The sequence below is a fragment of the Melospiza georgiana genome, chromosome 31, assembly GCF_028018845.1.
Source record: "Melospiza georgiana isolate bMelGeo1 chromosome 31, bMelGeo1.pri, whole genome shotgun sequence".
Classification (NCBI taxonomy): Eukaryota; Metazoa; Chordata; class Aves; order Passeriformes; family Passerellidae; genus Melospiza; species Melospiza georgiana.
In genome coordinates, this window is record NC_080460.1 from 1 (window position 1) to 72,089 (window position 72,089).

Genomic DNA, 72,089 nt, shown 5'->3' on the forward strand with positions numbered 1-72,089 from the left:
CTTAGCCCCCACTCAAGGCTGTACCTGCTCTGCATCATGTTCATGACCATCCAGTCAGCTGCATACACGTTCTTCCCAATCAGGTCCTTGAACATGATGAACGTTTCCATCAGGAAATCCTGTGGGAGAAATAAAACCCATCAGGCTGCACGTGGTGGGGTTGTGCCCATGGGATCACAGGGAGATGCTGCTGTGGCCTCATGAAATGCAAATGTTTGGGAGTGCACTGATTAATGCTCATGCTAATTGGCAATCAGGGCCCTGCCTAACAGGGGGCTCTCATCCTGTGGGTATGGCCCAATAATGAAATTATTGCTGACATTTCATCCATCCAGTGGCACAAGGAGAAACAACTGCACACAATGTTGGTCTGTTTAATGAGATCTGTCTTTGCTGTTTTGCATTAAGCTGTGCTGGAGCTGTGCACAAGCTGGATTAGAGAGCAAAACCAATATTGCAGGGCTTGTTCCCAAATCATGCAACAGAATGGTCTAGAAAGCCTGAAATTACAATGTATTTTCACTCACTAATTAGAGTTAAACCTTTCCTGGTCCTGTTTAAGAACAGTTAAGGAGAAGCAGCAAATATAACACCAGAGATGTGATTTAGAATTATCCTACATTATTGTAGAAAAGACACTTTTGCACAAGCACCCTCCCAACAAGACTTCAAACTTGGAATAAAACAAGGTTGAATTGCAGAATGAGAGAGAAAAAAAAAAAGGAAAATGAGCAGAGATGAGCAAAAGAAGGGAGTATCAGGAATATTGATCTCCTCCTTGTGGTCTCTGCAGGTCCAAAAGCCACTCTGAGCTCTTAAATCAATTCTATTCTCTGCAGCAGCACATTAATATTCAAATGTGAGAGGGACACAAAAGAAGGTCACAGGAGGAGCCATCCCCTTGAAATGATCACCAGCAAAAAATCTGTTGAGCTGAACAGTTTGGGCTGAAGAATTGGCAAGATATTGATGGAGAAATGGAGCACTTGGTGCTGCCTCAGTAAAAATCCTTTTGGCTTTATTAAATAAGAGCCTGATGAGAGGGTTGGCCTTGACATGGGCACCTTGAAGACATGAATTAACTCCTAAAAGTGCCAGACTAACAGGGAATGATTGCCAAGGCAGGGCTGGAAGTACCAGCACAAACAAACCCGATAAAGAACAGGAAAAATAAAAGCAGCTATTGCAGTAAAACAGAATTTCTGTTGGTATTAACAACTGCCACACCACTACAAAGGCAGGTTAGCTCCTGTAGATTTAAAGGTGTAGAAAAATCAGATTAGAAATAATTATTTCCCATGATCATCCTGAAAATCTCCTCACTGGATGAACACTTCCAGAATTCCTGAATCTGCCTGATTTGGGCTCCCTTTCCCTTTCCTTTCCTTTTTCCTTTCCTTTCCTTTTTCATTTCCCTTTCCCTTTCCTTTCCCCTTTCCTTTCCCCTTTCCTTTCCCCTTTCCTTTCCCTTTCCTTCTTCCTTTCCTTTCCTTCCTTTCCTTTCCTTTCCTTTCCTTTCCTTTCCTTTCCTTTCCTTTTCCTTTCCTTTCCTTTCCTTTCTCCTTTCCCTTCCTTTCCTTTCCTTTCCTTTCCTTTCCTTTCCTTTCCTTTCCTTTCCTTTCTCACTTGGGTAAGATAAAACCAGTCCCAAACCCACATGAAGTGGGAGTGACCTGTAGATGGCTGTGTTGCTCCACGCTGCCCCAAGAGCTGATTGTGCAAGTGATTTTCTGTGAAATTCTCTAATTCCAACTGCACAGGGAAAAAAAGGGGATCACCTTGGCTCCCCAAAATGAATTCCAAACCTTCTGGTGGGTTTTGGTCCAGGAAGAACACAACTCCAGGCCCTTCCCCAGCTGGTGTTTCAATAAACTGCCACTTCCAATTGCAAAATAAGGAATAAAGGGACAAAAAAGCTCCAACAGTTCTTGTGTTGTGCACCAGTCCTGCTAAATATTCTAGTTTGGGTCATTTTAGGGAGTTTGGGGGAAAATCTGCTGGTTTTAAGAAGAAAAACCCCCTCAGAAATGTTAATATTTCACCTTGTTCCACACTCAAAGTTTTTGAGGATGTGAATTTTTAACATTCTGAGAACTTTCTGCATTGCTGCCACTAAAGCAAGATTGAAGCATTTAATTAAACTTCAGAGGAGGAGAAAGAATTAGATATAGAGAACAGGGGCACAAAGTGAGAGCCAGAGGCCAGACCATGAAATGCTTTACTTTTCCATCTTCATTCCCTCTTCTGGTTCCTGCCTCAAATCAAACATTTTTTACCCATGAAAGATGTTTTTCTTCAATGCCACAAACGCTGCTCTTGGGCTCTGCTGAGTCAGCAACCCCCCCAGTGCCCAGCAAGGGTGACAGGAATGAATTCCCAGAAATTGTGGCACCAGGAGCCACTGCTGAGGTTTGCTCCCCCCAAAGTGAGCAGAGAAATGACCCTGCAGAGCAGAGTGCTGCTGCTGGGTGGGCTGAGCTCATTGCCCAGCCAGGCTGACTTACAATGATGTCCTGCCTGGTTTTGAAAGTGTTGATGTAATGGCTGTAATGGAAAATCATCCATCTGCCTCAGGATGGCTGTCATGCAGGCCACGAAAATACCCTGCAAAGGGAAAGCCACAAATCCCTGGTTATTCTCCTGGGTTAAGCATTGTAACTTCTAAATGTGACCTATCAAATATCACTGATCAGAATCCTCCTATCTGTGTCCTGCCATCAACCTGAGACTGCTCCTCCAAACCAGTCAAGAATTCCTAAAATTCAAGTTTGAAATCTGGGTATTGCTTTCTTTCTCCCCATGGGTCACAAGAGAAACACATCCTCCCCACACAGAATTTTTATTTTATATATATATATTGATCCACTCCATCAGATCTTACAGGTCTTTTCCAAGCTGACTCTGATTTTCAGGTTTAGCAGGGCCAGCTGCAATTCTCGTGGGTGGCACATCGAAAATCAGGTAAATCCCCAGCTCCTGGCTTTCCCATCCTTCTGTACATGAACTCCAGGGTGAGTTAAAGCACCCCAGAGCTGCCTGCAGCCCTCAGTCCAGAAATGCCCCTGAAGGGTCTCATCCCCCAGCATTTCATCCTGCTGAGCCCAGGTGACAAAATGCAGCACAGATCCCTGTGTCAGGCACTGCACTGACACAAAATTCTGTGCACAGGAGCCAAAAGAAAATGAAATCACCCCCCAGTGACTCAGCTCCAAGTGGAGTGGGATAACCTGAATCCTAATCCTCAGAAAAACACCAGGAGCCACGGCTGGGTGGCACAGAAGCCCTGCAGGGCAGGGAGAGATGAGTTCATCAGAATGAACTGCTGGCAAGTGAGAGCTCCCAGGGCATGAACCCACTGCAGGGAGTGCTGGGGAAGGAGGGGAGGGCTCCCAGATGATGGAACCCCTCAGTCAGAGCTCCTGAGGGGACAGAGAAGGTGGGGAAGGGCTGTCAGGGGATGGAACCCCTCAGACAAGGCAGGGAAGGGCTCTCAGGGACTGAACCCCCTCAGACAAGGCAGGAAGGGCTCGCAGGGGGTAGAACCCCTCAGACAAGGCAGGGAAGGGGGAAAGGGCTCTCAGGGACTGAACGCCTCAGACAGATTCAGGGAAAGTGGGGAAGGACTCTCAGGGGATGGAACCCCTCAGTCAGAGGCAGGGAAGGGCTCTCAGGGACTGAACCCCTCAGACAAGGCAGGGAAGGGGGAAGGGCTCTCAGGGACTGAACCCCTCTGTCAGAGGCAGGGAAGGGGGAAGGGCTCTCAGGGGATGGAACCCCTCAGACAAGGCAGGGAAGGGCTCTCAGGGACTGAACCCCTCAGACAAGGCAGGGAAGGGCTCTCAGGGACTGAAGCCCTCAGACAAGGCAGGGAAAGGGCTCTCAGGGACTGAACCCCACAGACAAGGCAAGGAAGGGCTCTCAGGGACAACCCCTCAGACAAGGCAGGGAAGGTGGGGAAGGGCTCTCAGGGGGTAGAACCCCTCTGTCAGAGGCAGGGAAGGTGGGAAGGGCTCTCAGGGACTGAAGCCCTCAGACAAGGCAGGGAAGGTGGGGAAGGGCTCTCAGGGACTGAAGCCCTCAGACAAGGCAGGGAAGGGCTCTCAGGGACTGAAGCCCTCTGTCAGAGGCAGGGAAAGGGGAAGGGCTCTCAGGGACTGAACCCCTCAGACAAGGCAGGGAAAGGGGAAGGGCTCTCAGGGACTGAACCCCTCAGACAAGGCAGGGAAGGTGGGGAAGGGAAGGGCTCTCACGATGTGCGGGCTCTGGCGGCTCATCCCGATCACCGTGCGGTTGATCCGGCGCAGCAGCCGCTCCATCATCTGCTGGATGTGCAGAGCAGTGGCACCCTGGGGACAGCCAGCAAGGGACACTGGGGACCATTCCTCAGGCACAGCCTGCCAGCGGCAGCTCCCTGTGTGGGAGGACTGCCCTGGCAGGGCTGAATTTCATTAGGGGAAGCAAAAAAAGGAGATTTAAGTGCACGAGCGATCGATTCAAACACTCTGGGATTCACTGGGTGGAGAATTCCCTTAATGGATCTGCCCCAGCTTCAGCAGCTCGTGCTGGGGCTTTGACAGCTCTTCTCTGAACAGCTCGAACCACTCTGCTCACAAGCACTCAGAACAATTCCCATGAACAGAGTGGGAAGTACATTTTTCTGGCTGAACAGTGATTGTTGTCCCTATTCCATAACTCCTCATTTTTGTACCATGTAATACTTCTTTGACTTGCTCCAAATTACTGAACAAGCCACCAAAGCAGCTGAGATGACATTTTGGTCCCTAGAAAGGGAAGTAAATGCTTCTAGTAGTGATAACAACTAATTCAACCTTTCCTGGCTCGTCTTCAGACAGAGCCCTTACAAAGAACTGCACAGCAAGACATCCCAGTTTCTATAAATATCACAATTCTGACTCACTAAAGCACAAGCAGAGGATGTTTCTTTACTGTGACTCCTCAAAAGAAGAACTGAGCTGAACTGGCAGCCCTGAGAGCTCGTGCTCACCACATCTTTGCGGTCCAGGACCTCCAGGACACTGCTCAGGAGCTGGGAGCTGGCCTCGTGGTCGGGCTTGCTGGAGTTGTCATCCAGCTGCCCACTCAGCTGATCGATGAGCAGGGGCAGGAGGGCATCTCTGCACTCTGCAAAGGGACACAGGGACAGAGCAGAGCCTCAGCATGCCCTGGGGATGGGCACCTCACAGGAGAGTCCTGCTCCTGATTCCATCTGGGACACCAGAACCTGCTTAAAGCCTCTGGAGCTATGACAAATGGACTGGAGAGTCATAAATGATCTGGAATATGAATAATGGAATCCCAGAATGGGTTGGGTTGAAGGGACCAAAAAGATCATCTCATCCCACCCCTGCCATGGCAGGAACAACTCCCACTGTCCCAGGGTGCTCCAGCCTGGCCTTGGGCACTTCAGGGATCCAGGGGCAGCCACAGCTCCCTGGGAATTCCATCCCAGCCCCTCCCCACCCTCACAGGAAGGAATTCCTTCCCACTATCCCATCTAACCCCACCCTTTCATTTATAAATTCTGTATATTCCATCAAACAGCACCCACAGCTTCTCCCTCCTGAATCCCCACCCTGGATCAGGATCCCACACACTGGGCATTGTATAAAGACTGGATGGCAAAAACCTCAGTTTCCATGGCAAGGAATGTTTCTAGAGCTTGATTTAATGATGGATGGCCCCTGATGACTGTCAGGGAACTCCTTTTGAGGCCCAGAGCCTCCCCAGTGCCACTCACCAGCCTGCTTGAACAGGTCACTCTCCACGATCTTGGTCAGGCAGTTCAGCTTCTGCCGGACCAGCTGGTTGTCAGGGATGCTCTGGATGAACTTGCTGAAGAGGACACTGTGGGCAAGGCAGAGGGAGCAGAGGGTCAGCACTGCCACCCAGCATCAGCACCAGCATGAGCACCAGCCCATCCATCCCTCACAGACACTGCCCTGCACCTGGGCCACACATGGAACCACAGCACCCCACAATGGGATGGGTTGAAAGGGACTGAAAGCTCCCCAAGTGCAGCCCCTGCCATGGCAGGGACACCTCCCACTGCCCCAGGATGCTCCAGCCTGGGAGGGATGGGACAGCCACAGCTCCTCTGGGAATTCCATCCAACAGGCACATTGCCACAGAGCCCTGAGTGATTTTCAAGGGACTCAGTACAGGACTTAAAGCCCTGTTGAGGTGTTAGGGTGTGGGTTGAACTCAATGATCTTTAAGGTCTCTTCCAACCTAGTAACAGAATTCTGTGAATTCTGTGAAAGTAAAACTGAGCAGTGTTCAGAAACTGCAGGCTTGAACCTCTTTAAATGAAACTTTTATTCCAGCACACACCAGGTGCATCCCAAACCCTCTAAACAGGCAGTGCTCTGTGCCCTCACAGGTTAATCCCACTGCCCTGTGCCCTCACTGGTTAATCCCACTGCTCTGTGCCCTCACTGGTTAATCCCACTGCTCTGTGCCCTCACAGGTTAATCCCACTGCTCTGTGCCCTCACAGGTTAATCCCACTGCTCTGTGCCCTCACAGGTTAATCCCACAGGCTCTCACACCCAGGGGCAGTTTGAAAGCCTCATTTGAACAGACTCAGCAGCCTGAAGGAAGCTGGCACATGCCCAGCACAAAGGCACAGCCTCCTCCCAGATGCCCCTTCCATCAGCAGCAGTGACTCACTCCAGCCCCAGATTCCCTTTAATGAAATTCCACGGCCATTTGCTGCCTGTCTGCTGCTTCCCAGCAAATCACTTGTGGCAGGACAGGGAGACAGGGCTGGGCAGCTCTGGGCAAAGCTCTGAGCACCACAACCAGGAACCCACAGGGCTGACAATTTCCTGGATAAACACAACTTTTGGGTTCCCAGCCAAGGCTCAGCCTTTGCCACACTTTTCAGGAGCATTCACAAAGAACTGGCTGGTGGAAACTTGCATGAGATTTCAACACCTCACTGCCCTCAGATTTTGTTTTTCAGTAAAATCTCAAGGTGCCTGTAAGGATCCCAGAATCCTGCAAGGATTTGAGTAGTAAGGGACCCTAAAATCACCCAGCTCCACCCCTGCCATGGGCAGGGACACTTCCCATTATCCCATGTTGCTCCAAGCCCATCCAACCTGGGCTTGGACATTCTCAGAATGAAAAACTGGGATGCAGAGAATCCTTTGAACTCCACTGACTTCCTCTAAAGCTCAGCAAGCACTTCCTTGAGTCCATGCACAGGATCTGCACCATCAGATCATAACCAGAGGGGCTGTTTTTAATGAAGTTTCCAAAATTCTTCCTCCCAGATAAACTGGGTTTAGAGGACAAACAAACTTCACACAGTTACCTGAGCTCAACGGGGTCAAATACCAGTTTGACATCATTTATGATGCTTGGCAAATATTTTAAAGCTGCCCCCTGAAAGAAGAAAGAAACCAAGGATATGAAATACACATAGGAAATCCAGCGAGGACAACTGCAGAGAACTGGTTTAAAAGAAAAAAAATCAAATTTATGCTTGGCAATATTTTAAAGCTGCCCCCTGAAAGAAGAAAGAAACCAAGGATATGAAATACACATAGGAAATCCAGCGAGGACAACTGCAGAGAACTGGTTTAAAACAAAAAAAATCAAATTTATGCATCCAAAGAGCCTCCAGCCACCCAAGATCTGCAGTGCAGAGTGGGAAAGATGGAAGAGAAGGGATTCATGGATAATTCTCTCCTTCCTTTTTCTGGCCCAGCCCCTTCCCAACTGCACCAGTTGATCTAATTGAAGTTTTTTCACTTTTCCCTGGAAATTCTGCTCACCTTGATCTTGACAGCCTCCTCCAGGGGCCGGTCCATGAGGATGTTGAAGGAGAGGAAGAGCTGGCGAATTGCATCGTTGAATTCATTCCCATCCTCACTCTTTCCATACACACTGCAAACAACAGGGCCAAGTTACACACACAAATCCAGCAGCTGAGTCAGGATTTCATCCTGTGCAACAACATCATCTTCATGCCATCTCCTTTGGCAAAGCCATGGGGGTAAAAATGGAATTGGAGATTTTGCAGCCATTTCCTGCTGTGATCTGTCAGAGGGGAAAACCTGCACTTTTCAGGCTGCCACTGCAGTAAATTCTGCTTGGGTTCCAAGTATTGAACAGGAAAAAAAATCCAGAATGGACATGAATAAAGGGTTTCAAACCCTCACTGTGAATCTCTGGAAAGATGTTTTTGAATCTGCAGTTAAACCACTCTGATTTTACCCCAACTGGAGAATGTGTCATCTCCCACCTCACTTAATGACTGATGTATCTGTGTATTGTTTTTTTAAAGTTTCCAAAAATGAGGAGGAAATTCCATGTTTTATTTTATAAAAATAACTACTGTGTTCCTTTTCAGCTCTACCATGTGCTGCTTATTGCATGTTAGGGGGGACAAAAAGGTTTTTTTAATCAGGTATTTCAATTTTTGTTCAACTCATTTGTTCCAGCCACAGACAAAGGGCAGAAAGATCCTGTTAGTGAGTCAGTGATAGAGGATTTGGTGAAGAATATCTGCCTTAGTGATATTTACTGGAAGGAACTCCAGTGGGTTTCCCAGAGGAGGCCCAGGGAGGGAAGGCTGGACCCACCTCAGGTACAGCACCCGGGACTGCACGATGAACCTGAACAGGTATTTCAGGGCTTTCAGGGCTGCAAAGAGCAGCTCTGTCTTGCTGGAATCCTCAGCATTCCCCACGTAGCAGTTCAGCACTTTGGTGAGTTTCCTTTGGAAATAGAACAAAAAGGGGAACTGTCGGTTTCTCGGCTGTTTGGGTGACCTGGAAAGGCCCGGGGTGGCCTTGGGCAGCCCGCGCTCCAAAGGACAAGAAGAGGCTTCAGATCTTGTCTCGGTCTCGGTGTTTATTAATTGTTTATCTAAAAGATTTTCTCTCGGCCCGACAGAGTCTGCACAGCAGCCAGCCATGAGCACACTGAGAGCCCCCGGGGCGGTCACTTATCTTTATACTCAAAACTACGTATAAGGTATTTACCTATTTTCCCCAATACCTTTCACCCTTATTGACCAGTGCACTTTTAGTAATAACCAATCCCAAAGTGCCACCATCACCACAGAAGATGGAGGCCAAGAAGAAGAAGAAGAAGAACAGGACACTCCCCAATTCCTCCATCTTACTTCTTTAGACCCCCCTGTACAGAAATCCTAAACCCTGTGTTTCACACTCTAATTAACCCATCCCTTCACCATTTATCCCAGTGAGATCCTCCCATCCTCATACAGGTGTTGTCTCCCGTGCAGGATCAAAGTCCAGCCACCAGACACTTCTGGCAACATCCCAGGACCTCCGAGCCCCCCAAGGGTGGTCTCGGTCACTCTGCACCTCAGTCCTGAGGTGTTGAGATCCCACAGGGAACCAATGCAGGCACGGCTCAGTTCCTGTGCAGGCCCAGCTTCCTCACCCCAGAGAGGAACTGCAGGCACAGGAACAGCCCAGGGCTCCTGCTCACAGCCCATCTCCTCCTCAAACCTTGGGCTGAAACTCTACAGATTGCACCCTCTGGCTCTGCTTTTCCTCTGCCCTAAAAGGAGCTGCCCAGGAAGATGCAAACCCCACTCCCAGGGGAAGGGACTGAGGCTCTGTCCCTGAGTGAGAACTCCCAGAGTGGGGCAGGAGGAGAAAAGGAAAGCACATGGAAGCAGTGGTTGTGTGGCAGGGCAGGGAAGGAGGCACTCCAGGAGAGGGGGATTCAAGTTGTGTTTATTTTAGGGTGACAGCCAGTTCATGTGGATCAGTAAAAATTAAAAGGAGATTTTCAGAGAGGAAAAGCAGTTTGGTTTCTGGTTTTGCCCTCCCTATTGGCCTCAGTTTGAACTTTTCACTTCTGTTACCACAAGGGTGGTGACCTTTGGCTGAGGGATGCTTGATCAAGGAAAGCCAAGATCCATGACAGAAGACTCTTTTCTGTCTGATTTCACAGAAAAAAAATCTCACAATTAAATTTTTAGAGGGCAAAAGGAGCAATAAGAAGGATTCTTTCTCTCCTGAGTACAGAGAAGGGATGGAACTCTGCTCTCTGCTGCTTTTATCCCACTAACATCATCAAAAATGACCTAATGAAATCCATCACCAAGAGCTGATGTCACCCCCAAAGCCCTCAGGGCCACTGCTGGGTGACACCCGAGGCCTGGGCCAATACTCACACATAGGCGAGGGTGGCACTGAAGTGTTTGTAGATGTAAGTCTCGAGCACAGCGTTGAAATGCTGGAACTTGATGTCTCCAATCAAAGAAATAATAAATACCTGCCAAAAGTCCAGAAGGAAACAGATGCACAGAGCTGCACACTAACTCCAACAGAACAGTCTCTAATTTATTTTGCTGGGTTATAATTTTGTTTTATCAACAGCATTAATGCTACAGAGAGTGTTATTCATGTTGTAACAGTCACAGTGTGTGTGGAATTTATTACTCTTTTCACTGTGGCTACTAAAAACCTGATGTGTATTTCAGTCCTGGCTCCTAAAAAAGCCTTAAGAAGTGTTTAAATATCATTTATCTCTAAAGCAAAATACCAATTGCTCATTGGAATCACCAGGAACAGACTGGAAATGTGGCTGAAAACAAACTCTGCAGCCATAGAAGATTCACTCACCAGGGCATCAAACACCAGGAAATCATAGGTTTCATTTTCTGACATTTCCATCATGATGTTGAAAAGTGCATCGAGGGTGTCTGGCAAAAACTAGAGGGGGAAAGGAACAGTAAAAGGTGGGAAAAGGCAACTGCTTGTGGCATCCTGCACAGGAGCATGAGCTGGATCATTCCTCCCCTTCCAGCCTGGCTGAACTGCAAATCCTGTCCCTGAGAAAACATTTCAGAAGGGATCCCAGCCCTGTGCCCATGAGAAAATATCTTGAAAGAATCCCAGCCCTGTGTCCATAACAAAACCTCTCAAAACGGATCCCAGCCCTGTGCTCATGAGAAAACATCTCAGAAGGGATCCCAGCCCTGTGCCCATAAGAAAACACCTCAAAAGGGATCCCAGCCCTGTGTTCATGACAAAACCTCTCAGAAGGGATCCCAGCCCTGTGTCCATGAGAAAACATCTTGAAAGGGATCCCAGCCCTGTGTCCATAACAAAACACCTCAAAAGGGATCCCAGCCCTGTGCTCATGAGAAAACCTCTCAGAAGGGATCCCAGCCCTGTGCCCATAAGAAAACACCTCAAAAGGGATCCCAGCCCTGTGTTCGTGACAAAACCTCTCAGAAGGGATCCCAGCCCTGTGTTCATGCACATGATTGTCATGATCATCTTTACAGTAAGGAAGATCTTTCTTCTCAGCCCTAAATGGCCCCACTTTGCTGTTCTAGTTTCATCCCACAGGATGAAAATCCCGAGCTCTCCAAAGCAGCCTGGCCCTGTCCCAGGCAGGACACTGCACTCAGCCTGTCTGCAGTGACAGTGACACATTCATGTCATGGTCAGCTCCTCCATAAAACCATCACCTTGCAAAATCCCAGCACATCCACTCTTGGGACCCCTCTCTGCAGGTAAGGCTTCCTCCTAAATCCTTCAGGTTTTCTGTGGGAATTCCCCCATTTCAGGTCCACTCCCCACAGTATTCTGTGAGATCTCTGGGCTGTCTCTGCTCTCAGATTCACAGCAAGCCTCTCCTCATTCTCAAAGGAGTTGAAAATGAAAAGTTAGGCTTTGGATGTATCTCTTATTTCGTAAGGATAAAGGGGAAAATAAAGTCACTGTTCTCTCCCTGATCCCTGTAATGTTCAACTTTTGTAATTGTGGTGAATTCCACTAATGAGAGGTGGAGCACAGGCTCCCAGAGAAGCTGTGGCTACCCCATCCCTGGTGTCCAAGTGTCCAAGGCTAGGTTGGAGCAAGCTGGGACAGTGGAAGGTGCCCCTGTCCATGGCAGGGGGTGGAAAAAGCTGATTTTAAGGTCCCTTCCAAGCCAAACCATCCCATGACTTGATGATTCTCCCATTCCTCAGCACTCACACCTGCCCTCCCAGCCTAGCCAGACACCTTTTGGGTTCAACACCAGGCTGACACACGAGAGTGTGAGCACCAAGGAGGCTCAGATCCCTGGGAATACCTTCACAATTTCTCCTCCTTCCACCTCCATGAGCTTCCTGAGGTTGTGGGCGATGTTGTGGGCGTTGGAGCGCCAGTTCAGCAAACCCAGCAGGTCAACTGCAAGGACACCAAGAGCAATCAGCAACTGCAGCTGCCTGAAGGGCTGCACAGAGCCCACAGCAAGGCTGGGGGCTATTTTTAGTCAGTGCACAAAGAACAATCACCCTGAGGTACAGAATGTTACCTTGAGGTGCTGCTTTTGTCTTGGCAAAACAGCAAAGCTCTGCTATAAATGGGTAAATATAACCTGGCTATGGATATAAATAACCTGGCTGCCATCTGATGACATGTTTGGAGACCATTTTGCAGGTTTTTTTAAGAGCAGGTATCTCAAGCCAGGAATTTTATTGAAGGGCAGCACTCAGCACAGGCCCTTCCAGAGCTGCTGGAAGTCTCCCATCACTGAGCAGCCCAGGCTGGCTCAGGCACACACTGCTCTTCATTCTGACCCCTTTGGCAGCAGGGCAGAGCTAATGCACATCATCACCCTGGAGAGCTCAGCCCCAACTGCTGCTCTCTGAACAGGCAGAGGAAAGAAGGCAATTAACCCCAAACCCTTCAAATTCTGATAGAACAGACACTGTCACTGACAGGTGACATTTCCACATGTGCCAACAGCCTTGTTGGGTTGAGCACTGGCAGTCTGGATTGAGTATTTGTGTGAAAGGGTTTCTGGGGGCTGCACACACATTCTGGGAGCTTGATGGGACGGGGCTGCCACTGACACATGAGCAGCAAAGTGAAAGCTGAAGCTCTCTGGCCACACACAAAAAGCTGCCTGGAGAAAGTGCCCTCTGCAATTCAGAGCCCCAGCACAAGCCCTACCATTCTGGGTGAGTTTGGTGGAGCAGATGACAGTGGCAATCTGGAAGCTGTCCTTTGTGCTGTCCTTTGTGGGGGTGAAGTTGGCCAGAGAGTGCAGGTTTTTCCCTGAGGGAGCCTCCTTCTCCTCCATCTCTGTTTTGGTGCAAGGAAGAGTCAAATAACTCTTGGCATCTTCCATTTTCTTGTTGTCACCCTGTTGGTTGGACACAGCAGGGAGAAGGGTCATGGCCCACAGTGACAGCCAGAATGGGTTTGAAACATTTTTTCATTTCTATCATTGTTTGAGTTCCTAATTTCAGGGATAAATTGCCCATACTGCAATGAACTGAGCTATTTCCAAAGCCACAGAGTTTAGGAGGATTTCCCCCCCCCCACAAACACATTTTGTAGCTTTCTACTGCTTGGAAAATCAGCCAGGAGAGAATTTTGATGAGTCAAACACGAGACAAGGCTGGAAATGCCCAGGTTACCTTGTAAATAATCAAATTGTGTTTGCCATCCTGCAGTGTTGTTCCATCTGCATTCATCAGCTTCACAAAGGCCATGCCAAAAGCCCTCTCAGATCTATCCCTGGCTGCAAAACAGGAGAATCTTCATTAGCCATTGTCTTATTCATGTCCACACAACCCAAAATGCAGCCCTGTAACCTCAGCAGCAGCTTAATTTAATAGGTAACTGCAGCTACACAAACACATCCTCCTGGAGCATCTCCCACACACAATTTTAGTGGTTTGTCTGGACAGATTAATGGTTGGACTCCTTGATCTTCCAGGTCTTTTCTAACCTTAACAATTCAATGATCCTCTGATATAGAATTCTACAGATACTTTTGGTTGGGATTTTGGTTTGTGAGCTGTGGATATGGAAGGATGTCACTGCCCTCAGAACCAGGTGCCTTTGAGAGCCTTTAATGGCTGAGCCTCCCATTATTGATCTCATTTCAGGGGTCTGAAGTGATCTGATGGAACTTCTGGCTCTAATGCTCTCATTAGCCTTTCATTAGCCTAATTAGAAATCCTCCTATCATTAGAAGACCATTAGAAGCCCACCAGACTTTGGAGTGAATTTTGGGAAATAAATGAAAAGCAACAACCTACACTGAGAAGCCAAAGCAATAACAAACATTGACAATTATCTTTCAGGGGGATAAACTGCTGCTCCTTACAAAATTTCAGTTTCAGCACAAAATTCTGAGTGCAAAAAATTTGAATTATTTTTGGTTTGTTGCTTGCCACAAACTGGGAATAAGTAAACTGAGCAAGAATAATGTCTGTAACACTGAATAAGCAGAAATCAAAGTGGGAGTGGGAGGAGCAGAGCAGTCCTGCAGGGCTCCCTTGCTGGCACTCACACTCCTGGGACGAGCGGTGACGGAACGTGAACCTCAGGTGGCAGCGACTGACTTCTTCTATGGCAATGGCCACCTGCATGGAGAACAGCACAAACCAGCATTGTCCCTGGCCCCAGCCCCTCTGCAGCACATCCCAGGGCTGATGCAGCTGCTGCTCCACATCAGCCCTGGTGTGCACACAGAGCAGAACACAGTGTTGATGTTTCTGGAAAAGGGCTTGTTGAAGTGAGGGGAGAACGACCAATCCTGTGATGCATCGAACTCGATTTATTGATCGATCAGTCAGCTTAAATAACAGTGTTAACGAACTTCATGCATATTCCAAAATCCAGGTTTATGATAGGCTAACAGAGAAAACTCTAACCACACCTTTTGTTTTACTACACCGTTGATTGTTTACACAAAACAAAACCAGTGTTCCCATTGTGATATGAACGGTTCCCAAAACTTCCACATCTGTTCTCAGGGTGCCATCTTTTCCCAGAGAGGGTGTTACACTTGTTATGGGAAGACTGCCTGAGAACTTTATTGTTTATACAATGATGCCTGAGAGAGTCTAATTGTTTATAGAAGTCAGGCTGGGAACTGCTTCACAGCTACCTGTTACTTTTCTCTCCTCAATTGCATGGCTTCATGGCCTTTTTCTTCAAGCCATGCTTGGACTAAACTCCCAACAAGGGCTGTGACAGGTTAGACTGCCTGAGCCTTGAGCAGACTAATGAGGTGTGCCACTGCCTTGCAATTAGCAAGGGCTTTTTATAAGGAAAACATACACAGCAAGGCTTGATTGGAAAGAATTTGATGGTTTATGTTGGAAATCTCTCTGATTCTAAATCAGCATCTGATTGAGGTTCTGATTAACAACTGGCAAATTGCTGAAGAGACTCTTGAGCTGTGTCTGTTCTCCTTCCTGCAAGGGGCCCTGCAGGGGATTACAGACCCTGCCTCCTCCTCTCAGCAAAAAGGGGGACCTGTGGATACAACAGTTTAGTCAGAGAAACAGATCACTTTCCCAGGAATTGTTCTGGGAAAAGCTGTGAGAAGCTGAGAGAAAGAATTAAACCAATCTTGCAGCTGGTGTTTTGAGCAGTTGTTTTCTCATGTTTACGTAAGGGTGTTTCCATAATTAACCAATGGTGTTGGGGTGTTGATTAAATGACCAATCAGGTTATATCAGAAGGGTGTATAAAGGAATGGGTTTCTAATAAACTCAGATGAACCAGCTGGAGAGAGCCTGTGTGTGCCTCACTGCTGTTCCTGACTCAGGTGACACACAGTGATGACAGAGCCATACCTTGACAGTCTCGTACCAGCAGGGCTGCTTGACCTGGTAATAAACCACAGACTTGTACTCTGACACTCCCTCGTAGCCAGCCCCAGGGTGGATGGCTTTCTTTGGACAAAACACAGAGAAGGGGGAAAAAGGTAAATATGGAGGATTTTGGGTGTAAATCTTCAGGGGGTGTCAGAGGCTGTCCTACCTCCTGCAGGTTCCCATCCTCATCATGCACAGACATGGTGACCTCGACGTTCTTGGGGGTTTTCTTCTTGCCTTTGTCAAACTCCCCCTGGATCAGGGTGACGTAGATGTCATTCCTGACATCACCTGCAATTCCCAGATTTAATGAGCTGAATTCTCATTCCCACTGGGACAGCTTAAAATTTAACACCTTTGGGTACCATTTTATCCTAACTTCCTCTTAGCCTTTAATTAACAACACCTCCCATCACACCATTTTCATCTCTGTCTCAAATTACACAAAATCTTCTAAAATGAACTTTCTACAAACCTCTGTACTTTTGTTTTGCTTTTTAATTTAATGAGCTCTCTAGGGTGAAACCCAATCTGAATGGGTGGGTCAAAGCCATATGCAACCAAAATTATTTTGACTAAAGAGACATTTTCTTCCAAAAGCTCCATAAATCACCATTTTGCCATAAGAAAGGCAACTCGTGTTTTCAACTTCTTGTGACAAAAAATAAGAAAATAACCAGGAAATTTGAAGAAAAATATAAAGTTTTCAGATAATTTTTTTAAAAAATCAATCTTCTTGTGACAGAAATTCTAGAATTTCAGGTTCTTTCACTCCATGGAACGTAGAAGCACACAGGACCTACCAGGAAGGATGATCTCAGGGAACCCCATTTTTCGAGCCACTGCAGTGGATCTGTCTACAAGGTGGGAAAAATCCTTCTGAACCTGAGCCAGATCCCCAGGGAGCAACTTCAGGGAGACCCAGAGACCTAAGAAAGGGAGATGACACTTGTTTACTGAAAATAAACAGGTACAAACCTGTGAAATTTAAGCCTGTGCTTCCAAAAAAATCTGTGATTTCATGACAATTCCATGTCCCCATCTGGTTCTCTCTTGCCCAGTCCTTCCTGTCCCTGAATCTAAGTAAGATTTTTCTGGGCCAGAAGATTCTCTGAAGCAAGTCCCAAACTTTCAGAGATGAATTTTGAGTATCTTTGAGCCAAAGAAGACCAGAAAAATCTGGAATAATGTGATTTAACCCCAAAGCCATTTGGGACACGCAGCCACATCCACTTACAAATATTTCACCCCCATAAAACACTTTTATTTTAAAGGTGTTAAAAAATATTGACCTTAAACGTATGACTAGCAAGCGAGGAGCTGCTCTCATGCAAGTTTTGTCTGGTTTTATATGGATTTCAGCTCCATGTGTGATGGGACAAAGGGACAAAGTGAGAATCATGGCAAAGACCATTGGGCTTGGGGAAGGGATTAAACTCCACTAAACCTTGATTCCTAGACCTTCACCACCCATTTATTCCCTGGAACCTCCCCCAGGCTGGGTTCCCCAGGCTGCACCTTGGCCCTTGTGGTTGACCTCCTTGGCAGCGATGACTTTGTTGAAGACGGAGGTGAGGGGCTCGTTCTCGCCGATGACGTGCGAGGTGAGCAGGGGGGACATGATCAGCTGCCGCTGCCTGATGTAGGTTTCCATGGCAATCCTGGCCAGGGGGACCACAAAAACGGGGTCAGGAACTGGGACAGACTGACACCAACCACATACTGTTGTGGTGTGCTGTAATGTCCCATTTTGGCCTTCCAGGTCACTTCCCCAGGTGTGCCTGTACCTCTCTCCCTTCCCCCTTGCCCCCATGCTGAGTGAGTCCTGTCAATCAGGCTGAACATTCCAGCAAGGCCTCGTGTGCTTGGTCAAGTTCAAAGGATGCCCCTGTACCCAGAGGTCATTGGCCTGTCTGGGTGTCATCTTCCCCTGAGACCCTGCCCCTCTCACCTGGTTGGTGGCTCACCTGTACCTCCCCTCCCCTGTCCCTGAGCTTAAAAAGGTGATCAGACCATGCGGCCGGGATTGTGTTGGAGCAGTTGCTCACGTTCAGACCTCTGTAACCATGGAATAAACCTCTGGACATTAAACCCTCCAGCAGAATCCATCCTTTTCTCTTCACCATCGCCTGAAGCCATTTCTCCTGAGGTAAACGGGGTTCCCAACAAGCCTGGACTTGTTCAGTGCCCAGCTGCAATCTCCAGCAAGCCAAGGTATCTCTGGGGTGATACACCGCAGTTGCTGCCTTTGGCCCAGCAGCGAGGGTCAGACTGGCCCTGGCACAATCTAACTGGGAATATTGGGAGCCTTTTTTCCAATAACATACAGGAGAGGGCTGGCCAGCAGCTGGCTGGTTTACAAATAAATGTGGGGCTTTTTAAGGATTCCATGGGGATTTTCATTCCTTCACCTGCAGAAAATCCATTGAAACTTTCACACTAGGGAATGCACCACAGCCCATCCCTCAGGCCTAAGGTAAGTAACACTGACCTCAGGAATTAAGCCCTGACTTCAGGTTTGCCTCAGAGCTGTCTCTATGCAGATTAACTATTGGTAAACTAATAGTTATATAGTTTATATATATATATAGTTTATATATTTCCAACTATTATATATATAGTTTATATATTTCCAACTATTGGTAAACTAATAGTTATATATTAACTATTGGTAAACTAATAGTTATACTAATAGTATAACTATTAGTATAATAGTTATACTATTATACTATATAATACTATAATAAATTAATATAAATTATTGACTGCTGTGACAACACCTATGGGTTGAACCCATGCCCAGTCACAAACAAGACTAGTGAGGTTTGGATCTTGAGCCTGACTTCACTCCTGTACCCACACCACCAATAATGAGGGAGAAATGAGGTCTCCACAGGCTGCCCACCCTGGTGTCCAGCTGGGAGTCTGAACTCAGCCTCACTGGGGCAGAAGAAAAATGGGAAAAAAAATCCCAAACCAACAAAACAAAAAACGAATCAAACAAACAAGTAAAAAAAAAAAAACAAACCAAAACCAAACAAAACAATTAACAAAAAACAAACAAAAACCCCAAATCAAAACAAAAACACCTAAACAAATAAAAAATAAGCAATCAAACTCACAAAAAAAAAAAAAAAAAAACCAAAAAAACCAAAAAAACCCTAAAAAAAACCAAGTAGCAGACTAACATTTTTCTGCAAAGGGAAAGCCATCCTTCCAGGCCCTGAAAGGGCAGGGAAACAAACCCAAATCTCCCCTGAAAATACCCTGTAATAACAAATGGCTGCAGCAAATGATTTGCTCTATTTAGGGCTGTAACAACAAGGCTGGGTTTACCCAAACAAGCTCCATTTTCATTACTCCGATGTGCCAAAAAAAGGGAGCAATCAGAGCAGGCAGAACAAACACATCAGTCTAACTCTCAGTGCAGAAATGCAGAACTCATTTGGGCTGGAATTTCTTCCCCAGAAGAGGGAGAACCCCCTTCCCAATGACTGACCAAGAAATGTGGGCAGGGAGTGGCCCAGAAGGTCCCACACAGCAGTGACAAAAAGCTGTGTCTCTGCTCAGCCTCTCTGAAAATACTGCCTTTCAACCCCACAACATTTTGTAAGTCACATCTCCCCAGCCCCACAACATTATTTCACTCTGTGCTCCTCTTCCTCACCCCACAGGTACCCAGAAATTCCAGCTGCAGGGATGAAGTCCCCAAGTAATTGAGTCTCTGACAGAGCCATGAAAACCACGGGGAACAAAGGCTCCTGAGGGTGACAGGAACCTCTCCCTGCAAAGAGCTGCCTGCTCTCAGCTGATCTGTTTGTAGAGCCCCTGGGGCTCTGCCAGGCTCCATCTGCCCCTCCCCAGAGGATTCCTGCTTTGGCCAGGGTGGGTGAGCCCTGGAGCCCAGTACTCACTGCTGGAAGGGGATAAAATGCTGCTTCTCCTCGTCGTCCACCTTGCCATGGATGATGTCAGTGATGTCCATCACTGCAACGACACCAGAGCATCACTCAGAGCTGCCCAGAGCCCAGAGAGAGCTTTGCCCTCTCAGACTGGAAACAACAAGGGGTTACTTTGGGCCAGTGTCACTCAAAGCAAGGGCTCTGAGTGACCTAGGATAATGGAGGGAGTCCTGGCCATGGCAGAGGTGGAACTGGATGGGATTTAAGGTTATTTCCAACCCCAAAAAAATCTGGGACTCTGTGACAGCAATGGAGAGCATCACTCTCATTTTAACCTTTTAAAAAACACATTTAAATGTGTTTTTAAATTGAAATGCACATTTACATTGATGTGCATTGTCAGCTCATAGCAGTGAGTGTGAACATACTGAATACACCCTGATAAAATACTCTTATAAAATACCCTTTGAGAAAGCCAGGTGGCACTGGGGCATTTCAAGGCAAAGAAATTCCACTGGTATTCAAATGCTGCTCCTTTGGATATTGATTTCCACCAAGGATTTCAAGCAAGCCCCTTCATAAGAAATCCCAGGAATAAAATAAGAATTGGCAGTCTGGTTCACCAAGGCTCCTTTAAAACCTCCAGCTTTATCCTATGAGTCCTGAGGAGCAAATGCCACTCTGATAAGGCCCTGATAAGTCTGCTGCAGCCAAAGAAGACCAGAAAAATCTGGAATAATGTGATTTAACCCCAAAGCCATTTGGGACACACAGTCACATCCGCTTACAAATATTTCACCCCCATAAAACACTTTTATTTTAAAGGTGTTAAAAATATTGACCTTAAATGTATGACTAGCAAGCAAGGAGCGGGAGGAGCTGTTCTCATGCAAGTTTTGTCTGGGTTTATCTGGATTTCAGCTCCATGTGTGATGGGACAAAGGGACAAAGTGAGAACCATGGCAAAGACCACTGGGCTCGGGGAAGGGATTAAACTCCACTAAACCTCGCTCCCTAGACTTTCACCACCCATTTATTCCCTGTTATCTTTGTGGGAGGTGACAAAAGCGAGCAGTGACAGTGTTTGATCTCCAGCTACCACCTTCACGAAGATCTCAGAGGGACAATTTATCCACCCTGGAGCAGCAATGCTGGCGCTGGCAGCTCCCAGGCTGTGCTGGCACTAAGAGCACACAGCTCCCAGTTGCCAGCCCTGTGTCCCAGTGCCCCCAGGGGTTTACTGGGCCCTGCAGGTGCCCCCAGGGGGGCAGTGCCCACCTGCCACGCCGAAGGGCCTGCGCAGCCCGCAGGTGTGCTTCTTGCCATCCTTCAGCTCCATGTGCCCCACACGCACGATCTGGCACACCAGGCTGATCCTGGGCCTGATCAGGTCTGAGCTGCTCAAGTCCTGAAAAGAGAGCTCACATCAACCTCCATCAATGCCCTTCTGAGGGGAAAAGAAGAAAGAAGGAGAGGGGGAGGGAGGGAAGAAGGGAGGGGAAACGGGCGATCCCCCAGGTAGGGCATAATGTGCTCTGGCTCCATGATTTCAGAAGGCTGAGCAATTGCTTTATTAAGCTATACTTTATAATACTATAATAAATAGTTATACTATACTAAATAGTAATAATACTAATTACTATATACTATATATATGTGTATATATGCACTATATATAGATAGTATATATATAGTATAGATACTATACTACAATACTATACAATACTATACTACAATACTGTACTATACAATACAATACTATACTACAATACAATACTATACAATACAATACTATACAACACTATACTATACAATACTATACTATACAATACTACACTATACAACACTATACTATATAATACTATACTATACAATACTACACTATACAATACTACACTATACAATACTACACTATACAATACTGTACTATACAATACTGTACTATACAATACTGTACTATACAATACTATACAATATAATACAATACTATACAATACTATACAATACAATACTATACAATACAATACTATACAATACAATACTATACAATACTGTACTATACAATACTGTACTATACAATACTGTACTATACAATACTATACTATACAATACTGTACAATACAATACTGTACAATACAATACTGTACAATGCTATACAGTACAATGCTATACAGTACAATGCTATACTGTACAATACTATACAGTACAATACTATACAGTACAATACAATACTATACTATACAATACTATACAATACAATACAATACTATACTATACTACAATACTATACAATACAATACTATACTATACAATACAATACTATACTATACAATACTATACTATACTACAATACTATACAATACAATACTATACAATACAATACTATACAATACAATACTATACTATACTATACTATACTATACTATACTATACTATACTATACTATACTATACTATACTATACTATACTATACCATATTACATCCTAAAGGGATACTAAAGAAAAACCCATGACTGTCTGAGACAACCAGGACACAGCTCTGACCCAACCGGCCAAGGAAACAAAACAACCTTCACCAGTGTCCAGTAACCAAATCACTTTGGGTAAACAATCTCCATAACACATTCCACATGTGCCAAACAGGAGCAGCAAGCAGAGGTAAGAATTGTTTTCTCTTTCTCTCTGAGCTTCTCAGCGCCTTCCCCAGGAAAAATCCTGGCAGAGAGAATTGTGTCTCTCTCTGCTCAATACCACAGGAGGGGTTTTGTTTGGTTCTACACAGGTAAAAATCGTGGCCTTCTGGATCTGGAGGGAGGCCATGAGGGGGATGGACAGGATGGACACACTGACAGTGCCAGGACACAGGGAATGGCTTCCCACTGCCAGAGGGCAGGGAGAGATGGGATAACGGGGAGAAATCCTTCCCTGTGAGGGTGGGGAGGGGCTGGGATGGAATTCCCAGAGAAGCTGCCCCTGGATCCCTGCAAGTGCCCAAGGCCAGGTTGGAGCAGCCTGGGAGAGTGGGAGCTGTCCCTGCCCATGGCAGGGGGGGCACTGGGTGGGATTCAGGTCCCTCCCAACCCAGCCTGTTCTGGGATTCTCTGAACTTACAGTAAACACTGCTTGGAGGTTGTTCAGTTTCTCAATTTCTTTAGGCATCCCATTGCTGCCCCAACGAACCAGGTAATTTTCACTGCAAAGAAAGGGAGACAAATTTTAAATTTTAAAAAATCAACACCCGACATCCTCCTTTCTTGGCAAAAGCCCAACAGCATTTTAATCTTTAAGGAACATTTGACCAATCTTTTATCCCAAAATGCCTCTGAAGTGACTCACTGATGGAGGCAGGATGGGGTGAGCCCTGGCAGCTGCTTCCCTGGACAATTCCCACTGCATGGCCACACCTGATAACTGCAGTGATGGACACAGAGGGTTCCTGACACAGAACTGCCTCCCTGATAAAGCTCCTCACATCCTCCCAACTCTTCAGATGTGAACTGGCACTGACTGGACAGCAAACATCATTTAAATCCATGATTTACTGGGAAACAATTAATAAAATACTTAACCAAGGCTTGCAGCCACAGCAGAGAAAATTAAGAATATAAAAAGACAATGTGGGATCAAAGAAATACCCAGCTTTAGGAGGGACAGTGCCTGGAATTCCTATCTCTCTGAAACTCATTCCAAAGTCATTTGAATTAATTTTCCCCCACTGGGGCAGCAACCAACAGAACTGGAAAACATCTGCTGGATCTCCCTTTCTAACTTCTATGAATGATCACCCTGATGACTGCATTGCTTAAGAATTTCCAAAAAAAGCCCTACCTGATGAATTTGGAGAGGTCAGGGTCATAGAGGCTCATCAGCAGCTCTGCATCTTCCCCAATGTTGCAGACAAAGTTCTTGAAGTTCACATAGAGGCTGTAAGTGTGTGTGGAGTTGAATATTGGCTGTCCCCGGAGGTCCAAACTCTGCTGCAGGGACTGCAAACAATTCCACATTTCCATTACATTTTATATTTCCATTACATTTTATATTTCCACTACATTTTATATTTCCATTACATTTTATATTTCCACTACAAACAAACAGGAGAATTCAGTTCTGCTGCCAGAGGAGCACGACATTAAGAGGAATATAAGAACTCAGTGGGCACAGAGGGCAAACCAGGGACAGCAGAGGTACCTTCTCCTCCTGGATCCTCTCATCAATCCTCTTGGATGCAGTTTCATGGGCCTTGAAGAGGGAGATTGTGCTGGTCTCATCTGGGTCCAGGATGTTCCCATTGTCATCTCGGACAACCAGGTCCAGACCCAGGATCCTGGACAGCCCCAGGAGACACAAAAGAGCCAGAATGTGGCAGCAGCAAAGATCAAATCACTGCCTGGACTGCCAGTGCTCAACTCCTTGGAATAACCTCACTCACTGCTGGTTTTCTTGTCTCAAAAAACTGCTCCCTCCCATTTTCCCGTTGAAGAGAGAAGGAATTTGTCAGGCAAGTCAATCCCAAAGTGACATCTCCCTTATTCCTGCTTAAATGGATTTGTTTCAAAGGTGGATGAGTACATACAGAGCTCCCAGATTGCAGCTGATCGTTATTCTCTGCCATAAGCTTCTTCTTAATTTGCTCACTGGACCTGGGTCACAGCTGACTGTGATCTGAGAGTCCTGGGGACTGCAAAGCACTGAGGGCTGGGGTGGCTGTGGAATCCTGCCCCTCACTGCTGAGAAAGCAGAGCATTTCCCCACCACATCCACACCCAGGCACACACTGTGCTCCAAGGGCAAGGCCCCCCTGTGCCAGGATTTGAGCAGAATTAAGAGAGGAGAATTCCTGCCAAGGCACAGAGATCTGTGGCACACCAAGAACCAACTGCTCCATCTCCACCTGCCAGGTGGCCACGATGTCTCGACTCAAAGCTGCCATTTCACCTAACTTCAGCCTGATTCAGAGCCTGGCTTGGCATTAAGAGCCTTCCCTGGGGTTTGGGAGCCTCCTCTGCCCTGCAGGTGGAGTCTGGAGCTCACCTGTTGCCATAGTCAATCTTGGCAGTGACTTTTTTCTTGAGCTCAGCCAGTTCATCCTTGGGCAGCGTCCCGGAGAGGATCTGGGATCTCCACTCTATCAGGCTGTAGGTGAGCTGCTGGACATGCCTGAACTGTGTGGTTTTGTTGTTCTGAGGCAAAAAAAAAAGGGCAATTTTAATCAAAGAAAACCTGGGAGCCTGAGCTCAGCAACCCTTCTGAAATGTGTGCAGCTGCAGAGCCACACAAGTTTTATTGAACTAAAAATACCTGGCACTTTGTGACACCACAAGATCAGAGCCACCCAGTCAATTCTGCAGCACTTGGCACTGCCAAGGTTTAAGTGCCTTTAAGATCTTTTAAGTGTCTTTAAGGGCTTCACCTTTCCCTGGGACATTATTGCAGAAAAACCTCACCCACTAAAAATAGATCTCTGGTGATTTCCAGCACTTCCAGACTGCTCTGATGGAGGTTTTTTATAAAAGGGACAGAGAAATTATATTAAAGGAGCACAACTGAACAAGGACACTGAACAAAACCTGCCTGGTGAAGAGTCCCCTTCTGCATTTCTGTTCCCATCTCTAATTAATGAAGATACTTCCCATGCCCTTCACTGGTTCCACCCTCACAAAATCAGTCCCATCCCCACACCTTGTTCCTGCACCTCCAAGCTCCAAGGCTGTAATTAAACATGGCTATGTGATAACCCACCCTGTTTGTGGCAGTGTGTGCTTAGATAAGTAAATAAGCTCTTAAAGTGTCAGAGGAGACATTGAACCCATTAAAAAGGGAGCCCAGGCTTCCCTCTCTCTCTCTGCCACCTCAGTGGGGCAGCTCCTGGGAGGATTCTGACTCTTTTGCCACAGATTTGAGTCACTGGCACAGTGATGAGGTTATTCAGCTCCAAAGGAGAAATTCAAGCCTAACTCAGTGCCTGGTCTTGCATTAAGAGCCTTCCCTGGGTTTGAGATCCCAAAGGCCAGGAGCTGGGTTTGGGTCACATCTCCCCACAGCCAGTGGTGCCTCTGGTGCTCCCTGGGGGCTGGAGCTGTTTATGGTGAGCTACAAACCCCACTGCTCCCACCCAGCACAAAAAGAACCTAATTGCAATTATCTCCCCATTCTCATCTCTGCAATGAACAGGGATGACATAAACTACTCATATTTCCCTCAAATTGAAAGGTATGAAAACAATCCTGCCTGTGATTTGGGTGAACACCAAGGTGCTGATGGGGCTGCTTGGGGTTTTAGCACCATAGAAAAGATATTTGAGATTTATTTCATAAATTAAACAACCCCCACCCCATGTTCTTACATAAAAAAGCTTGCAAAGAAAGGCAATTCGTGTGAATTTTCAGAGCAGACCTCAATTTGACCTGAGTTATCTCCACAGCTAATTCCTATTAAGCAGACCAATTAAAAACTCTCCCCATTTTTGTATTTATTTTGCAGTGGAGATAAAGCCACTGCTGCAATGAAACCCACAGAAATTAAAGAAGTGAAATTAAATGCTGCCAAAATAAAAAATCCCCTCATGTTTCCTTTTTCTCCTCAAATGCCTCCTTCCTCCTTTAGCTTTTTAAAAAAATATTTTAATATATACTGCACGGAAAATAAAATAAACTCAAATCCATTTTAAACCACAACATTTTCCAAACCTATTTTAAGACTGTGGTTAAGCACAGGAACATGAAAGATTTCTGCTTGTTAAAAGAACAGATTCTGAGGTTGGGATCTGAAAGTTATTCAGAAATAAAAAATGCCAGGAACAAAACTCTCTTTTCACACAGTAATACCATCACGTAGAGCTTCTCATTAAATTGAGAGGGTGGAATAAATTCTTGTGGTTTCGTGGCACACAAACACAACTTATTTGTGGCCGGGTGAAATTTCCAATAGGAAAACTTGCACTGGGTGATTAGAGCTCATTTCAACTCACTCCCTCTTCTTAATTAAAGTATTGGAGCACATTTTGTGCAGGCTGAACTTGTTGCTGCTCAAAGAAAAATCAAATTTGGCTCTTTAATGTGTCTTTAAAATAAAGAAACTCCCTGTGGACTCATTTCTTTGAGCAAGAAGCACCTGCTGCAGGACAGTCCTCAGATCCCTGCAGTGGCAGCTTGTGACACTGCTGAGGGGACTCTGTGCTCAGGGATTTGGGACATGAGAGCTCCTTCCCCACCCTGCTGGGAGCCCCAGACAGGGGAGACCTTGGAGCAGCCAAGGAATTCCTTCTGTGGGGCAGGGACAGGAGCCAGGGATGGCTGGGAATGTGCCAGGGAGGGTCAGGCTGGATTTTGGGAAAGGCTCTTCCCTCAGAGGTGCTGGCAGTGCCCAGGCTCCCCAGGGAATGAGCACGGCCCCGAGGCTGACACAGCTCCAGGAGGGTTTGGACAGCGCTGCCAGGGATGCCCAGGGTGGGATTCTGGGGTGTCTGTGCAGGGCCAGGAGCTGGATCAGTGATCCCTTCCAGCCCAGAACATTCCATGATGTGCTCTGTCACATCTCCCTCCACGACACATCCCTGGTTCTGCCCCTTGCCCTGTCCCTGTTTCCCAGGGGAGCTCTGGGTGGGGATCAGCCAGTCCATGGGGTTCCTACAGCCCTCCCAGCCCAGCAGAGCCCACCCTGCCCACAGTTGTGTCACACTCCAGCCCTGTGCCCAGCTGGGCTTTCCTGCCCTCGTGCAGGGCTGGCAAGGACAGGCAGAGCAGGGCCTGGATCTCCCAGGTGAGCTGGGCCCTCCAGGCAGCCCTGACACGGTGACAGTGTGACCTGTGCCAGGCCCTGCTGCTCCAGGGCAGGGACACCCACAGCGTCACCCTGCCTCTGTCACATGGCACAGCTGAACACTCTGAGCCCCCCAGGCCCCATTCCATCACTCAGTTCTGCCCCAGGCAGAGGCACAGAGCTCCCTGCAGAGCCCAGGCTGAGCTCCTCTCACAGCCACCATTCCCAGGCTGAGCTCCCCTCACAGCCACCATTCCCAGATTGAGCTCCCCTCACAGCCACCATTCCCAGATTGAGCTCCCCTCACAGCCACCATTCCCAGGCTGAGCTCCCCTCACACCCACCATTCCCAGGCTGAGCTTCCCTGCACACCCACCATTCCCAGGCTGAGCTTCCCTGCACAGCCACCATTCCCAGGCTGAGCTCCTCTCACAGCCACCATTCCCAGGCTGAGCTCCCCTCACACCCATCATTCCCAGGCTGAGCTCCCCTCACACCCATCATTCCCAGGCTGAGCTCCCCTCACAGCCACCATTCCCAGATTGAGCTCCCCTCACAGCCACCATTCCCAGATTGAGCTCCCCTCACACCCATCATTCCCAGGCTGAGCTCCCCTCACAGCCACCATTCCCAGATTGAGCTCCCCTCACAGCCACCATTCCCAGATTGAGCTCCCCTCACAGCCACCATTCCCAGGCTGAGCTCCTCTCACAGCCACCATTCCTAGGCTGAGCTCCCCTCACAGCCACCATTCCCAGGCTGAGCTCCCCTCACAGCCACCAATCCCAGGCTGAGCTCCCCTCACAGCCCCAGCCCCAGGCTGATCTTCCCTCACAGCCACCATTCCCAAGCTGAGCTCCCCTCACAGCCCCAGCCCCAGGCTGAGCTCCCCTCACAGGCTGAGCTCCACTCATAGCCCCAGCCCCAGGCTGAGCTCCCCTCAGAAGCTGAGATCCCCTCACAGGCTGATCTCCCCTCACAGCCCCAGCCCAGGTGAGCTCCCCTCAGAGGCTGAGCTCCCCTCACAGCCACCATTACCAGGCTGAGCTCCCCTCACAGCCCCAGCACTCACTACGTACAGCCTGTGCCAGGTCACTGCCCACTCCCTCCATAGCCACTGCCCACTCCCACCAGGCTGAGCTCCCCTCACAGCCCCAGCACTCACCATGTACAGCCTGTGCCAGATCACTGCCCACTCCCTCCATAGCCACTGCCCACTCCCCCCAGGCTGATCTCCCCTCACAGCCCCGATTCCCAGGCTGATCTCCCCTCACAGTCACCAGGGCCAGGTTGAGCTCCCCTCACATCCCCGATTCCCAGGCTGATCTCCCCTCACAGCCCCAGCACTCACCACGTACAGCCTGTGCCAGATCACTGCCCACTCCCCCCATAGCCACTATTCCCAGGCTGAGGTCCCTTCACAGCCACCAGGCCCAGGCTGAGCTCCCCTCACAGCCCCGATTCCCAGGCTGATCTCCCCTCACAGCCCCAGCACTCACCACGTACAGCCTGTGCCAGATCACTGCCCACTCCCGCAGCGTGGCCGTCAGCTCCTGGCCGAGGGGCAGCTCACTGGGAATCACCGTCTCGTGCTGCCTGGGGAGAAGGGAGACATCAGAGAGAGCTTTCACACTCAGGGCTTGAACTTAATGGAAAACACCCTTTTATGATAAATGTAAAAATGGAAATTCCAGAGGAGTTGATGTTCACACAATTCACTCACACATGATGTCAAGACCCTTAAGCTGTTCTCAACACACACATATCCACATTCATCATCCATTTTTAATGCAAAATGCTTCAAGCTTCTTTCACTCCTCTTATTCCCCGTGGATTTGTTCCAAACCCAGGATAAAGAGACAGAAATTAAATTTGGAAGAATCCCCACATGCAATGGTAACAGTTACTTGAAAATAAGAGTTGAAAAAAAGTGTTTTATAAAGTTCCTTCCTTTGCAGCCGCTGTTTTGCTCTCACTTTATGAGCACAGATACAGCTCAAGGAATCCAAGGAGGAGTCATTTCCTCCAGTGTTTTCCAAGACAGGAAGGAATCCACGCTCCTGCTGGGCCCTGGCTGCCAGCAGGAGTCTGCTATGGCTTCCAGGAGTCCCCAGGGGAGCTGGATGGAGCCGGACTGACCCTCCCCACTACTGACTTGTCCAGCAGAGCTTCCTTAACCCTGCAAATCATCTCCTGCTGCCCCTACTCCCCACTGCTCTGCTTTGTCAGTGCTCTGAAAAATGGAATTATGCATTGCTAGTCCAGCTCAGGAGATACACCCTGGTTTTGTGACAGCCACAGCTGTATAAATTGGTTCTTTTGGGGTTTAAAGGGAATGAAATTCCCTGGGTTTTGCTGCCAAAGAAGTGCCAACCTACCCCCGGTCCTTCACGATGGCCTCTTTCAAATGGATGTAAGTTTCTGGGAAAATGCCCTAAAAATAAAGAGAGAAATGAAATAAATCAATCCTACTGTGGGATAGGATGTGACAGAAAGATATTTAACAAAAAACAGGGGAAAGGAGTAAGAAATGTCCCAGTATGCCAGGAAAAAAGGACAGGGAGGAGCAGCAGGTTCCACACTGGCAACTCAGAGATGCTGATTCCTTGTTTTACACCAATGACCTTCATCTTCCTGCAGAAAATGCTGGAAATTCCTGAAAATTATCAGTCACTGCCATGAAATATTCCTGGAGTCAGGCTACCCTGTGCTCCCTAGAAAAGCTCCCACCACCAGCACCTGCGGAAATTCCCAAATTTTTGTTGTTGCAGAGAAACCTTCTGGAAATGCTGGAATCCTTTTCTGTTCCCTTTTCTCCCCTCTTTATTCCTAAAAGCAGAAGCTGTGGGTGATGTTACCACAGGAGAGGTGCCAGCGTTCCTGGGGGAACCTGGACTTCCAGGCAGCTTCCAGCCCAAGCTCCAGCAGCTTGGCTGAGAGCCAGGGATGTGTAATTTCTGGAATATTTTCCAGTCAAAAGTCTGATGTTCCCATTAAACATAACTAATGCTGGATGTGCACAGGTCCCAGAGCATCATGATAAAGCAATAATCTCCTGTATGGAGATGGGAACAGGTAATTTTGGAAGTTCCAGCTGCATTCCTCATGCTTCCAATGGAGGAATTCCCAACACATGGCTCTGAACCTTCAGCTCAAGGTCATTGATTTCTGTCACTAAGGACAGGAGTCCTGCCTGAGGTTAAGACAAGAAACACAGGAGTTTTCAGCACCAGATGGGGTCTGGCAAGGTGTGAAATTAAAATGGGAGCCACCCAAAAGTGAGGTCGTACCTTCTTGGATTTATTGCGGAGTGTGTATCCTCGGTACCAGCCTGGCAAAGCAAACACAGATATTTGTATTTCATTAGTTCCTGTTGACAGCAATTAAATACAAATTGTGATTCTCACCACCTCTCTACAACACCAATTTGGGATCCACTCCTGGGAAGACGGCTCTGTTTGTAGGAGCTCAGCTCCCTGCCCTGACACAAATCCTGTTTATCAATCCTACCTTGATAAGATCTAAAAATTGTAAGACAGAAGCAACAATTGTGCTGCCCAGGCCTCAGGAGCAGATGTCTCTGAGAGAACATTTCTCCTCTCTTTGGCACCTGGGTTTTACCCAGGATTTCCATGGAATGGCTTGGCTTGGCTTGGGAGGGACATTAAAGCCCATCCAAGGAGATTATGTCCAGCTGAGTGGCAGCATCAAGAAGGCAAAGGGGTTTAAGGGAATAATCAGGCAAAGAAGAGAGGAGGGGAGACTGGTTTCTCTGGGTTCGGTTTTAAATTTTTTTTTGTGGATTTTTTTTTTTTTTGTGGTTTTATTGTTGGTCCCTCCAATATTCCTATATTTATCAAAGAAAGTTCCATAAAGAACCATGGATCTGACACTCCTCAACCATAAATTAGAGCTTAGAATGATTTAATTCAGGTTTTTCGGAGTATTTTTATATGCATGTGGTTGTATTTCTATTTATTTATTTTCTGAAATGCAGCTTTGTGCCCTTTCTCCAGCAATCAGTAGGTACCTCCACCTCAAAACTTCCAATATTCCAGTAAAAAATTAGGAGGAAAGAAGAAATTCCATTTCTTTCCACAGGAGGAAAACAAGATTATCCATTGCTCATGGAGCCATGGATGAGGTCCTGGATTAGGGATGAGAAGATTTAGGTTCTATTTTTATCTAAGTTGTCATTAATTGAAGGGGAAAGCACAAATTACTCAGGGTGGGAGACAGAGCTCATGGCATTTACCAGGAGGGATTTCAATCCCATTTAACACGTTCAGCCCTTTGACAACACAACTTCCTCCTGTTTCAAAGGGCCCCCTGGCCTTCCCCCCATTCCTGTAAAATATTTTGCAATCATTGCATAAAAGCACATTGGGCCAGATTGTGCAAAGCTGTTTCTGCAAGCACCTCATGCAACTTGTGTCGGAATTCTGCTCCCACCTTCAATAACTTTATCCATCACTAACAGGAACATCAGTCTTTGGGCAGTGGTCAATTAATTACATGATTTCTTCTTAAAAAGAAACCCAAAATCTGCTTAAATCCTCAGAGGAATGAGACTGTTTAAGTGTTTGAGTGCTTTCCCCAAGCAGAGATGGGCTAAAAATGGAGAAAGGTTTTGCAGTTGATGATGACATGAAAAATTTCAGCTGCTCCAACACTCTGACAGAAATCTGAGTGAAAACAAAAAAACAGCAGACTTGCAAAGAAATTACTAAAAGTTTGGGGTTGTTGTTTTGTTGGGTTTTTTTAGTTGATCAAGTCCTCAACTTTACCCTTCACTAAGTGGATTTGATGCAGTATGGAAAAGAAAAATCTAAGGACAACACCCCAGGGATGATCGAGCTCTCCCCTGTGATGCAAGGCCAGGTCACATGTGGGACCACAAGGCCCCTGTTCCTCCTCCTGGGGGCCTGTCCTGTCCCACAGCACTCAGGGCATTGCTTCACCCTCCCCAGGGCTGACCAAAAGCAGGAACAAATTCAAGGTAAACTTCTTTTCAGCAGAACAGAACCTGCCAGGGGTCACGGTATGTGAGCACACATTCCTTCCACCCACAGCTCCCCTGAAATCCTACAGCTAACAACAATCATGATCAATCCTGCAGACTGGGAGAGGTTCCCCTCAACAGCAAAGCGTCCTCCCAGCTCCAGGACAGACTCCCTGCACTGCTGCAGCCTCCAAAGTCCTGGAGGCAGCGAGGCTCCTTTTCCAATCCCTGCTTTTCCTGCATTGTGCAGCACGTGCACAGTGCTGAACCCCTGGCAGGCAGGAGGAACATGCACTGAGTGTCTTCTTGTCAGGGGAAGGAGAAATCTTGTCCAGAGCTCCTGCCCTTCTGCAGGCAGGGACACGAGGGGAAAACAAAACCTTGTTCTGCAGTGTGGGACCTGAACTAACAGCCCTGGGATCCGCAGTGGGTTTGGCTCTGTGTGTGTAAAAGGAAAAGGGATCCAAGAAAAGAGATCTGAGAGCTCTCAGGTGTCCTACCCAGATTGTTACGGGCACACAGAAACATCCCTGCAAGTGTTTGCATCCCTGGAAGGGCCCAAGGCCAGGATGGAACAATCTGGGAGAGTGGGAGATGGCAGGGGGTGGGACTGAATGATTTTAACGTCCCTTCCAACCCAAAGCACTCAATGACTCCATGGACAGCTTGTACTGGAAATATCTGGACCCTTCAGTCACACTGCTCAGCCTGTGGTTTCCCTCTGACCTCCTTCCCTATCCAAGCTGGAGCTGAATTTCCAGGGATGTCACCCCCTGATGAATCCCTGGCACAGGGGAGCTGCAGGTCAGAAAAATGAATCCATTTCCCTGGGTCATCCCCTTCTGTTATTCCCTGCCTTGTTATCCCTGCTGTGTGTGATCCCCACTGTGTGATTCCCCTTGTGTTATCACTCCCTGTGTGATCCTTTCTGTGTTATCAACCCCTGTGTGATCCCTTCTCTGTTATCAACCCCTGTGTGATCCCTCCTGTGTTATCACTGCCTGTGTGATCTCCTTTGTGTGATCCTTTCTGTGTTATCACTCCCTGTGTGATCCCTCCTGTGTTATCATTCCCTGTGTGATCCCTTCTCTGTTATCACTCCCTGTGTGATCCACCCCTGTGTTATCACCCCCTGTGTGATCCCCCCTGTTTTATCCCCATTGTGTTATCACCCCCTGTGTGATCCCCCCTGTTTTATCCCCATTGTGTTATCACCTCCTGCGTGATCCTCCCTGTTTTATCCCCATTGTGTTATCATTCCCTGTTTTATCACCCCCTCTGTTATCACACCCAAATCTTCCCAGGCGCCCTCACCACCCACCCCAACTGCATCAGCCTAACTTGGAAACTGGGGCTTGGAGAACAAGAGGCCAGGCACGTTCAGAGCCTCAGCCCCAGTCTGGGTGGGATTTTGGGGGGTCTGTGCAGGGCCAGGGGTTGGACTGGATGATCCCTGTGGGTCCCTTCCACTCAGGATATTTTGTGATTCCAGCCCTTGCAGATGCACCACAATCAAGCAGGGATTTTGCAATTTCAGGAAGTTTCCTGGCACTGTGAGGCAGCGCAGGAGCAGCACCTGACTGCAGGGACTGCCCAGAGGGCTTGGGAGCCACTTCAGGAGAGGTTTGAGAGCTCAGAGCTGCCCCAAAATGCACCCAAAATCCCCTTTATGGCCTGGGCCTGAGCCCCAGAGCAGCTCAGCTCTCTCAGGGCTGTGTCTGGGAGCAGAGGACACTCACTGCAAACACCAGAGCCCAGCTGGGATGGATCCACCTGGATCCCTGCAGAGCCACAACCCCAGAGCTCAGAGAACTCCAGGAGGCTGAGGAAGGCACTGCCAACAGCAGGAAATGCAGGAATGTTCTGGAACACCGGGAGCAGCAGCCCTGGGGCCATGGTGGGATGGGCAGGGACAGTGACAACACCCAGGGGCTGCTGCTGCACCCAGAGCCTCTGCACAGCCCCAAAACCCCCCTGAACCCCTAAGGGATGGCACTGACAGCCTGGGAATGCCCTCGGCTATGGGCAAGGCAAGGTGACCCAAAAATGATTCCAGAGGGCATCTCCCACCCCAAAAATGACTCCACAGGGCATCTCCCTCCCCAAAAGTGACTCCACAGGGCATCTCCCACCCCAAAAATTACTCCACAGGGCATCTCCCACCCCAAAAATTACTCCACAGGGCATCTTCCACCTCAAAAATGATTCCACAGGGCATCTCCCACCCCAAAAATGATTCCACAGGGCATCTCCCACCCCAAAAACGACTCCACAGGGCATCTCCCACCCCAAAAATGACTCCACAGGGCATCTTCCACCTCAAAAATGATTCCACAGGGCATCTCCCACCCCAAAAATGACTCCACAGGGCATCTCCATCCCCAAAAGTGACTCCACAGGGCATCTCCCACCCCAAAAATGACTCCACAGGGCATCTTCCACCCCAAAAATGATTCCATAGGGCATCTCCCACCCCAAAAATGACTCCACAGGGCATCTCCCACCCCAAAATGATTCCAGAGGGCATCTCCCACCCCAAAAATGACTCCACAGGGCATCTCCATCCCCAAAAGTGACTCCACAGGGCATCTCCCACCCCAAAAATGATTCCATCCACAGGGCATCTCCCACCCCAAAAATGACTCCACAGGGCATCTCCCACCCCAAAAATGATTCCATAGGGCATCTTCCACCCCAAAAATGGCTCCACAGGGCATGTCCCAACCCCAAAAAATAACTACTCAGGGAATCTCCCAAAAAATGCCTTCACAGGGCTTCCTCCTCCAAGCCCCAAAGAATTATTTTTTAGGGCATCTCTCAACCCCCAAAAATGATTTCACAGGCTTTGCTCCAATCCCCAAAAAGTGTTTCACAGGGCATCTCCAGCCCCAAAAAATCACAGCATTTTTAAGGGCATGTCCCAACCTCCCAAAAAATGACTTCATGAGGAATCTCCCAGCCCCAAAAATGCCTCCACAGGGCATCTTCCATCCCAAAAAAGAACTGCCTGAGGAATTTCCCAGCCCCAAAAACGCCTTCATGGGGCTTCCTCCTCCCACCCTAAAGAATTATTTTATAGGGCATCTCTCAACCCCTCAAAACATGATTTTACAGGGCTTGTCCCAACTGCCACAAATTATTTCACATATTTCCCATATTCACATATTTCATTATTTCACAGGGCATCTTCAGCCCCAAAAAATGACTCCACAGGGCATGTCCCAACCTCCCAAAAAATGACTTCATGGGGAATCTCCCAGCCCCAAAAATGCCTCCACAGGGCACCTCCAGCCTTTCCTCCCACAGAGCCCCCGCCCTGGTTCCATGGAAACTTTTCCTCACTCGAGGCTTGTGTGTCCAGATAAGAGCAGTGATTAGAGGAACAAAACCAGTTTTTATCAGCTCCAGTGGTGAGCAGGCAGCATTAGCATGAAAAGGAGCAGAAAAAGCCTCTTGTGAGAACAGTTTATCCTCCAAAGCAGACCCCCAGAGAGCTGGGAACACAGCTGAGAGCTGATATCCCAAAAAAAGAGATCCGGGAAGAATAAGAAGCTCCTCCCAGGCAGGCAGAATATCAGAATGGGGAGGGTTTGAGGTGAATTTATGGGAAATTAGAGCAGAGTCACCATCTCTGCATCTCCTCCTGTACCCTCCCAACTGTCTGGCCTGGATTTCTGGCTGCTCTTGCTGACAAAAGGGAATTTTTGGTGCCCTGAGGTGCCTCAGGCACAGATTCCTGCTCCCCACTGATGGCTCAGCATCTGGGAGCCATCACTTTCCCCTCCACACATGAAAACATTCACGTCTCTCCCAAACTATTCACAGGCAATTTTCTCCTGACAAAGCTCCAAACTGGGAGATTTCAGGCCAAAAAAAAGGTGCCATTTATGTATTCATTCCTTGTTCCTGTCTCTGTTGATTACAAGAAATGGGGGCAAAACAATGATAAAAAAATTAAAAATAGGGAGAAAGAAGTAAATCTCCCAAATTTTGGCAAGTCCAAGATGCCTCCTCTTCCTGAGGGAGTTCTCCTCCCCCTTTTCTGTGTCTTTTTGCAGAACCATGTCATAAATCAGTGATTTCCATGGGGTATTTCCCTTTTTCCCTTCTCCCCCACAGGGGGTAAAACAACGTCAGAATCTGCCAGGCCTGGGAGCTGCTCCCAGGTCTGAGCATGGAAAGGGAACAAAGGGCCAAGAACAAATTAAAAAGGAGCAGCTCCCCGTTCTCAGCGCTGATCCTGAGCACAGAATCTTCATTCAAATCAATGCTGCTTGTTGAAAATAATCGGATTTCTATTTTACCTTTGAGTTTTGGAGAGGGAAGCAGTGACCAGAGCATTCCTTAAAATGACTGAATGGCTCTGTTCCAGTCTCAATATTGAAATCGTTGTCAAAGAGTCAAATTTGATGGGAGAGTTGAAACACTCAAGAGTCATTTTAATCTTTAAATTAAGAATTTTGTTTACTCTGTGGTTTACATTAAGGTATGAAAAATGTCCCAGTGAAGGACGAGGAGAAACAGCCTAAAAAGGGCATGGAAGCTCCACAACTGGAGCATTTTAACAACATTTAATGCCAGTTTGTGATATTACAACTCCAAACAACATGAACTATGAACTAATCAGCCCTTCCCTCTCCTTTTCTACCATCCACTCAGATCAAGAACTCACTCAGGTTAAAAACTAAGGGTTTTTTTTTAATTATTATTCTTATTTTCCAGCAGGACCATGAGCACAGATGCCTGGCCTGGCCCGAAGAGGAGCCAAAGCAAAGAGGTGAAACCAGCAGTGAACAGCCAGAATTAAATGTTTCTTTCCCTTTTAGTGCTGCCTTGAGATGCTGGTGAAACCTGACCTCGATAAACTCTGCCTGGAACAGCACAGAGATGAGAAACCCTCTGCATTTCTGCATTTTAACACTATTTTAAAAATTAAGAGGCAACAGCAGCCACTACACACCAAATCCGTGCTTTGGGGTATAACAGGAGTTGAAAATACAATCTAAAATTTGAAAAATCATCTTGATTTGTCCCTATTTTCCTCTCAAAGCCCCCGTGAGCTGCACCTACCTTCGTACATCTCCAGGATGTGAACAGTGTCCCCTACCTGCAGGGACAGCTCCACGTCCTGCACGGCCTCATAGTTGTAGATGGCTGAAAAATGGGGAGAAAAAGGGACAAATCAGAACCATGAGGGAATCAGCTCTGGGAATGGGCTCTCCAAAGGCAGGGCAGGGTTTGGGAAAAGGAACAAAGGGATGGAGTCACCCTGGGGATGGGATCCACTGGGAAAGGGCATCATGTACCAATGCCCAGAGTTTATCGTGGAGAAGCATCCTAACAGACAACAAAAGGGGTTTCACCTTCCAGACAGGCCTGGGACACCTTCTGGGGAGCTGAGCATTCCCACCTGGCCAAAAACCTGCCCACAGAGCCACCAGCACCTCAGGCACATCACTTCACAGAATCACAGAAGTTCAAGACTGGAAGAGACCTATAAGATCATCTAGTCCAGCCGATGTTCTAACTGTTCAACTAGATCATGGCAGCAAGTGCCACATCCAGTCTTTTTTTGAATTCTTCAAGGGATGATGCCTCTACCACCTCACTGGGTAAATGATTCCAGTTTCTGACCACTCCTTCTGTGAAGTATTTCCTTCTTACTTCTAACTTACATCTAGCTTGACGCAACTTCTGTAATTCTCATTTTTCAGTCTGTCTCAGGATAACTCCAGCATCAGATCACATCAGAAATGGGATGCTGTAATGAAACCCACCCCATCCCACACCAAACCACTCCCTCCCAAACCAAATCACACTTGTTGGCTGCCAAAGGCTCTCCCCAGTCAAGAACCAATTTTAGCGCCAAAACTTGGGATTCTGTGTGAATTTAATCCCTCCCAAAGACAAAGTTAAGCTGGATGCTGATGGGATTTCCAGGGGGAAGAGGATTAAGTGCTGGAGTGCCTTTTCCCTGGGACTTGCTGCAGATTCACTGGGCAAAGCAGAGCCCTCCCTGGGGCCAGGTGAGAAAGTTTAGATGGAATTTCCTTCCAAACCAAGTAAAAAGACATAAAATCAGTGAAATGCTTTGATGTGGTTCAAGGAATTGTCAGCAAAGTCAGAGCAGATCAAACCCAGACTCCCTGATTTATTTAAAATACTGATTTAAGAATAGATCACATCCTAAATGTGGCAATGAAATCCAAAATTTCAGCAATGAAATCTCCCCAAACACAAAGTTCCCATATTTATGTATCCCTAAGGAAATCCATTGGCGAACAAACACATTTGTTTTAAAGAAATCAGAAAAAAACCAGCCAAATATTTTCAGAGGAGAATTCATGAAACTTCCCAAGGTTTGGGTTTGAGGCGCTCTGGACTGGAAATGAAATAAATAAAAATAAATAAATAAAAACCAGAGCTCTTCTGCCAGGAAATTCCCATGGAGTGCCTCCCATTCCCATGGGGTGAGGGGCTCTGCCTCCTGGCAGGGCTCCAGCACAGCCTGGGGCTTTCACCACCACAAACTCTCTCCCAGATCAGAGCTTTCCTCACAATATTGTGGCTACAAACATCCCAGCAGCAGCAGCCTGGGGATGGGCATCCCTGCAGGATCCCTGAGCCCAGGCAGGGTTTGCTCCCTGGGGCCACACACTCATGGACAATGCTCTGAATCCATGGTGTCCACAGGATTGTCGGTTTCTCGGCTGTTTAGGTGGCCTGGAAAGGCCCGGGGTGGCCTTGGGCAGCCCGGCGCTTCAAAGGACGAGGAGACACTTCAGATCTTTTCTCGGTCTTGGTGTTTATTAATTGTTTATCTAAAAGATTTTCTTTCAGCCCGACAGAGGTGTGCACAGCAGCCAGCCATGAGCACACTGAGAGCCCCCGGGGCGGTCACTTATCTTTATACCCGAAGTTACGTATACAATATTTATAATTTTTCCCCAATACCTGTCACCCTTATTAACCAGTGCACTTCTAGTAAGAACCAATCCCAAAGTGCCACCACCACCACAGAAGATGGAGGCCAAGAAGAAGAAGAAGAAGAACAGGACACACCCCAATTCCTCCATCTTACTTCTCTAGACCCCCCTGTACAGAAATCCTAAACCCTGTGTCTCACACTCTAATTAACCCATCCCTTCACCATTTATCCCAGTGAGATCCTCCCATCCTCATACAGGTGTCGTCTCCCGTGCAGGATCAAAGTCCAGCCACCAGACACTTCTGGCAACATCCCAGGACCCCCGAGCCCCCCAAGGGTGGTCTCGGCCACTCTGCACACCAGTCCTGAGGTGCTGAGATCCCACACAGGATCACGGGAATTTTAGTGGATTTCTGCTCCTAAGAGCTGCTTCCACACCCACCTTCCTCTTCCTCCCCACAAAGGGGCTGCAAATCAGGATTTTAAAGCTGGCTGGTGAGCTGGCTGTGTGCCTCACACACCTTAAACACCCCAGACCTGGCCCAGAAGTAAAAATTCCATTCACATTCTAATAGAAAAATCTGGATAATGTTCATGGCCAAAGCTGAATGCGAATGAGAATTGTGGAGTGGTTTTGGGTTGGGAGGGGATTTAAATTCCATCCAGTGCCGCCCTCTGCCATGGCAGGGACACCTCCCACTGTCCCAAGAGCTCCAGCCTGGCCTTGGGCACTGCCAGGGATCCAGGGGAGCCACAGCTCCCTGGGAATTCCATCCCACCCTCACAGGGAAAAATTCCTGCTCAATATCCATCCATCCCTGCCCTCTGGGCAGTGGGAGCCATTCCCTGTGTCCTGTCCCTCCATCCCTTGTCCAAATCCCTCTCCAGCTCCCCTGAAGCCCCTTCGGGCCCTGCAAGGGGCTCTGAGCTCTCCTTGGATCCTTCCCTTCCCCAGCTGAGCATTCCCAGATCTCCGTGGATCCTTCTCCAGATGAGCATTCCCAGCTCTCCCTGGACCCTTCCCTGGATCCAGATGAGCATTCCCAGCTCTCCCTGGACCCTTCCCTGGATCCAGATGAGCATTCCCAGCTCTCCCCAGAATTTCCCAGCTCTCTCTGGAATTTCCCCTCTCCAGATGAGCATTCCCAGCTCTCCCTGGATCCAGCTGAGCATTCCCAGATCTCCCTTCCCCAGATGACCATTCCCATCTCTCCCAGCCCTGCAGAGGGGTTCCAGCCCTGGAGCACCCCCAGTTCCCCCCTGGCCTGGCCCCTGCAGGGCTGCTGCACCCAGGGATTCCCACACACAATCCCCACATGCCCCCATGGGTTGTTCTGGGACAATCACCCATTGTACAAACACCAGGCTGCATTTTTCCCATCAGCTGCTGCCCACGGAAAGGTGGGTGGACGCAGGCCCAGCCTTCCTGCTGGGAACACAGAGTTAATTCAGCCCCAAGAGCGCCAGGGAGGACCCAGCCACCCCTTCCCCTTCCTGAAGATCACAGCAGCCACAAGACAGAACCAAGCCCTGCACTCCCCATCCCTTCCCCTTGCCTGCTCCACCAGGCAGGTTTCACATCCCAACACGCAGCATTTACAACCTGGAGGAACTCCCACATCAAAAAAACCAACCAAAAAAAAGTCAATTTTATCTTTCCTTGCCCTGCCAGACTGAACTAAGCCAGAACAGAGGGTCACTGTCTGAAACCTCCTCCCTCGTGCTTATGTACAAGATTATAAAAGACAAATTGCTGGCATATTTTCCCTGGGAACTTTGCTGGTTGCAGGGGATGTTTCCTGCTGCTGGAAGTCAGAGCTGTCCCCAGCCATCCCATCTGCAGGGATTTGTGCTGGGAGCCCCCTCCGTGACCTCTCACTGACTTGAAAGGAAAAGGAAGCTTCACATCACAAACACGGGCATGGTGTGGAAAAATAAAACCCCTTCACTTAGATCCTGACAGAGCAGCAAGAAAGGAAGAAGGAAAAATAATACAGAGACTTTTGTATTCAAATTTGCAGCAATATCTGAAGTTAAGTCTTTTTGCTCCGAGCTAAACTTCAGCTGTGATTTTGTCCTTTGAAATTCACTTCAGAGTGTTGATCCTGCTCCTTTCATCATCCCAGATGAAAAGCAGCACTGAAATTGAGGAAATTTAATCCAAATAAGGAGGCAGAGGTGGAAAACACGAGCCTGGGTTTGTTTAATGATCATTTCTTCGAGCATGACTGGAGGCAACGTCTGATGTTTGGTTTAGTGCTTCAGTTTGGTTAAAAGGTGAAGAATGTGTTTTCCAAGGGCACCCAGCCCACGGAATCCATCAGCATTGGAAAGGGCAGCAGATAATTCCACGAGCAGTTGATTTTATGGCACAGCCAGGGCCAGAATTGAAGATAAGCAGCAATTTTCACGCTCCAGGGCAGAGGGTGATTCCTCAGAGGGGCTGGAGGAGGAACCCTGAGGGCATTGCACAACCTGGGGGCTGCTCTGCCCCAAAGTCACCCCAAAGCAGGGACTGCAGGGGTGGCACAGGAAACCTGGCAGAGCCTGGGCTCCCCAGGGCTCAGGAGGGTGGCACAGGGAGCAGCTCTGGGCACAGGTCAGCCCCAGCACACAGCCCTGAGCCAGGGCCAGCCAGCAGCACTCACAGGACAGGCCCTCAGCACCAGGCAAAAACAACAGCACAATTCTACTGCAAGCAAACCCCCCAAACACACCTTAAAAACCCCACCAAGCTCCTCTGTGTGCAAGAGCCCAGGGAGAAGCCTCAGTCTGCACAAGGTCTGTGAGCAGCTCATGGAACCTGGGCTGGGGCTCAGGGAACCAGGGACAGATGTGGCATTGTCAGGGGAATGGCTTCAAAGTGACAGAGAGGAGGGTTAGATGGGGTTAGATTGGGAAGGAATTCCTCCCTGTGAGGGTGGGATGGAATTCCCAGAGCAGCTGGGGCTGCCCCTGGATCCCTGGCAGTGCCCAAGGCCAGGCTGGAGCACCCAGGACAGGGGAAGGTGTCCCTGCCATGGCAGGGTGGGATGGGATGAGCTGGTAAACCTCTTCCAACCCAACCATTCCACGATTCCATGTTTCTGTTAATTCCTAGACCCCATTTTTCCCACAGATTAATTCCTTTCCAAGACTGCCCTAAAGGCCAAGCTGGGCTGAAATGCCTCAAAACGCAGAGAGAACAAAGCAGGAAACATCACACACAATTTCTGTGTAACTGAAATCAGAAGGAAATGGAATCTTCCCCTCCATGAGGGGGCATGGAATGGAATCTTCCCCTCAATGGAATCTTCCCCTCCATGAGGGCACTTGAAATGTGAATTATTGGCTGGAAAACAGAGCCCCTGCAAGATCCATTATCTGTGAGTTGGCTCTGAAGCCCCTGCCCCACCCAGCACAAAGACACAACAACCCTGTCCAAATGCCACGGCCTGCTCCCCCTGCCCCCCATCTGCCAGCAGAGGCTGGGGCTGCTCCCCAGAACAAAGGATTCCATTCAGGAGCCCAGCCCCAGCTCATTCCATCCCTCAGCCCCACAGCCAAACCCCAGAGCCAGAACCAGAGTGATCTGAGCTCTGCTGCAGCACCCAGGAATGGCCTTTCTGCAGGACAGCCCTGCTTGGAGGAGCCTGGGATGGTCCCCGGTGCCAAGATCCAGCAAAATACACAGTGGCTTTATTGAAAAAACAAGGAACTACCCAAGGAATTCATTCTTCACAAGAACAAAGTCTTTTTTATGTATGGAGCAAAAACATTCTGGTAACTTCCCAGGAATTTGTGTCTGACAAACTGAGAATGGCTTAATTAAGATTTAGATGTCAGGCTACTTCTGCTTCAAAAGAAAAAAAAGGAATTCATGGTTCGACACTAGGAAATATGGACATTTAGTCACTGTTATGGGAAAATTCCCACTCCTGGATGGTGGTTGCTGCCATTCAGATCAATTCCAAAAGTTCTGAGTGAGTGCTGAGCATTTGGGGTGTCAGCAACTCAGATTTCATGGGATTATGCAGCTGGAAATGCTTTCATTGACAGCCACCCTTAGACAGCAGAGTGCAGCTGCAGGCGGCCCAGCCCTGCCCAGGGAACGAGAGGATCTTTAAGGTCCTTTCCAGCCCCAAACTCCTGGAATTCTGGGGATTTATGACTTCAGCACCTTGTGCACTCCCTGGTCCAGGCTGACCTCACACAATGAACACACTCCACATTTCTAAACTGGGTTATCTCAGAAACGAGCATGAAATCACCTGAGCAATGACATCAGCTGCCTCTGCAGGAGGATGGGACGTGCCCTTTGTAATCTGGATGCTGTCACTGTGGGGTTTTACATTCACCTGCTGTATTCACATTGTCATTATCCTGTTTCTAGAGTCCTGTACCTTCTAGGTGGTTTTCTCATGAGCAGCTCTTCTCAGCAGTGCCGTTCCTTGTGGCTTCATCAGGGTTCCTCCAAGGCTCTCTAATGTCCCATTTTGGCCTTCCAGGTCATTCCCCCAGGTGTGCCTGTACCTCTCTCCCTTCCCCCTTGCCCCCATGCTGAGTGAGTCCTGTCAATCAGGCTGAACATTCCAGCAAGGCGTCGTGTGGTTGGTCAAGTTCAAAGGATGCCCCTATGCCCAGGGGTCATTGGCCTGTCTGGGTGTCATCTTCCCCTGAGACCCTGCCCCTCTCACCTGGTTGGTGGCTCACCTGTACCTCCCCTCCCCCTGTCCCTGAGCTTAAAAAGGTGATCAGACCATGCGGCCGGGATTGTGTTGGAGCAGTTGCTCACGTTCAGACCTCTGTAACCATGGAATAAACCTCTGGACATTAACCCCTCCAGCAGAATCCTCTCCTTTTTCTCTTCACCATCGCCTGAAGCCATTCCTCCTGAGGTAAACGGGGTTCCAACAAGCCTGGACTTGTTCAGTGCCCAGCTGCAATCTCCAGCAAGCCAAGGTATCTCTGGGGTGATACACTGCAGTTGCTGCCTTTGGCCCAGCAGCGAGGGTCAGACTGGCCCAGGCACAATCTAACTGGGAATACTGGGAGCCCTTTTTCCAATAGCTCTCAACCCACCCCCTTTTATCCCAGTTATCCTCATCAGCCACAGCTGCCGCCCAGTTAAGGACATCACAGCTGTAGCACATTTAGAACAACTAGGATCAGGGCAAGGCCACTTACACAATACATATATTTGACAAGGACTCCTACTACATTCACCCTCTCCTTGGGAACCAGGAGAAAAGCAGGAGGAGCCACTGCCCTCCAGAGGCTTCCAACACCTCCAGCCTCAGACTGCTCCAGGAGCCAGACCCCAGTGAGGGTGTGCTCTGCTCACCTGCCCAGGACAAGGACTTGATCCACCCTTGATCAAAGCCTGAAAGATTCCCTGATTGCCTGTGAATAATGGATCACCTTGGAGTGAGACAGGCAAACAGTCAGAGGTTTCACAGCCTCTGTCCTGCCCAAAGAGCCCAAATGGAAGTGATTCCCAGATGTGGGAGCAGGGAAGGCTTTCAGCCATGCCCTCACCATCTCTGGGCTAATCCTGTCTCACTCGCCATCCGGGGCTGGATCAGATCCTGGCCTCAATGGTTTAATCTCCTAAAGCCTGGATTGCTTTAGGAAAAACAACCTCACAGCCCAGCCCATGGGAATGGGGAGGCTTTCCCAAGGTTACACAAGGCTCCCATGGGATGATCCCATGGCCTCTTATGGCTTTAAACACCCCAAACCCACAGGCAGCTCCACAACAGTGCTCTGGAGCAGGGACAAATGAGTCCCTGGATTTTAATTAGAGCTTCTCAGATCCAAATCAGGCAAACTGACATCACTCAGAACTGCTGAAGCACGAGATATCCTGATTGTAAGGAAAAAAAAGAGATAATATCTGTATTTTCTGCAGAATCCCCATCCGTCGCCTTCCCCTCAAATATTTGTCACAAAGTGTTTACACTACGGTATCTGGGTAAAAATAAGGAATGTTCAGTTCTCAGAGTGCATCTGAACTGCACACAGGACACAGATATACCCTAAACACCCAGATCTGGGCCCAGCACAATTTCACCCCAGCACAATCTGTTTTGTCTCAGAGTGCTCAGGGCAGAAGGAGCCAAACTTCAGCTGCTCCTGTGCTCTGACCCTCACAGACACTCTGCTTTATTTTCACCCAGTCAATGCCCACACACAAACCTTTTGCTGTGTCATTTTCTTCACTGGCCTCTCCATTTCCTTCATTATTTTCACTCTGAAGGGCCCTTGGGGGTTTTAAGCTCAGATAAGGAATTAATCTACATGAGCTGTCTCAGCTTCTGTCTGGACTGAGTGCTGTGAGCCAGAGGAGAAATAAATCAGTGCTGCCTGTGGAGGAGCCAGGCTGCTCCTGAATTTACAGCACCCAACCAGATCTAGGCCGTGATTTCAGAAAAAAAGAAACCAACCAAAACAGCCAGACCTGCACTTCCAGTCCCCTTGGAATACCAGGAAATGTTCCCTTTGCAGAGACACAGCTGGAAAAACAGCCTGGCCTCTCTTCACACCTCTGTACGTTTTATCAGCTTTGAGGCATCTCTTTATGGTGCTCCTCAGGGTTTGGCCAGGAAAGGTTGGGCCAGGTGATCCTTGAGGTCTCCTCCAGCCTGATCTCCCCTGATGCTGTGATTGCCCAGGCTGTGGTTTGGGAATGCCCCAGCTTTGCTCCCAGTGCATCCCAGTGAGAGCAGCACAGGAAAAGATAAATAATGAAGCTTAGCCCGAGCATCAAACAGCTGCAGTGCCCCAGGCCTGGTGATCCCTGCCAGGGTTAAAGGTGCTGATGTTATTGTCCTCCCAGCCCTGCAGCTTTGCTCTGCCTCTTTGGGATCCCAGCACCAACACCCAGACTGAAGGATCAGTATTCTCCCAAAAATACATCAAAACATTTAAAATAATCACCCTGACCCATGAAATTGTTGTAACACGACCACAGCACAAAGGGTTTGGCCACTGGTTTACGAGGGGCAGAGCCTGGTTTGTGCTCAGCCCAGCCTGCTGGCCTCACTGCAACTCAACACACCTCAATTTTATATCATGGTTTTCCTTTGTTCCTTTGGACAAAGAGACCTGGGAGGACACAAAGCCATTCTTGGGGCTGTGCCCTCCACAAGAAGGAGTTTATACCCCACAGTACTGTGGCACTAATTCTGATTTAATAACTGCACAGCCCTAGCAGGGCTCTGAAACCCAACTCCACAAAAGCAACCTCTGATTTAATTCTGATTTTTACAGCCTGTGAAGATGCAGTGTTTGTTTACAACACCCACACAACTGCAACTGGATTTCACCAAGTCTGGCTGTAATTACCTTTCCTCCTGCAAGCTAAAAGTGCAATTTGTGCTTTGGTACTTTAACTACAACACAGTAACTTTCCCAATAATAGTTTCAGGCAGATTCGTAAAAGCAAGACCCCAGCACTCCATAAATTGGACTGCTCAGCTCGTTTCCAACTTGAAAGCGTGTGGCACTTTCAAAAGAATTAATTGAATTTGCCACTGGCTTGAAATGACTGTCCCAGTTCCCACTGGGCAAAACATCAAAGCAGGAGGAGGAAAACTTGGAAATGCCCTGCTCAGAGCTGTGAGTGCTCCCAGGCTGAGCTCTGCTGTTTGCAGGGGCAGAGATGAGGGGGTTAAGGAGCTATGAAACATCTGGGCACAGGGTCCAGCTGTGCCTGGGGGCTGAACTGCACCACAAGGAAACCCTGAGCTCAAACTTCAGCACAACCAACAGCAAATCCAGGGTAAAACTGCAAACAAAACCCACCCCAGTAACAGCTGGGAATTTGTAAGGAGGGCTCCAACACCCTCCCTGCCCAGCCAGGGCTCAGGAGGAGACAGAGCAGCTCTCCCATGGTCTGGGGAAAGAACTCACAGCGTGGCTCAGCCCATTGGGAGAAATTTGGGATTCAGTGCTGAGGGAGTTTTTAGCTCCACTGGCAAACCCATGGCTGGAAACCCCAGAGCTCTCTGGAGCTGGCAGGGGTAACAAGGAGAATTTCTGACATGCACAACAATGGGATTGCAATTCTGCTCACCTAAGGTGGACTTTGGGGCACATTGACCTTCCCTTAATGGCCTGGGGCTCTCTGATCCCATTCTGCAGAGCAGAGCCCATCAGGGAACTGGCACTGCACAGACAGACTGGTTCACAGCTCCTCATTTCCACAGAAATGTGAATTCCAAGGTGTTTTTTCTCTTGCCAGCTATCCCAGGTAACAAGAAATAGGGGAACAGGGTTAAAATGAGGAGCAGGAAATCTTGGCAAGGAATGGGGGTTGGCTCTTAAAGTAGAAGCAAAAAGCCAAACAAGAATATTGGTCCTTTTTCTGCCAGGAAGAATGAAGAACAAACTGCTCCAAAATTTGCACTAAGTTTTAATTAAACTGCCTGAGATGCCAGGAGATGAAGAATTAAGCACTGAAGCCTTCCCTACTTTATTCCTTTACATCAAACTCTGTCTCTCAACAGCTTGAAGCCTCCATGGCATTGTCAGAGCAGGAGAATGGAACTGCGGGAAGAATCAGGTGAAATAAGCTAAAAAAGAAAAAAAAAAAAACAAACAAAAACAAAACAAGGCATTTTTCCACAACTAACTGGCCACTACTTGCCCCTGACATTCTGAGCCACGCTCAGAACTTTGGAGCCGAAGCCATAAATGGCTTTATTGCCATGGAGGATCAAAGTTCCAGTCCTCCCAAGAGCAGGAATTGTTATCTCCACTGCACCTTAATGAACTTTTGGCTCAGACTCAGCACTTCCAGGACCAGGGGCACTTGGGTTGCACCAACACCTCCCAAAAATTCATTGTCAGTGGGCACAGAATGCTCCCACAGCACTGCTGGGTTTGGCTGTGTGCTGTGACAATGTGCCACAGAATGAATCCTGTAAATGGAGCTTTCCCCTCTAGTCCAGGGAGATCTCCCTGGGAAGAACAGCCTGTACTGCACCAAAAAGACATTTTTTTATCATTTTAGCAACTGCTCCAACTGAAACTCTGCAACATCATCACTTTATGAAGGCAACCACGGACTGGCAGGCCAAAAAGCTGTTTAGAAACTTGTATTTATGGGCTGGCTTCATGAGCACAGCTTTGCTGGCAAATGCACACAAGTCCATGGCAGGATTTCAGGCATCAGCAATTAAATGCACTGGACCTGAAACATCCCCTCAGCTCCAGCAGCAAGGGGGGAAATGTGTTTATGGCTGTGGGCTGACGTGGTTCTAAGCTTGGTCATGGCTGTGACTTTAATGTCCTGGCAGAAATAGGAGGTTTTTTCTTTAAAAGCAGTAGTTGAGAGAAATATCCTACCAGTCAAGTAAAGTGCAAGTTGAAGAGCAAAAAATATAGATTTCCAATTCAAGTTTGCAGGTAGAAGGGGTGTGCATATTTCAAAGCTGAATGATAAGGATTATACACATGATGATAAAGAATATTATACATTATGCACTGTCACTGTCTCTTGACCAATCTATTTACGCTTTTCTCAGTTCATGAGTGTTTATTTTGCTTTTCCATAACTCCCACTTGCAGTTGTGCTGGCAAAGACAGTCCCTATGCCAGAGGAAGAAGCACCAGAACAATGCAGAACTGGCGTGAAATTCAGCACTGGTCCCACACCCAGCTCTGGGGGAAGTTGGTTCCTGTGATCCCTTGGCCTCTCAGAACAATCAACCCCATCTAATCAGCAGGACAGAGCTCAGGCCAAGCTCCAGAAGCACCCAGCAGCTGTGGGTGCCTCTTTAGAGCCTCCAAAAAGGGATTCAATTGTTAAAAAGATGAACTGTGGGACAGTTCCTGAACACCAAGGTGGTGTCAGCCACAAACTCAACACAAGTCACAAAACACTTGGGGAAATATTTCTTTCCAAAGTAAGAGTAAGATAAGGAACATTGACAAGTCTTGCTCATGGCAATGAGATGCCTTTGAAGTCCACAGGATTAATTTCACAGGGAATGACTTCAGCAATAGAGTGGAAATCACCAAAAATAAGAGAAGACAGACCCTGGCTAATATAGATTAAAAAAAAAAAAAAATAGAAAGGAGTATGGAAGCAAGAAGCAGCTCAGCCAAATTTCACATCAAATGAACTGCAGACACAGCAATAAAAGTTGGAAACTAGGTCAGAAATGAAGTGTCATCTGCTGGGAAGATTCAATTCTTTGCTGTTAACAATGCCAAGGGTTTGCTTTTCCCCTTTGGGAATTTTGCTGGCATTGCCATCAGCCAAATTTTAGCCATAAATGATAATAAAGCAGGAGAAATGAGCAAAGGAAGGAAGGTGTGCAGCTGGAATGGGGGATTGGCTTTTCCAGCCTCTGGAGCCCCTGCAAGGAACCAGAGGCACAAGAGGGGATGTGAGCTCCAAGTCAGAACAGGAATGGTGGGGGAAAGCAAGGAGCAAGTTGAGACAAATATGGATTTTGCCCTAATTTGACACGATGCAAACTCCCAGCACTGAGCAGGGCTTTGATCCCAGACTGAGGAGATGTAGTGAGAGTCCTTACAAAATCTATGTATTGGATAAGTGGGTCCTAGTTGCTCTAAATGAGCCACAGCTGTGAAGTCCTTAGTTGGGCAGCAGCTGTGGCTTGCAAAGATAACTGGGATAAAAGGGGGTGGGTTGAGAGCCCAGGAGGAGCCCCTGTGAAGCCATGAAGAACTGCACAGCAGAGAAGAGCAGCATGGTAGAAAACCAGCCATGAAGGTATGGACTTTAAGAATATCATAACAAGAGTATGGGACTCCAGAAATATGAAATACAATAAGATAACAGCAATAAGGAGAGAGCTCTGCAGGTGCCTGGAATGGACAGGGAGCCAGGAGCTGATGGCCCAGCACCCCAGGTGATACCTCAAGTTTCAGCATTTCTGTTTTCCAGATCCTGCCCTGCCTTAGTGCATCACTCTGAACTCCACAGAGAGTGTTGGGTACTGGCTTCACATTCTGGGCACACAGAACAACCCCTCCAGCCCTGAGATCCAGGAACACTCTGCTGCCTCAGGCCCCAAAAAGCATCAACAAAGTGAATTGGGGTAAATGGCTTCATTACCTGGAGCTGTAATTGGACAATTAACCCCTGATATGTAAATGAACCAAACTCATATTTGTCTGAAAAACTCATGACCAATGTGCACCTTGGAGGCTGCTGACTGCCCAAGGTGTAGCTACCTTTAAGGCCTTTAATATTATTTATTATTATTAAATATCTACTAATTTGTTATTAATTCTCTTTAATTATTATATCATTAATATTTATTAATTTGCTGTTATTTATATTTATTTGTTACATTATTAATAAATATTTATTGATTTATTAATAATAACTATTTATAATCTTATTTATAAATAAATATGTGTTATATAATTAATGAATATTTATTATATCATTAATAAATATTTATTAATTTATTAATAATTTTGATTACTATATTATTAATAAATATTAATATTAAAAGAATATTTATTAATTTGCTGTTAATAATCCTTAATTTATATTAATAATAATATTAATAATGATAATATTAATAATAATAACAATAACAATAATAATAGTAATAATAATAACAATAATAATAATAATAATAATAATTAATTTTTTTTATTATTAATAAATGCCCACTTTATTCTCTAACTCTGTCTAGCCCCTGTTCTAGGCAGCCACTCCACGGCCTCACAGGAGTCACCACAAACCAAAGCACGGTGAGCAGAGCTGGTCCTGCAGCTCCCTCCCTGCTCCATCAGTCCCCCAGGGCTGTCCGGCCCTGCCTGGGGTTTGGGAGCTGCTGCCACTCCTGAGCCATGACTGGAACCAGCCACCAGTGGGATGTGACAAAGGAAAGACTTCAATGCTTCTCCTCAAATAAAGCAGCCTAGTCTGTGCTCCTGCCAGCCAGGACAGGTGCCAGGGCTGGGAGAGGGCACCCAAACCTGGCAGGGCAATGCCAGGATAATCTCCCAGCTCCCTCCCCAGTCCCACCACACACACTCTGTGGAACAGCCACGCTGCCCCAGAAATGAGGGTCAAGGAACCATGGAGTGTCCTGGGCTGGAAGGGACCCACTGGGATCACTGATCCAACCCAGGCCCTGCACAGACAGCCCAAAATCCCACCCTGGGCACTCCTGGCTGTCCAAACCCTCCTGGAGTTCTGGCAGCCTCGGGGCCGTGCCCATTCCCTGGGGAGCCTGGGCACTGCCAGCACCTCTGGGGGAAGAGCCTTTCCCAAAATCCAACCCAAAACCCCCTGGCACAGCTCCAGCTGAGCCCTCAGGACAATGGAATGCCCCCAGCCCTCCCAGTGCATCCAGGTGCAAGCCACCACCTTCCCCAAAATGCAAATTACTCTGCTTTTCACATCTCAGAGCTGTTCCAAGCAAACCTGAGTTAATAATTCCTGATTCTGGAAGCTCAGATTTGTGTATTCACTGAACAATTGGTGCATTTGCAGCTCAGGCTGCACAAGGATGAATAAACACTTCACATCCTGTTGGTTCATAGTCAGAGGGGCCACAAGAACCTGGCGTGCCTGATCCATCATCACTGCAGCCACTGGAAAGCACCTGGCCCAAGGACAGCACTGCCACCCTGCCCTGCTCTGGGTGAAAGAAAGGGTCAGGAAAAGGGACCTGGCTGCTTGTTTGTAATGGATTTATTACAGACTAATTTAGGATTCCACAGACTCCAGGTTCTCTCCCTCCATTAAGGCTCCAGGCCACAAAGTGAGGCACAGCTGATGAGCAATGACAGAATTGCTTTTACAACCCAGGTGTTGGAGGTAAAGTGCAAATCCAGGTTACTGCCAGCAGAAAAAGAAAGTAATTACATTATTGGTTCCTTATGCTCTAAGTTAATAACTTTAAATCAAATAGATAAGAAAAGTTAGAAGTCTTAGGTGTTCACTGAGGTGTTCTTTCCCTCAGAGCAGAGTTCTTTGACTGGAAGGAGGCTTTGTGAAAGGATTTCTGCAAATGACAACTCCTTTTGGAGAGAAGCACATGACCAGAATAGGTTATTGTGTTCAGCGTGGCCCAAGAACTGATCAGCTTCCCCTGAAAATGCTCCCTCAGTCTGCCAGCAGAGGTGAACCTGTGGCAAGGAGGCTCTGTCAGAGCCAGGCAGGAGGAGATGCTGCCTGTGAGCTGCTCCGTGGTGTTTCTGTCCCTCCCCAAAGCCCATCTGTCACTTGCTTGGGAATTCACGGCCAGGGAGGAGCTGCAAGCTGCTTGTCTCTCATGTTTGCTTCCCTAAAAACTGCAATTCCCAGTTTTGCCCTCCCTGCTGCTGCCACTCCAAAGTCAGCCCTCTGCCATCTGTGGGGAAGGGAGCCCTCCCCAGCCTCAGCCAGCTCAGGGCAGAATAAACCCAGCAAATCCACTGCAACTCACAATGAACGGGTCTGTAAAACAGAACCCAGGACAGAAACCCTTCTGAAGGGCAGAAATCAGACAAGTGACACTGAATCACACACAGCTGACTTCCTGGAATTCCCCACTACACTGCCATGATTCCAGGGTCACGTTTTGAATAAATCCAAGTAGTTCTACAGAAGTTTCCAAAGCAAAGACCACCAAGCAGCTACAATCTGGGTGTTCTTTTGCAGAGTCCCAGACTGTTTAGGGGTGGAAGGGAACTCAGGAGTTCATCCAGCCCAAGCCCCTGCCCAGGCAGGGCCAGCTGGAGCAGAGGACACGGGAATCATCCAGGTGGGTTTGGGATGTCTCCAGAGAGGGACATTCCAGGCCCTCCCTGGAGCTGTTCCACAGAACATGGAAAAAGTTCTTCCTCGTGGTGAGGTGGAGGAACTTGTGATTTATTTTATGGCCATGGCTGGGAAGGCTCTGGCACCATCCTGGCACCCTTTGGAGGTGTTTATATGAATTGGTGGGATCCCCCCTCAGTCTCTTCTTTTCCTTCTGAACAAAAGCTGTGTTGTTACACTTCATGTGTAACATGTGGGATGTGTCACCAGCCCACACAACCCAGAGCATTCCCCTCCTTGAAGCCACTCCAGCACTGGTACAGTCCCAGCCCAGAAGCCCAAATCTCCCTCTCAAATGCCATCAACCCTCCCAGGTAACCCCAAAGCAGTGAGAGCTGGGCACAGGACACACAGATAAAAAACTCATCAAGCCTGCAAACACCAAAATGACAAAATTACAATGCAGTGAGTCAAAGCCAGGCAGTGCCTCAATAATTCTGGCACTGCCTGTGGATCAACCTTATCAGTCCTGGCTGCAAATGAAACCCCAGAGCTGCAGCAGGACAGCCCCCATGTCACCTGGGCAAAGAAAACACCTTTTTCACTCAGCTGATCACCCAGGACTCACAGGGTATGTCCAGCACACACTTTTTGGGTGGAAACATTCAGGAAGAGGCATTTTTTCCCTCCACCCTGCTTACTCTCAAGCCAGTACCCTTTGTGGGAGAGGAGCTGTCACAAGGAGCAGCTGGCTGAGGCTAGCACGGAAAACTCACCCCGGAAGGTAATAAATAAAAGGGAAGTCAGAGGAGTGCCTCTGATTCATCTGCTGCCCAAGGCCATTCCAGCTGGGGAACAGCTCAAAGGTGTGCTCAGAAAACACCAGCAGAGCCCATCACCCCACAGGATATGGGTTATCTGATCATCCACCAAAGTTTGGAAGTTACAGATGCCCACAGCAATCTCATGTGCACACTGCCATGGATAAACAGCAAGAAACAAAGTTCAGGGTGTCAGCACTCCACACCCTGCCAGTTACCTGGAGAAACCAGATAAGGCTGTAAAATGTCTCTGCAGCTCCTGCACAGCCACTCTCAAGTGGAGGGGTCACCCAGCTCAGTTTGCTGTGAAAATCGCACAGGGTGAGGTTTTTCACCTTCAAACTCGCAGGCCGAACACCCTCAGGGGAGCCGGGGTGATGAACACTTTGCAAGCACGAAATTAGTAATTTTTCTCACATTGAGAAGTCCAGTGCTGAGCACCAGTGACACAGAAGATCACTATTAGTAACATAAATTATCAAAAGCTCGCTGCGTCATAAGTGGCTTCCTGCCAAATGCTCCCTGACCAGTTCTCACCACCAACCTCAAAACTGTGGGTTTAAAACTCTCAAGCAAAGCGGAATTTTATCAGCAACACCACAGAGTTCTGTTCCTGTTAGACACAAGTGAGCCAGCGCTCAGAAAAATCCTTTTAAACGGCACAGAGCTGGAGGTACAAGATGTCAGTCTGGGAATCGTGGATCACAGAATCATGGAATAGTTTGGGTCAGAAGGTCCTTAAAGCTCCTCCAGTTTCACTTCTGCCGTGGGCAGGGACACCTTCCACTATCTCAGGTTGCCCAAGCCCGTCCAGCCTGGCCTGAGACATTTCCACTCAAGCTCTCCCCATCCCTCACCCTAAATCAAGATTTCCAGCCGCTGGCAAAGACATCACCCAGAGCCCTCAATCTGCCCATGACACCCTCTATCCTTTCCCAAGCACATCTCCTTCCAGGCACACCAGCAGGCAATTTTTTTCTGCTGTGCTAGAGCTTTTTTTAGTGTAAAACATGCTGGAGAGGCAAGATGATAAAAGTCAGCCCTGAACTTTGAGGGATTCCTGGAAGCCAGCGCTGGACACACACCCCGAGGGATTCGGGGAGCGAGCACTGCCGGACCGGGACCGGAGCCCGAGAGGGACGGGAGAGAAAGGAAAGGAAGGAGAGAAGGAAAAGGAGGGAAAGGGACGGGAGGGAAGAGAAGGGATGGGACGAAGTGGGAGAGAAGGTACGGAACAGAGGGAATAGGATGGGAAGGGGCGCACAGGTCCGGGGCATCCCGGCGGGCATCACTCACCGACCCCGTACTTCTCGCGTTTGGTGGGGATCCAGCGGGCCATGCCGGCGGCTCCGGGGGTCCCGGGGGGTTCGGGGGTCCCGGGGGTCCCTCAGCGCCGCGCCTCGGCCGCCGCAGCCCCGCGCTGGAGCCGCGGGCCGGGCGCCCCGGGCAGCTGAGCCATGCCCCGCTCCTGGCCCCGCTCCTGGCCCACTCCCGGCCCCGCTCCTGCCGCCCACAGCCGGTCCCAAACACGCTCCACGAACTCCCCGCACACGCCCAAGTTCGCAGCCTCCCCGGCGCGCCGAGAGAGGAGAGGGCGGGGAGAGCGCGGCGGGACGAGGAGGAGGAGGAGGAGGAAGAGAAAGAGAAAGAGGAGGAGGAAGAAGAGAAGGAGGCGGCTCTCCCCGCCCCCGGCATCACCTGCCCCGCACGGCCCCGCCCCGGCACCGGGACTCGGCCGGAGCCGCTCGGGACTGGGCCGCGTCTGGGCTGGGTCTGGGTTCGGTATCGCTGCCTCAGGGGGTGGGTGTGAGCGAGCAGAAATGGCCCCGCTGGCGCTGGGAATGAGGGGATTCAGCCAGAGCCTGGGGGGTCAGCGAGAAGTTGGACATGAGGGAAAGGCTGGGGATCAGGGAGAGACTGAGGATCAGGGAGAGGCTGGACATGAGGGAAAGGTTGGACCTGAGGGAAAGGTTGGGGATCAGGGAGGGGTTGGGGATCAGGGAGAGCCTGGGGATCAGGGAGGGGTTGGGGATCAGGGAAAGGTTGGATTTTGGGAAAGGCTCTTCCCCCAGAGGGTGCTGGCACTGCCCAGGCTCCTCAGGGAATGGGCACAGCCCCGAGGCTGCCAGAGCTCCAGGAGAGTTTGGACACTGCCAGGGGTGCCCAGGATGGGATTTTGGGGGGTCTGTGCAGGACCGGGAGCTGGATCAGTGATCCCACATGTCCTTTCCAGCTCAGGATATTCTGGGGTTCTACAGAATCACAGCATGGTTTGGGTGGGAAGGGGCCTTCGTGCCCATCTCATCCCAACCCCTTCCACCAGCCCAGGCTGCTCCAAGGCTGCTGTGCTTTCGGAGTAACTCATTAATAGCTAAGAAAACAACGAGGTTACTGGAAAAGCACTCCAGGCATCTGGGAAATGTCACAGGGCCACACTTGACAGGAGACTTGATGTTCTAGAGATTGACTCGGCGCTCGGTGACGCCAAGCCCCACTCCAGGGCCAGGAGCTGCCACTCCAGCAAGGGCTTGGAGGCGAAGCACCTCCAGTGGGGACACGGGGAGCAGCTGGGTCCTGCAAGGCCAGAGCAGGGCTGGCTGCATCCTGCAGGTGTGCGGGCTGGGCTGGCAAAGGTCTTGGTACAGGGGTGCTCAGTAACACATAGAGAGGTGTTAAATCACATTGTTCACCCAGCCTTAGGGCCAAACTGAGGAGATCCAGGTTCTTCCCATCTCTGTGGGGCTGTAGTAACTGGATGTGGTCTGTATTAGTGCCTGTGGAGCCCATAGATTCATGGAATGGTGGGGCAGGAGGGGACTTTATTCTTATCTCCTTCCAGCCCCCTGCCATGGACAGGACACCTCTGCCTCATGAAAGAGAGCAATGATTATTCAGAGTATTTTAACACCTGACCTCTCTTTAATTGCATTAAAGCACAAAGATCTGGAGAGATCATCACGTTTTTGATCATTTTACACTGCAAGTGAAAGGCAGCAGGGTAGAGTTATTGCTCAGCTCTCGGGGTGCCCTGGGCAGATCCCTTTGGGTCTCTGATCCCAGCCTGGTGTGTTCAGGAAGAGTTTTCCATACTCCCTCCTCTCTCACCTGTGTTTCCAGTAAGTTCAGTTTTCCTTTCTCTTTACTGGCGCCTGGAAGGGGCAGAGCAGCATAAATAAGAATTAATGATCAGCAATTTGTTCTAACAAATGAACCCAAACAAAAGCCAAAAGCTGCACTCAGAACACTCAATGTCACACTTCGGCACAGTCCCAGTGCACAGTGCCCTGGTTTTTGTAGCAGTGGTGCTGATGTGGCACCCCCAGGACAGAGCTGGGTTTGTCACACACACACACAGTGTTACTCACCCAGGATGTGCAGTCCTGTCACACCCAGGGTGCAGCAGGCAGCCAAATGGGGGAAATGAATTTACAGAAAACTGTGGAAACCCAGGGCACCACAGGGAATATTTCTGTGTCTGCTCTGGGGCACCCTGAGCCCCAGGGGAGCTCTCACTTTGCCCCTCACTCATGGAGAAAGTTTCCTGGACTTCAAGATGGACTGGAATACACAAAAGTGTGAAATAGATTATAGACAGCAGTGTAGGTGTGTCACTGGGTGAGAAATTGAGGTTTTGGGGTTTTTAGTGTGTTGTGGATGGAAGCAAGATGGAGGGCACAGGGTTTTGTCCTGGGTTTCTTCTTCATTCTTCTTTTTCCTTCTTCTCCATGGGTTTGGGTGGCATTTTGTAACTGGGCAGAAAATTGCAGCTCTTTGGGATCAGTTATTGGGTTAAAAGGGAAACAATATAGGTGTCCTTCCTTAATTGAATAGTTTAGTCTTAAAAGACCTTGTACCAAGAGATTGTTGGCCATTTTTGTGGTGCTTTCCCAGTGTACTGAGCCTGGTGTGGACAGCGTGCAAACCTTTAGATAAGATAATAATAAACAAGAACATGAAGACCAAAAAAATCCAGTGCATCTCTTTCCTGACACAAAACAGCTCCAGGAGGGTCTCCCCCAACAGGGGAGCCCCTGGGGAGACCCAGCCTGAGGCTCAGAGGTCAAAAAACCAACAGAAAATTCATAACCCTATTTATAGAAAATTCATAACCCTGACCCAAACCCTGCCCTGAAATGATGTTTGGGTCTTGTCCAAGGGCTGCTGCTGGGGAGATGCTCCAGGGGCTCAAGGTGCTCCTGAGAACTGCAGCAGCACCTGAGGCCTCAGCACAGTGTGGAGGGAGGCACAGAAGGAAAAGGAGACGAGATTTGCAAGCTGGAGCGACTCAACTGATTTGTTATTTATAAAACACCAACTCAGCACAGCCAGCCTCGCTCAGACGCTGTTCTGGCACATAAACCCCTTGTTCTCATGCAGAAAGAGCTGCAGTTCCTCTGGTTGAGGATTGAGTGGGGTTTCCCTGGAGCTGGGGGCTCACAGAGAGGCCCCTCCTGGTGGGGTGGGGTGTCCCAGCTGTGGGAACAGAAAATATTCATGGCTTTGGCAAATCCTGAAAGATTCAGCCAGGCTTTATAGATGGGAACTTCATATTGCAAAGGGCTGTGAGGCCTTCATGTGAAGAGCAGTGTCACTGGGATGTCAAGAAAATTAATTGTGATTTTCTAGGTGTGATTTTGGACCACCTGGATTTCAAACTATTCCCTGCTAGGATTGGGATGTGGCTTTTCTGTGGCCTTTTTGGGCAGTGTATGGCAACAAGAGAAGCAGAGGAGAATAGGGGTTTGGGTCACTCTGCCTTCCCTTCCATCCTAGGAATGCTACATCCATCACCCTCCAGGGCTGATGGTTAAATCTTGTAAAGTTTCAGTGCTTTGAATGGAATATTCCTTGCTGAAATTCAAGGTGCCCTCTGTGTGCTAACACCCAAAATCAGTTAAAATGTTTTTTCTCAGCAGAGCAAAACGAGCTGTTTCTTTCCTTAGAAAGGCAGTTTTATTTCTTTATTTATTTCTTTTATTTTACTTGGCCTGGGCGCTGATTTCTGCAGCACTAGCCCCCAAAAAAGAGGAGAAACAGCTCCATGAGAGGTGTCCTGTAGGGAACAGGAGGGGGACTGAGGAACCTGCTGAGATCTGGGCCAGATCATTGAAGAAGAAAAGTTTTCATGGAGACACCAACTCTTTTTCAAGGCCTGCTGAATTCTGGCTGCCAATTTTCTGCTCAGGAGTGGAACTGCCAGCCCAGGCCCTGATTTTACTGTAAGATTCCTGATTTTGAGATAAGCTGCCTGAGCTGTGCCAGTGTTTTCCCAGCCCAGGTGAAACAAATTCTTGGCAGCAAATGAAAACCAGAGCAAAGCATGAAAGGCAGGCAAGTAGCAACTGGAGCGCTGGTTTTACCCAAATGGGGAACTTGGGGAATGCTCCATCAAATATCAGGATTTGCAAATGTCAGGGAGCGAGCTCAGCTCTCACTGAAAGCTGGAGGAGTTCAGAAAGTCTTTTATTTCATTTTTTTATCACCAAATCCATCTTTTCCTGCTCATTTTCTCTGTTGCTTCACAGGGCCATTGGTGGGCAGCCTGTTCTACTCTGCCCCCAGCAGGAGCAGGATCAATAATTAAATTCTAATTGAGGCTGCAGCAGAAATGAACTCCCAGCCCCATCAAACCCCCGATTCTGAGGCACAGATCAGAGCTGGGAGAATTTGGGTGTCTGAGGTTCACTCACATTTTTAGTGCTCTACAAAAGTCATGTTACTCCTGGGCCCTTTACAGCTGAAATAGCAGCACATTTACAAACGACCAGGCTGCAAAAGCAGAACCTTCCCCTGCATTTCTAAACGTCTCTAAGTTTTATTATATGAAGTTAAAGTCATTAAATGAAGCCCTGTTCTTACAGACACTTTCCTGAAATCCTCGCCCTTTTTTTTGTGGCACAACTGAAGTTTAAGTAATGGAATTCTGGTGCCCTCCTGTGTCCAAATCAAAACTACAGCAGTTAAAGTGTTACTACAGCTAAAAGGATGGGAAAAGAAAGAAAAAAATGTTGGGTCTTTTCTGGGATAATGCTTAAAAACTCTCCTAGATCAGTCTGTATCTTCTCTGTGCATGTACAAACAGCAAAGAGGGCCCTTGAATAAACCAGGTTAGATTTTAGCAAGAGAAAGGACATGGAAACTGGAGGAAAAAAATAAAGTAACGAAGCAAAGAAAAAGCCTCATACAACAAAAGCCATCTGTTCATTAATGTAATAAGTCAGTCTGTCTGGAAGATCAATGATCAGGTCTGGTAAGAATTGAACTCTTGATTTTCAGTCCCCAGCAGAAAGCATGCAGAAAAAGCAGCAGAGTGGGGTGGATAATTAAATATGCAAAAAACCCACAAAAAGGAGGAAATCAGTGGGTTTATCCATCTGCCTGAACATATTTTAGCATGGAACAATGTTTAAGATATTGTCTGAATAGACAATATCTTAAACATTAAATAGACACCTTCTGTCTGAATATTCCACTGCACATTTTGGTACCCAGTTGTCTGATAATGTTGATTTTGTCCCTTGGTTTGCATTTTGCCCTCTTGGCAGTTCATTTTGTATTCTGTTCAGGTGTCAGGTGTATTTCTAAACATTTTTTTCAGCAAAACCACTCTTCACCTGCCACCAGTTCCTGTGGCTCCAGCCATGCTCTGAGAAGGGGCAGAGTTCATTAATTAAACTGAATTTACAAGCACCAGAACCCAGCTCTGATGGAGCCAAGGTGTGACAAACTTGTTCCCATCTGCAGCTGGACAGGGGAGAGAAAAATTGTTGTTTTGTCCAGTAAAGAAATTATTTCTTTCCATCCCTGCAGGAAGGTGAAACACCCTGAACTGGGTTTGCAGGAGACAGGAACCTTGCAGCAATGCTGTGGGTTACACTGTCCTCTGCCTGTTCCTCAGCTGGAAATAGGATTTGTGCTCCTGAAAAATTGTTGCTTTTGTGTAAAGGCAGCAAACATTGCAGGATTTGGACAGGAGATTTCCTGGGGACAGATCTGTAAAGGTGTTTAGGTGCTTCATGATGCTGAAAGGTGCCTGTAGGAGTCCAAAAGTGCCTCTGATTCCTGCTGAAAGGAGTCCAGGAGCAGTGAATTCCCCAGGAGTCACTCAGGTTTGGGTTTGTTAGTGTCAGAGTCAGTAATGACCTGGCTTTGCACTCCCAGCTCAAAGCCAGGAGCTGCAGAGACCCTGGAACAGAACCACTCAGGTTGGGAGAGGCCTCCAAGGTTGGGAGAGGTCTCCAAGGTTGGGAGAGGCCTTCAAGGTTGGAAAAGGCCTCCAAGGTTGGGAAAAACCTCCAAGGTTGGGAAAGGCCTCCAAGGTTGGGAAAGGCCTCCAAGGTTGGGAAAAACCTCCAAGGTTGGGAAAGGCCTCCAAGGTTGGGAAAGGCCTCCAAGGTTGGGAAAGGCCTCCAAGGTTGGGAAAAACCTCCAAGGTTGGGAAAGGCCTCCAAGGTTGGGAGAGGCCTCCAAGGTTGGGAAAAACCTCCAAGGTTGGGAAAGGCCTCCAAGCTGGGAAAAACCCACCAAACCCAACCCCAGGCAGTGCCAGCGTGCCCAGCACAGCACATCTCCAAATCTCCAGCCCCCATCCTGCCTTTGGACAGTCCCAGGGGTGGAGATTCCCCCACAGCTCACTCAGCTGGGTCAGCAATGTCCAAAACCTCCCAGTTCCTGTGACTTTGGGACCTGCATCCCAACAAGACACAGGCACAGACTCCTTGGAGAGGTCCAGAGGGTTTTAATTCCCTTTAACAGCAGGACCTGGCATGGAATTCTGCCCCAGTGCCATGGAATTCCCTGGATCCCCATCAGCCCTGCGTTCCCTCAGCCCTAGTGGGGCACAGTGATATACGGTCTTCTCCAGCCAGGTCTCATAAGCTCTTGGAGCTCTATTTCACACCCAAGATAGCTCAGCTGCCTCAGAAGGCATAAAATCAGCAGGATGGCTTCTGTGGCAGTGTTGGAAACAAAAAGGTTTTAATGAAAGGCAAAATAACAAAACTCTTTACAGGGAAAAACCGAGCCAGGTGCAAGAGGTCCTTGTCTCTGGTAAAACACCTCACAAAAGTTTGTTTGTTCTCTTCTTTTTCTAGTGAATTGCTCAGGCTGGACTTTTTGGCTCCTGTCCAATTAGCTATCCTTAAGTTTGAGGTGAAGTCCCCCAGGTCCTATGAGGTGCTTTTTGCTAATTGAGGAGAGGAACTTCTGGGCTGTTTTCCTTTTTAAGGAGACAAAGGATAGTTTTGTCGCTCTGTCACCAGAGGGCATATTCCTATAGCAGAGCTGTTGATTCAGGAGAATTTTGGCCCTGTTAAATTGGATAACACAGAGCTGAGCAGGGCAATGGTTTGTCAGACAGGTTTATAGCTTTTTCTCTGGAGGAGTATTCCCTGCAATGTCATCTTTGCTGTTCTGTGATTCCGTGCAAATCTTTTCAGAGCCACCTGACTGCTGAAAGCTGCCTCCTCTTCATGGAACAGGAATGGGGACTGCAGCAGCCGTGGGGAGCTGGGGAGTTTCTGCCTTGATGTACCCTGCAGTCAGAGCAGCTCTCAGTTGCTGTTTCAATTTTCTTTCTATTTTATTAAAATTTCAAACCTTGGCTTCCCTGCCCCTCCTCTGTGGCATTCACATTCTCTGGAAAAATCCCTTCACCCAGGATTTTTCTCCTGGAAAGCTGAGAAGCCTCAGCGAAAAAGGAAAACAATTCTTATCTCATTTACTTCTCCCGTGTTTTGCTGCTTTGGAATGTGTTTGGAGATTGTTTACCCACAGGTGATTGTTTCATTGGATTCTGGTGTGAATTATTTTGACCCAATGGGCAATTACGTCAGTGCTGTGTCAGGACTCTGGAAAGAGTCACGAGTTTTCATTATTATCTTTGTAGCCTTCTGTCTGTACCCTTTCTGTATTCTTTAGTATAGTTTAGTATTCTTTAATATAATATAGTATCATAAAATAATAAATTAGCCTTCTGAGAACATGGAGTCAGATTCATCATTCCCTCCTTTGTCTGGGCACCCTGCAAACACAACACTCCTCCATCTGCTTCTCTCTAAGGAGAGACAGCAGAAGCTCCTGTTCAGTCAGCACTTGCCCCAGCTGGAGATTTCTCTTTGTTCAGGCAGCTCTGGCCGTGCAGATCAAAGCATCAATGACACAAATCAGCTTTAGCTTTAGCAGCAAGGCTGGGCAGTGTTTGAAGGTGGCCCAGCTCGTGTGCAGCACTGCAGAGTACATCCTGTGCTGCACTGCCAGCCACATAAATGCCTGAGCTTCCCTCAGGGAGAGACCAGCGAGGACAGGAGGAAGGTGTGAAGTCCCAAATCAATATTCCTGAAGGGGAATATTGTATTTGGGTTGCCCCAGACAAAGGAAGGAATGATGAATCTGACTCCATCTTCTCAGAAGGCTAATTTATTATTTTGTAATACTATATTATATTAAAGAATACTGGTAATATTAGTATATTTAGTGTATATAGTATATATACACTAAATATACAGTGTATATATATATATATATATATATATATATATATATATATATATAGTATATATATAGTGTATAGTATATATATAGTATAAAAAACTATATATATAGTTTTTTATACTATATATATACTATACTATAGTTTTTTATACTATAGTTTTTATAGTTTATTATGTTTGGTATATTTAGTGTAGTTTAGTAAACTATACTAAAGAATACAGAAAGGATATTTACAGAAGGCTACAAAGATAATAATGAAAACTTGTGACTCTTTCCAGAGTCCTGACACAGCCTGACCCTGATTGGCCAAAGAGTGAAAACAACTCAGAGCAGAATCCAATGGAACAATCCCCTGTGGGTAAACAATCTCCAAACACATTCCACATGAGCACAACACAGGAGAAGCAAATGAGGTAAGAATTGTTTTCCTTTTTCTCTGAGGCTTCTCAGCTTCCCAGGAGAAGAATCCTGGGTGAAGGGATTTTTCAGAGAATATGAATGCCACAGGGAAACATGATGGGAAAGGATCCCTCAGGTGGTGGAGCCTGCAGGGATCCAGATGTGCATTTTCTCTGTGTGCTGTGCCCCAAGCACTGGGGAAGAGCCTCCAGAGCAGCAGCAGAGGAGCCCTGAGGCTCCTGCCTGAGCTCCTGCTGGAAGCCAGGCTTTGCTCCTCAGATCAGGGGGTGGAAATCAGCACAGCTTCACTCAAAGGAATCATTCTGCCTCCCTTCCACACTCCACACACCAAACCTTGGTCTCAGCAGCGCTGGGAGGGCTGTGACGTGAGCTCCATGTAGTGATGGCGAGATCCTTCCCTACAGCAGAATTGTTTTATCTTCCTTCCAAGCATCCCCCAGACAGGTCAGCAAAGGCTGTGCTGCAGCTCCTCTGTCTGGAAGGCTGCTGAGGGTTTGATGGAAGGTTTTGCAAGTCAGTGGCCTCGGGTAAAATCTCATCATCAAAACTCTTGAGCTGGAAATTGTGACTATTTCTAGGAAATAAAAGAGTGAACAAACTGAGCAGATATGGACTTTTAGTACTCCCAGCTTTTACTACAAAATGTTTGGAGGCAAAGATCTCTGTCACGTCTTCCCTTCCCCTTCCCTCTTTTCTTTCCTCCAGCTCACAATTTCTAGAGAACTAAAATGTCACAGGCTTGGGTTTGGCCCCTTGTTTCCAACCATATTAAAAATCCCACATTCACCCATTAGCTAATATTTTTTCTCTGCAGGTAATTACACAGTGCAGCTCCATGGATGGTTTGGAGCTGTGCAGAAGCAAAGGAAGCAGGGAATTCTGCTGGGTTTGGAACAGCAGCAGAATATTTGTCACCGTCATATTTTCTGAAAAGTCCCCTTTGCCAGGATTTCTCTCCTGGGAAGCTGAGAAGCCTCAGAGGAAAATGAAAACAATAATTATGTCATTTCCTTCTGCTGTGTTTTGCTGCTTTGGAATGTGGCTGGAGATTGTTTATCTAACATGTGAATTGTTTTTACTTAATGACCAATCATGGTCAGGCTGGGTTGGGACTCTGGAGAGTCACGAGTTTTCATTATTATCTTGTTAAACCTTCTGCTGTATCCTTTCTCTATTCTTTAGTATAGCATAATATAATATGATATAATATAATATGATATAATATAATATAATATAATATAATATAATATAATATAATATAATATAATATAATATAATATAACATAACATAACATAACATAACATAACATAACATAACATAACATAATATAATATAATATAATATAATATAATATAATATAATATAATATAATATAATATAATATAATATAATATAATATAATATAATATAATATAATATAATATAATATAATATAATATAATGCAATATAATATAATGCAATGCAATATAATATAATGCAATGTAATGCAATATAATGCAATAATAAATGAGCCTATTAAGAACATGGAGTCAGATTCATCATTTCCTTCCTACCATGGAATATTCCTGAATATACCACAAGTGTCCCCAGAGCAGGATGAGGTTTGTGACACTGAGAATGGGTCTGGGCCACCTGTGCTCTCTGCCTCAGTAATTCCTGTGGAAATAAATGTTCTGTAGGAAGGTATTGCTGATAAAATACTGAATTTCAGTGCTGAGGGGCTTCTTCTGTTCTACTGTTCCCATTTACCTTGGAAATTAAACTGGATTTGTAATCAGGGCCACAGGACAGGGCTCAGTTCGTGTCCTGATGGAAGAATAAACTCTGCTCTTGTGGCATTTCTCACCCACCTGTGGGAGGAATTTCACTGGGAAAAAAGGCTGAAGGATGAAGGACAAGATGAGGGAATTCCTAATTACTGCACAGCAAGGAGAGCTGGAGTCGGTGTGGGTTTAGCACTAAGAGCAAAAAGGTGTTTTGCAACACTTGAGGAGCTGAGCTGATCATGAGTGATGTTTGTTTGGGCTAAGAAGGTGAAAATTCAGTGAGATTTTTGGCATCTTAGGCAGAAACTCTGCTTATTTACACCAGTGTGAATTCAGGTGGAGTTTTTCCAGTTCCCCCCTTATTCCTGCACCTCTGAACCCTCAACCAGAGCCGGGGTTACAGAACTGCCCTAAACCCAGGGGTGCCATGAGAATTCCAGACTCTGAATTCACATTTTCCTTTCTGTGCCAGTAACTCTGCTCCTCCCTCCCCTCCCTCCCTCCCTCCCTCCCCAGACCATGAGGAAGATTAAAAGGAGGAAGTTCTGGCAGGATTTTCATTAATAACCCCTGGCTAATTCTGAAGTGCCTGTTAGGAGGAGCCCTCTGTGTGTCCATCCATCACAGCTGGGCCCTGGATATTGATTATTTTATATTTAATGCAGCTCTTACATCTTTAATGCCTTGTTCCCGAAAGTGTCCTCAGCAGGGGGGTGGTGTGGTCAGATTTAATCAACATTTCCAAGGCTGGAAATGAGCTCCCAATAATTCTTGGGACGTGTCTTTGGCAGATGGCAATTAATGAGTCCCTTTTTTAAAAGCAGTAATATTTTATTTTATTTTATTTTATTTTATTTTATTTTATTTTATTTTATTTTATTTTATTTTATTTTATTTTATTTTATTTTATTTTATTTTATTTTATTTTATTTTTATTTTATTTTATTTTATTTTATTTTATTTTATTTTATTTTATTTTATCTTATTTTATTTCTCCTGCTCCTGGGAGGTTTATGTGAAAAGTGTTGCTATAAAATGAAGCCTCTGATTTTGGCAGTCAGGATTGCAGAGAGCCAAAATCCAACATTTAAACTGGAAATGTTTTTGGGATCATGGAAGGGACCTTAAATATCATCCAGTGCCATCGCTGCCACGCACCCCAAAGTCCCTCTCCAGCCTCATGCAGGAGTAAAGTGTTTTTCCTAAGGAATTCAGGAAATTTGTGCCAAAAAAATGATTGTTCAGCCTTGGTTTAGGGGCTGCTTCTCACAAAAAGTCACCGACTTTTGGGTTGGGATGGGAATTTTAGATTCCGTGGACAGAGCAAAGCAGGGAAGGACCTGGGTGCTCTCCCAGGATTTGCTGCTTCCATGTCTCCGCTGTCACATTTAATTCTTGCTTCAGTAACAAATCAATGCTAATAAAAAGAAAAATAAAATCCAGATCTTAGAGCTGATGAGCTCAAGCAATTTCTAGATCTAATCACAGACAATAAAGGACCCAAAAAACCACCAAAAACCAGGTTTTGTGCCTCAGACTGATCTCCACTTGGGATGGAGCTACAAACCTCAGATGGGATTGATTTTACTGCAAATAAAGAGTGGTTCTGTGCAATTGTTCAGAAGTTCTAATTTACAACTTAAGGGCAGCATCTTCTTTGCATCCTTTCTAAACACAAATTCTCTATTTGCTTGCAGGGTTTGATTGATTTGCATAAGCAGCTTAGAGATCTTTATAAGAAATGCTCTGAAAAAAGCAGAAACACATTTTAGAATTAAAAAAATAAAGTCTGTCTGCTTTTATGACTCAGCTGCATTTGCATAGGAGTAAATGAGCACATCAATGATACATTCAGAGCCCTAAGAATTTCTCCATTCATCCAATGCTGGCTCTTCTCATGAGTTTTATCTTTCTAATTCTTTTTCATTTAACTTTATTTCCCTTTTGTCCCATTGAGAAAGAGGAAAGAGACACATTCCCAACACAGAGAACCACAACAGAGAAACAAAAGCAAAACAATAATCTCTTTTCCAGGATGCTGCTGCTTGCAGTGCTGCTGATAAGAGACTTGAGAGCTTTCAGTGTCCTCCATAAATCAGTTCCCTCTGGCTTGGGAAAGGCTTTAAATTTTAAAGGGAATTGATTGTACAGGCACATTCAGGTTTGATTCTCCAGAGGCTGGATTCTCATGGGAACTCCTCCATTCCAGCATTCCAAGTTTGAGTGATATTGGGTGGTACTGGGTGATATTGGCTGATATTGAGTGATACTGGAAGTTACAGGGTGATGTTGGGTGGTACTGGGTGATATTGGCTGATATTGAGTGATACTGGAAATTACTGGGTGATATTTGCTGATATTAGGTGATATTGGCTGATACTGGGTGATATTAGGTGATAGTGGGCGATATTGGCTGATACTGGGTGATATTGGGTGATTTTGGCTGATTTTGGGCAATACTGGCTGACATGAGGCAATATTTGGCAATACTGGGTGATGATATTGGGTGATACCCAGTGATACTGGGGGATATTGGGTGATACTGGGAAATACTGGGTGATTCTGGGTGATATTTAGTGATACTGGGCGATACTGGGGGATAGATACTGAGCGTTACCAGTGATGGTGATACTGGGTGATATTGGGCAATACAGGGTGATACTGGGTGATACTGGGCTGTACTGGGTGATGATATTGGATGATACTGGGTGATACTGGGCTGTACTGTGTGATGATATTGGATGATACTGGGTGATACTGGTTGATATTGGGTGGTATTGGGTGATACTGGGTGGTATTGGGCAATACAGGGTGATACTGGGTGATACTGGATGATGATATTGGGCAATACTGGGTGATACTGGGCTATACTGGGTGATGATATTGAGCAATACTGGGTGATACTGGGCTGTACTGGGTGATGATATTGGATGATACTGGGTGATACTGGATGATATTGGGTAATACTGGGTGATACTGGGTGGTATTGGGTGATACTGGGTGATGATACTGGGTGATACTGGGCTATACTGGATGATGATATTGGGCAATACAGGGTGATACTGGGCTGTACTGGGTGATGATATTGGGTGATACTGGGCTGTACTGGGTGATGATATTGGATGATATTGGGTAATACTGGGTGATACTGGGTGGTATTGGGTGATACTGAGTGATGATACTGGGTGATACTGGATGATGATATTGGGCAGTACTGGGTGATACTGGGCTGTACTGGGTGATGATATTGGATGAGGATATTGGGTGATACCGGGCAGTACTGGGTGAGGATACTGGGCAGTACTGGCTGATACTGGGCAGTACTGGCTGATACTGGGCAGTACTGGCTGATGCTGGTGCTCCCTGCCTGCAGAGCTTTTTCAGCTGCATCGGGCAGGGAAATCTCAGCTGTGGGGCCGGGGAGAGCAGAGCTGAGGGCAGTGGAGGTCCCACAGCCCTGAGAGTGAGAATTAATGCACAGAATTTAACAAAGGTCTCATGAAATACCAAAATCAAAGGATGGAATACCAAAATACCGAGGATGTAGGGAGGAGAAGAGAATCAGGAATCAGGGAATGGTTGGGTTGAGAGGGATTTTAAATCCCATCCAGTGCCACCCTGCCATGGGCAGGGATGCCTCCCACTGTCCCAGGCTGCTCCAAACCCTGTCCAACCTGGCCTTGGGCCCTTCCAGGGATGCAGGGGCAGCCACAGCTGCTCTGGAATTCCACCCCACACTCACAGGAAGGAATTCCTTCTCTAAATCCTATCTAAATCTAATAAGGGCCATTCCCCCTCATCCTTCAGCTGCTTTTCCCGAGGTTTTATCCATCCCACGGGTGGGGCTGGATATTCCCTGTACAGACAGCCCCAAACCGCTTTATCTCAGCCCTTGCTGTGCCCCGAGGGCGGGAGGAGCCGCTGCTGCCTGTTCCAGGTGCCACCAGGAGCAGCTTGGCATTGGGCAGAGGATGCTCCACACACCTGATTGGGGAACCAGACAAACTGCACAACTTTGGTGAGAGTTGTAAACCCGGTGTGTTTGTCACAGCGCTGGACACACGTGGGAATCGTTCCCCTAACGCGACATGGGTGCCTCTAGGAACTCCAGATCCTTTTTTAGCTCCCTCTCAAATCCATATGCATGCAATTTCACGACAGGTTCATTCCACTGATTTCCACATACATATTCATTCCACTGATTTCGTGTGACATTTGCGGCTAATTCTTCTGTATCAGAAAGAATTGCTGGGTCATTTTGACCCTGCTTTGCTTAGCAGCCTCTCTGTCTGTTGCAGAGTTCAAGGACCCCCTTATCTCTGTCCTTCGGCTGAAGCAGTTTCAGACTAAACAACCTACAGACTTAACTCAAAGATGCACATTTCACCTAAATCAAAATGGATTTCTTACTCTGGAAAAAATTGCCACTCCGCCTCACACGGGGGCAGCCGGCAGAGGATGCTCCATCATCCCCAGTCCAGCAGAGGATGCTCCGCACACCCGAACGGGAGGCTGAGGGGCACGGGCTGCTTCCCTGCCAGCAGCACCGCCAGGGGCACGGGAAAAGCTCTATGAATTCCCGGGAAAAGCTCTGTAAACCCCAGGGGGAAAGCTCTGTAAATCCCAGGGAAAAGTTCTGTAAATCCCAGGGGGAAAGCTCTGTAAACCCCAGGGGGAAAGCTCTGTAAGCCCCCGGGAACAGCAGTTTGCGGGCAGGGAGCGGTGCTTGGGCTCCTGCCGGGGTTTCTGAGTCTCTGCTCGCCCCGGAGGTTTCTGCAGCGAACAGAACGAGCGGAGGTTTAGCGTTCTCCTGCGGGAAATGCAGCCCTGCAGAGTCACGCTCTGTCACGGTCCTTCAGAGCTGAGGACACCGAGTGCAACCCCAGCACCCTCACTCCTGCAAGCCTCCAGTGCCTGTCTGAAGCATTAGGAGTGACAAAACACTGGATTTAACCCCCAAACTGGGCCTTAACCCCCAAACTGGGCTTTAACCCCCAAACTGGGCCTTAACCCCCAAACTGGGCTTTAACCCCCAAACTGGGCCTTAACCCCCAAACTGGGTTTTAACCCCAAAACTGGGCTTTAACCCCCAAACTGGGTTTTAACCCCCAAACTGGGCCTTAACCCCCAAACTGGGTTTTAACCCCCAAACTGGGCTTTAACCCCCAAACTGGGCTTTAACGCCCAAACTGGGTTTTAACCCCCAAACTGGGTTTTAACTCCCAAACTGGGCCTTAACCCCCAAACTGGGCCTTAACCCCCAAACTGGGCTTTAACCCCCAAACTGGGTTTTAACCCCCAAACTGGGCTTTAACCCCCAAACTGGGCCTTAATCCCCAAACTGGGCTTTAACCCCCAAACTGGGTTTTAACCCCCAAACTGGGTTTTAACCCCCAAACTGGGCTTTAACCCCCAAACTTCCCAGCCCTGGACAGCTCCCCTCCGATGCCAGCCCTGCTTGGCTTTGAGGGTGTCACACAGGAATAATGTTTATTGATTTTTTTAGTAAAATCAGCTGTTCTGAGTCCCTGTGGGAGGGAGGGGGCACTGCCAGCCGGGTGGGTGAGTGGCCACCACTCCATAGGTGCTGCGGAACTGGGAGCGACTGGGAGTCTCTCAGAGCAGTGGCTGTGCCGCTGTGCCGTGCACGGAAGGTGGCACCGTGCGACAAGCAGAGGCTTTCCCCGACAGGGCAGAGCCTCTTGCTGCTCCCAGCCCTGCAGCAGCTGCGATTTATCCCCCCCAATGCAGGCAGGGCCAGCACGCTGCTCTCAGCCCGTGGGACCCACATCCCCTCGGAACTGGGAGAGAAACTGAGAAAAGAATGACCAAAATTCTCATCTCATTTGCTGCTCCTCTGTTTGTGCTCGTGTGGAATGGGCTGGGAGATTATTTACCTGGAGGAATTGCTTGGTTGGATTCTGGTGGAATTATTGATGTTAATTAACCTGTCAAGTCCAAGCTGTGTCCTGGCTATTGGCAGACAGGCATGAGTTTCTCAGTAGTTAGAAGTGAGTATTCTTTGGGGTTCTTTGTATATAGATATAGTGCAGTATAATTGTGAAAAACGCCAGTCACTTGTTTTGAAAATTTTTAAAAGTTTAATAGTAATAAAATGGTTAAAAAGAATAGTAACACAAATAGAGTAATAACAATTTGGACAAATTGAATTAGGACAATATGAGACAATAAAAACAAAGAGTTATGGATGTCCGGGTACCTTTTCTGGGCATCACGAGCCCGAAAAAGGACCCTTGCTAACAAAGGATTAACCCTTAAAAACAATAGCCTGTTAAATATTCATACACTGCATCCGTGATGCATAAATTCCATTCAAACACAGGATTCTGTCTGGGCAGTGTCAGCTTCTTCCTTCTAATCCTAACAGCACCTCCAAGGCAGGAAGAAGTTAGTTTCTTCTCATAAGAAGGCAATAAATTCCCTTTCTCTGAAATATTTAGGTGTCCTGTGGCTGCTATCTCGCTGCAAGCCCTTTCTGTTAAACAAAGCATCTTACATAGCACAGTTTCTATTTTAACAATTTTTATAACCTAAAACTATATTTAACACAGTACTTAAGAAAATTAACACAGCATTATTTTCTAACACAACATATATAATATTTGCGAAAAGTCAATCATAAAATGCGTG

General features: G+C 47.6%; 1 protein-coding gene across 1 annotated transcript; it reads right to left on the bottom strand.

Moving 5' to 3' along the window:
- Nucleotides 1–24: 24 nt before the first annotated feature.
- Nucleotides 25–37,384, bottom strand: LOC131094909 (dedicator of cytokinesis protein 5-like; the record flags this gene model as incomplete). Its single annotated transcript, XM_058042503.1, is given in 29 exon segments — nt 25–119; nt 2,505–2,555; nt 2,557–2,604; nt 4,251–4,346; nt 5,006–5,142; nt 5,759–5,865; nt 7,339–7,409; nt 7,802–7,913; nt 8,612–8,746; nt 10,183–10,283; nt 10,634–10,723; nt 12,096–12,193; nt 12,962–13,154; nt 13,432–13,535; nt 14,313–14,385; nt 15,607–15,705; nt 15,794–15,918; nt 16,431–16,556; nt 17,146–17,288; nt 19,542–19,614; nt 20,808–20,937; nt 22,641–22,722; nt 23,358–23,515; nt 23,718–23,853; nt 24,561–24,709; nt 28,787–28,883; nt 29,666–29,721; nt 30,578–30,618; nt 37,360–37,384. Coding segments are annotated over 29 exon segments (2,936 nt in total), but the record flags the coding sequence as incomplete, so codon positions are not given.
- Nucleotides 37,385–72,089: the final 34,705 nt, after the last annotated feature.